This window comes from Procambarus clarkii, chromosome 60 (genome assembly GCF_040958095.1).
Source record: "Procambarus clarkii isolate CNS0578487 chromosome 60, FALCON_Pclarkii_2.0, whole genome shotgun sequence".
Classification (NCBI taxonomy): domain Eukaryota; kingdom Metazoa; phylum Arthropoda; class Malacostraca; order Decapoda; family Cambaridae; genus Procambarus; species Procambarus clarkii.
The window spans coordinates 16,497,707-16,569,795 of NC_091209.1; the positions used below are offsets into that span (position 1 = coordinate 16,497,707).

A 72,089-nucleotide genomic window follows, 5' to 3' on the forward strand; every position below is an offset into this window, starting at 1 on the left:
ACAATTTTTACCTTGGCTTGCCTTATTAACCATATTCTTGCAGGAAGGTTAAGTGTAAATGCACTAGTCTTAAATTGGTATTACTTTTCAGAATCCAGAATGCTTCTGCTTAATACTGGTGTGGGAGTGTAGTCTCAGGACTATAATGCCCCAGACGGCTCCCTGGTGGTGGTGGACCAGTCGTCTCTTGAGTAAAACTCCCGAGTCTGCACCAGTATTCGTCTCGCCTCTCCCTTCCCAAAAGTCCTTCAGGGAGTCTCTACAGTTCTCACAAGAGACTAAACGGTTTCAAACTAGTTTAGTTCTATATTACGTCCAACAGTTCTCTTCAAGCGGCACTCTTGTCCTTCCAACACCTTCCTGCACTTGAAGTGCCCCAGCTCCCATTCGCCCCTCACCCCCAGCTTGTCTCCCGGCCTTAAAGGCGACAGGGAACTCGACACTCCATCCTGTGGAATACCTGGTAAGTAAAATATTCTGGTTTTGATTTGGTTAGTCTCTAAATCTCATAGATCAAGAGTAATGTGCTTAGCGTACCAAAGATGCAGGTTTGAAGCCTCAACATGACTCTTGTTGTTCCCCTTTGAGTAAATTTCGATTAAATTTTAAACCGTTTCACATGCATCAAAACAACGGCTAGTATGAACTGTGCGTAAATACTAATACTCTGTACTGTATTTACTATCTTCTGATTTAGGGCTTTTATCCCTCTTTCAGGTAAGCCCTGATGCCAAGAAAAGTCCTCAAACTCATTTTCGTAATTTAAAGGTGAAGAAAAAAGTGAATTACTATAGAATGTATTACTATAAACAATTTGCACAACGTTTAGAACCTCCATGGTTCATTCTAAAGTGAAAAGAATTAACAGAACTGGTTGATTTATACCCGCACTGGGTCAAGCGATAAGACAATAAAAGGTAAAAACATGGATACACAAGGGATAAATCGGGAATGAAGCACATAAGGTAAGGTAATTGCAGAAGGCCTATTGGCCCATACGAGGCAACTCCTATCTACATACAAAGATTAATCAGGTGTAATTGGCCTGTTATGTTGAACAGTCTTCTGTGTTGGCATCGTTATGTTCTGGTCTTCACCCACCATGAGAGTAAGGACAAGACCAGAACATAACGATGCCAACACACAAGACACTGTTCAACATAACAGGCCAATTACACCTGATTAATATTTGTATGTAGATAGGAGTTGCCTCGTATGGGCCAATAGGCCTTCTGCAATTACCTTACCTTATGTGCTTCATTCCCAATTTATCCCTTGTGTATCCATGTTTTTACCTTTTATTGTCTTGTCACCTGACCCAGTGCGGGTATAAATCAACCAGTTCTGTTAATTCTTCACTTTAGAATGAACCATAGAGGTTCGAAACGTTGTGCAAATTGTATAAGTGTAATACATTCTATAATAATTCACTTCACCTTGAAATTACGAAAAAGAGTTTTGGAGAACTCCTCTTTCAGCTAAGCCCTGATGCTAAGAAAACAGGGATAGAAGCCCTAAATCAGAAGATAGTAAATACGGAATATGCGGTCATATTCAGTGAGACATGTTTGAGAACCTGCTGCCAGTATACACCAAATACTAATACTGTACCTACAGCTGGGATCAAGCCAATTCTTACTGCTAGTCTTGGCAGAGAGTTGCAGCTAATTAATAATTCAAGATAAGGAACACTTCAGTCAGTGAGTTTACTTGTTAGTGTTTAACATGGTTACAAATAACTGAAATGTGCACTAAACATTTAATATGGTCATCCTGCTGGACTAATTTACTTAACGACCAAGACTTTTTCTAACACGACGTAATTTTCAAGTGTGGTCCAGTTCGTGTGGAGAAGCGACTATGAGGGCGGAGCGAGGGCCTGGAGGTGGTCACCCGGGTACACTGTCTGCACCAACTGGTCTCGCTGGAGGGTCTGTATGGCTTGTCTGACTTTATTAATGGGTTATTATAGCTCAAATTGTCATAACATACCGGGTGTTTGGTAGATTTCGTAAAACTCGTAAGGGGTTCAACGGGTGTAAAGAGGTCCGTAAAAGGTAATATTAACTTAGATGTCTTGAATCTTATCATAATTCTGATGTTACTCCCGTCCCCAGGCTCGGGTGACAACAGGGAAGGCCAAGAGGACCGTCTCGGGGCACTGAAGAACATGTATAACAAAGGCATAAAGTGGCACGACATTGCCAGCATGTCGGTCTGTGGGACCAGCCTTTGATATTTTTTGCCAGAAAATGGCCTAGTTTGCTGAAAGGTTATATTGTAAAATATTAAAATTAATTATAGCACAATTTTCTTGAATACCTTACCTAGGTCTTTTGATGCTTTGTCTATACAACTTGCCACGAAATACCTTAATTAAGTTAGGGTAATTTTGTTTAGTTTTAGGAAAAAATTAATAAATGTTGGTTAAAGAAATTATTAATGGCTTGACTTGTCCCAAGACATTAGAAAGTGTACATATGGTGGTTCACTACAAAGTACCCCCCCCCCCTATTTTTTACAACAGACGGGAGTGTAGGCGGGTTACTTGTAAAACCTGGTTGTGGCACTATTTTGGGCCTCGTTCTCAGTGACCTCGCTAGTTATCTACGATGAAGGACTTTTGTCCTGTTTGGTTTGTCAGTGTGAGAGTATCAGGAAGAACTGTTTTGCACGAGATAACAAATGTTAAAGTAACGAAAGTATATCCCTCTGAAGTTTCTATGAAACTTATTAAAATGTGGAAAAAGTGATGCACGCATGATGTGTTGAGCTTGTTCCATCAGTTTTAATTATGTGAAGTGATACTTGCATTGATGGATAACCTTTTTATTTGGTGAATTTCTACTTTAAAAATAGCGAAGATGCGAGAGTCGGCCACGACAACCTGAGTAACGTCAACCTCGTGAACTGAAAGACTGTAACCTTCCTCGTGTTTGTGGCCGCCCACTGAGCCATGTTGGGACGCCCTGGTGGAGTAAGAGTACGGACACTTGGGCTGCCGCATGTTGGGACGCCCTGGTGGAGTAAGAGTACGGACACTTGGGCTGCCGCCTGAACAGGGAGAGACTGGTAAACACTCCCGCTGGTCTCCTGCGTTGGTCCATTATGGCTCACTCCATTAATCCAAGCATCATTTGTCTTCCTTCGCCCTCTGATTATTTCGCACTTTGATGGTGCTACATAGCCTTCCCGGTTTGGTGCCTTCTTTTGATAATTACCTTACCTTTGTCTTCCTTCAAAGATCTCTTGTTCTACTAGTCTATCTTGGGCTAAAAGTTTTGCATCTGACGTGGTTTCGTATAGGAGCTAGAAACTACATTAACTACCGATCAACTACCGTTGATCTTTTGGAAGAAAGCTGTCAGACGCCTCTGCCATTGAATTTTGAGTTTGCTTGTCCATTTTAGAATTCAATCTTGGATAAATACGAGGCAGTAGGACAATGAATATGAACTCTAGTTATTCAAACTATTGATGTTATAGGTGTATCCATCTGGACTATTGTATCAAAGAATGTAAAAAGATTCTTAAATACTTCAAAGCATCTAAATCTAAAAGTTAGTTGATAGTTCATAAGTTTGATAGTCACATAACAGGTCTGATCTTGTCTTATGCACCCCATACCCATCCCGTGGGCGGTGGTGGAAAGGGTTAGTCACATAATGGGTTCAGGAAGTGAGCCCCAGAGTTGTGCCAATCGTTTGAAGCTCCCTGGACAATGTTACGTGTATACAATCATTTACACAAATACATACATGTCGATGATCTTCTGATATAGTGATTCAAGAGGCGCTAAAGTCACTATACATGGCACTATAGTGACACTCTTGCTTTACAACCACCCTATTGGGCGGCTACTGCCGCCTTTGTGGAGAACTTCAGCCATGTTCACCACACGACGGCGGCAGCTTTAGTTATGTGCGCCACCCAATTGGGCGGCAGCTTATGTGCGCCACCCAATTGGGCGGCAGCTTATGTGCGCCACCCAATTGGGCGGCAGCTTTAGCCATGTTCTCCACACGACGGCGGCAGCTTTAGTAATGTGCGCCACCCAATTGGGCGGCAGCTTTTGTGCGCCACCCAATTGGGCGGCAGCTTTAGTCATGTTCTCCACACGACGGCGGCAGCTTTAGTAATATGCGCCACCCAATTGGGCGGCAGCTTATGTGCGCCACCCAATTGGGCGGCAGCTTATATGCGCCACCCAATTGGGCGGCAGCTTTAGCCATGTTCTCCACACGACGACGGCAGCTTTAGTAATGTGCGCCACCCAATTGGGCGGCAGCTTATGTGCGCCACCCAATTGGGCGGCAGCTTATATGCGCCACCCAATTGGGCGGCAGCTTTAGCCATGTTCTCCACACGACGACGGCAGCTTTAGTAATGTGCGCCACCCAATTGGGCGGCAGCTTTTGTGCGCCACCCAATTGGGCGGCAGCTTTTGTGCGCCACCCAATTGGGCGGCAGCTTTAGTCATGTTCTCCACACGACGGCGGCAGCTTTAGTAATGTGCGCCACCCAATTGGGCGGCAGCTTATATGCGCCACCCAATTGGGCGGCAGCTTATATGCGCCACCCAATTGGGCGGCAGCTTTAGCCATGTTCTCAACACGACGACGGCAGCTTTAGTAATGTGCGCCACCAAATTGGGCGGCAGCTTATGTGCGCCACCCAATTGGGCGGCAGCTTATATGCGCCACCCAATTGGGCGGCAGCTTTAGCCATGTTCTCCACACGACGACGGCAGCTTTAGTAATGTGCGCCACCCAATTGGGCGGCAGCTTATGTGCGCCACCCAATTGGGCGGCAGCTTATGTGCGCCACCCAATTGGGCGGCAGCTTATGTGCGCCACCCAATTGGGCGGCAGCTTATGTGCGCCACCCAATTGGGCGGCAGCTTATGTGCGCCACCCAATTGGGCGGCAGCTTATGTGCGCCACCCAATTGGGCGGCAGCTTTACAACCATGTGCAACCATGTGCAGGCTGCACCTACAGTGAGCACTTTCGGATACTTCCTCAGATGCCCGGCAGCACATCATTATGGATGCAGTACTTACACATTTCCTGGACTCCATTGATGGTGTTCTCTGAATTCTGCGTTTTTTTCCACATTCCAGTATATGACGACGCAAAGTATGCAAATAGTTCTGCCGACAGTTTTCATTGTCACATCTACATCAGGAGATGTTACAAACTCCCAGAGGTACTTGTAGCCGAGCCTAAGCCTAGCAGCGGTGACATCTAGAAGTCTACTAACCATTATTGGATGACCTTTAATCTTGCGGTACTTCGTGCATAATAGAATGAGTAACTGGTGTGAATTTCACCTAGTCGAAGAGATTTAAGATTTGTCAGACTGCTCACAGTCAGTCCAAGATGGTAATTTATTCTTCCTTTGAGTAAAAGGTTTTTGCTAACTCAATTCTATCATGCATTTGGAAACCAATATGGGAAGTTCTTAGATGAAAACTATCTTACTACCCAATCCTCCAAAATATGTACTTAAACCATACAACTTCATTCTAATCTTTGCTTTCAAATGGTTATATTTAACGCATTTTACTACATTTCCTTTAATTTTCAAATTATGCTACAATGTACCTGTTGATAACAGGTACATTAAAGTAAAATTCGAGGGTTAACTTTTATTTTGCTATAAATTACCTACTTAAAATTATCCGTTAGATTAAGGACCTGCCCGAAACTGCGTGTTATTGGCTTTACAAGTAAAAACATCAATGCTACGTATTCAAACCCAATGTACCTTCATATATACAAGACCAAGTGATGACGGACAGGGCATAGTTTTAAATTTAGATTTTGCCCCGAGGGGCGAGTTTATTGGGCAGCGCCACTCATCCTGTGAGTGGACACACCGCCATAGCAGCATGTACAACACTTCCCAATAGGAAGAAAACCCGCTGGGTTGTTCATCCTGTCACTTGTACCCAGACACAGCTGGGACTTAACTGTCAAGTGAACAGCTTCTCAAAACTAGGAGATTAACATTGTCAACCCTTAAAATCTTACGTTATCGTACGGGGGAAATCTCTGAAGAACCTTATATTTGACTTTTCCTAGCTTAATGTGGGCATTATGCTACACATTTCTAATGACTTAAACGTTCACACACTGGTAGTTGTCAAGGCGGTGTCCACCACAGAATCTGCAACTTTGCTGCCCAACTGTTTCCATTCCGAATCTCCATGGATATTTGTATCCAAGACGGATTCTCTTTTACCGATTCTGTCCCGCGGCCACCACCTCTTCGTCCATATTGATTGGGATTGCCAGTGGCAACCACATTGTATCAGCGTTCAGATTCACTGGTTTTTTGTTCTATCCTGCTTACCTCAGCAACATTGTCACTGATATTGCTTGACAATACCTCTAATTTGTAGAAATCGGGTATGAAAAACCTGTATGGTCTTTCAGCGTCTTCAGCAGCTAGCAGAACATTTGTTGTGCATTTCCATAGATTCCAACATGGGAGGGATCCACAGAAGTTTTACGACTTCCTTGATTGGTTAGTGCTCTCAACTTGAGATTTCAGCAGCTATTGCAAGACTTTCTGCCCGACTAAGGCTTTGTAGCGCTGTTTGTGAATCAATGCAGATTACTGCAAATTGGCGTTTCGTTCAAAGAACCTTAACGCCATAACAATGGCCATTAGCTCTACTTGCGTTGAAGAGCGTAGTTCTCAATACGGGCTTTTCCTTCATTTTCACGTCTTAAGGCATTATTCCTCAATGCTGCACCAGCCCTGCCATTGACAGGGTTAGATGACCCATCAGTGTAGATTTGATCCAATTCATTCCCAACTTCTTAATTTAGGTCATCGTTTTATTCCGTCGTCGTAGATGTTCAGTCAGACTGTCCTCTATGCCTTCTCTTGTGTGACTGTAGTTGGCCGGACCTGGGGACGAGAGGAAGTCAACATTAGCAATGACAAGTTTAAAATACTTAATATTGCACTTTACCGTTACGTAAATGCAGTTCATTAAAGCCTTCGTTAAACACTAGCAACCTTCACTACCGCCCACAGGATGAATATAGGTCTGCACAACTAATCACTGTATGGGGTCTATCACCCATATGATGGGGGTATGGGGGGGTACACTACTACAATATAAATAGCAGCAGACGAGTATGGACTGGAGACTGATGCACAGAAACCTACTATATTCCATCATTGTTAATGAACTCTTAACAAGAGACTATTCGCTAATATTAATGTGCATATATTTAAGCTAGAAAATAAATGACAATTTATGAAACTAGCATTAAGTGCAAAGTTTATACAATTTTGTAAATTGTGGAGTCTAGGTAAACTGGCAAATCTTAAATATTTGTAGAATCTATGCACATGCTTGTGAGGGTTGTTTTATTACCCGTTTAAAGGCTTATTATGAAGGGTTATATATACAAGTATTTGTCCATAATACCACCTGACTATAACCGCCCCCTCTAGCCTACAGTTGATGCTCCATCTAATCTCATCACGCATTAGCCTACAGTTGATGCTCCATCTAATCATATCACGCATTAGCCTACAGTTCGTGATATTTATGAGGTATAAATATGGCACTACTGATGACATTACTGTATAACCCATCCAACGGGCGGCATTATATACCATTGTATATAATGTGTGGCGAACGAACCATTGTTATAATTTATATAGTGCGATTATAATTTCCTGAGAAGCACCAATATTCGTCCTAAGTGCTAACCTTTAACAGGATGCACTGTAGAATAGTGTAAATCACGGCTTGCAACATTGGTTGAAACAGAATAGAGACTTATAACGTTTGTTGATTTTACTAAAGAAAATTTCAATTTTAGTGTTTTAGTTTAGCTCATCTGTCAACAGCCATCATCTTCGCTGACGACTTCACTATAATCTTAATTATTAAACCTTAAATCCATAAGCCTAAAATAAGGAGCCATATGTGGTAGCTATGAATATCACAGGTGAACTAGAGATTTTAATTAAAAATATCAATTACAATTATTTAACTATTGCCTCAAGTCAAATACATTATCGCCTGGGAATATTGCTGCCCTCTGGCAACCCTCAGGCAATCAGATGTTAGCCAATCATGTGCACTTAACCCAACCTGCGAGGCCTCAAGGAAAATCTGTAATAATGGTAGTTTTCCCTATAAAAAAGGGAGGGGGAGGGGGAGGGACGCAACAAGGGAGCAGGGGGAAGGAGGGGGGGGGGGAACCCCAACAAGGGAGCAGGGGGAAGGAGGGGGGGGGGAACCCCAACAAGGGAGCAGGGGGAAGGAGGGGGGGGGAACCCCAACAAGGGAGCAGGGGGAAGGAGGGGGGGGGGAACCCCAACAAGGGAGCAGGGGGAAGGAGGGGGGGGGGAACCCCAACAAGGGAGCAGGGGGAAGGAGGGGGGGGGGGGAACCCCAACAAGGGAGCAGGGGGAAGGAGGGGGGGGGAACCCCAACAAGGGAGCAGGGGGAAGGAGGGGGGGGGAACCCCAACAAGGGAGCAGGGGGAAGGAGGGGGGGGGGAACCCCAACAAGGGAGCAGGGGGAAGGAGGGGGGGGGAACCCCAACAAGGGAGCAGGGGGAAGGAGGGGGGGGGGGAACCCCAACAAGGGAGCAGGGGGAAGGAGGGGGGGGGAACCCCAACAAGGGAGCAGGGGGAAGGAGGGGGGGGAACCCCAACAAGGGAGCAGGGGGAAGGAGGGGGGGGGGAACCCCAACAAGGGAGCAGGGGGAAGGAGGGGGGGGGGGAACCCCAACAAGGGAGCAGGGGGAAGGAGGGGGGGGGGGAACCCCAACAAGGGAGCAGGGGGAAGGAGGGGGGGGGAACCCCAACAAGGGAGCAGGGGGAAGGAGGGGGGGGGAACCCCAACAAGGGAGCAGGGGGAAGGAGGGGGGGGGAACCCCAACAAGGGAGCAGGGGGGAAGGAGGGGGGGGGGAACCCCAACAAGGGAGCAGGGGGGAAGGAGGGGAGGGGGAAACCCCAACAAGGGAGCAGGGGGGAAGGAGGGGAGGGGGAAACCCCAACAAGGGAGCAGGGGGGAAGGAGGGGAGGGGGAAACCCCAACAAGGGAGCAGGGGGGAAGGAGGGGAGGGGGAAACCCCAACAAGGGAGCAGGGGAAAGGAGGGGGGGGGACCCCAACAAGGGAGCAGGGGGAAGGAGGGGGGGGGGACCCCAACAAGGGAGCAGGGGAAGGGGGGGGGCCTCCGCACCAAGGGAGCAGGGGAAGGGGGGGGGCGCCGCCGCACCAAGGGAGCAGGGGAAAGGGGGGGGGGCCGCCGCAACAAGGGAGCAGGGGAAAGGGGGGGGCCGCCGCAACAAGGGAGCGGGGGGGGGAGGATACGCAACAAGGGAGCAGGGGGAAGGGGGGGGGAGACGCAACAAGGGAGCAGGGGGAAGGGGGGGACACGCAACAAGGGAGCAGGGGGAGGGGGGGAGACGCAACAAGGGAGCAGGGGGAAGGGGGGAGACGCAACAAGGGAGCAGGGGGAAGGGGGGGACACGCAACAAGGGAGCAGGGGGGGTCACGCAACAAGGGAGCAGGGGGGGTCACGCAACAAGGGAGCAGGGGGGGACACGCAACAAGGGAGCAGGGGGGGACACGCAACAAGGGAGCAGGGGGGGACACGCAACAAGGGAGCAGGGGGAAGGGGGGGACCCCAACAAGGGAGCAGGGGGGGGAATCCAACAAGGGAGCAGGGGGGGAACCGACCTGTGAGATTTATATTTATTTAATTTATATGAATTTATATAGAATTTATATTTACGTTAATTTGTATACTTCGACCAATTTGTATGATAAGTGGACTATTTCTGCAATAATCTCACAAAATCGATCCTCTACACATTAGGGTGGTTTATATTTTATATATATGCAGCCAATCAAACTACAGTATTAAACTACGCATTAGTGTACATTGAAGAGGTTCCTTATCTTATTGTACAGCAGGCCTTAGTCCACCAGGTATAACTTGATGTAGACTCCACATTTTCCTCGTGTGAGGTAGCTTCCATCATCCTGGTAACTGATGCACAAAGCATGTTTCCTCGTCTTGACCTGTCAAAAGGGCGCTAGCTGAAAAGCCAGAATCCTAATATATGACAGCTATATCAGAGAAAACACTGTACAAGGAACCATAAAGACCTAGGCTTAATTACCTTGTTTGAGTCCATCAATTGTGATCTAACCGGCACACCCAATATCGTCTTCATCTTGAAAAACAAATTAATAATTGAGTCGCAACATGGTTTTATAAATGGCCGTTCATGTTTAACAAATTTGTTATCTTTTTATTCTAGCATTGTTGAGGCAGTTGATAGTGGTAAGGATTGCGATGTTGTATACCTTGACTTTAGCAAAGCTTTTGATACAGTGCCACATGAAAGACTGATTAAAAAGATAGAGTCTCATGGTATTGGGGGTGCTATATTAAGCTGGATTAGGGCATGGCTTTACCAAAGGAAACAGTTAGTATAAATGGAATCAAGTCAGAGTGGGAAAATGTTGTAAGTGGAGTGCCTCAAGGCTCTGTCCTGGGACCTCTGTTGTTTATAATATATATAAATGATTTAGATTCAGGTTTGAGTAGCAACATTTGCAAATTTGCCGATGATACGAAAATCGGTAGGGAAATTAATTCGGAGGAGGACTCACTATCACTTCAAGTTGATCTAGATAGGGTTTTGAAATGGTCAAAGGATTGGCAGATGCAGTTTAATGCTGATAAATGTAAAGTTCTGAGGTTAGGTAATGATGATAGAGTTACAAGATACGAGCTAGATGGTGTTGTGATTGCGAAGTCGGATTGCGAAAGGGATCTGGGAGTTATGATTAGTAAGAATTTAAAACAAAAGGATCAATGCATAAATGTTCGTAATAAGGCAAATCGGACACTTGGATTTATTAATCGCAGCGTTAGTAACAAGACACCTGGTGTGGTTCTCAAGCTATATCTTGCTCTAGTTAGGCCCCATTTAGATTATGCAGTTCAGTTTTGGTCGCCATATTATAGAATGGATATAAATTCACTTAAACGTGTCCAGCGTAGGATGACTAAGTTAATTCCCCAAATTAGAAATCTTTCGTATGAAGAAGGATTAACGGGGCTTGGGTTGCATTCGCTGGAAAGGCGAAGAGTTAGGGGTGACATGATAGAGGTTTACAAGTGGATGAATGGACATAACCGGGGGGATATTAATAGGGTATTAAAAGTATCAACACAGGACAGAACACGAAACAATGGGTATAAATTGGATAAGTTTAGATTTAGGAAAGACTTGGGTAAATACTGGTTCAGTAACAGGGTTGTTGATTTGTGGAACCAATTGCCGCGTAACATTGTGGAGGTGGGGTCCCTCGATTGTTTCAAGCACGGGTTGGACAAGTATATGAGAGGGATTGGGTGGTTATAGAATAGGAGCTGCCTCGTATGGGCCAATAGGCCTTCTGCAGTTACCTTTGTTCTTATGTTCTTACCCGACAAATGGCCATAAATGAAAGAAACGGGTTTCGGAAAGACACCTCCCTTGTATTTGCTGACAGCGTGTTGATGATGAAGACCACTACTCTGACCTTCGTCACACTTCGTCCAAGAGAATTTATAGGAGCAGTTACTTGCTCCAACGACTCTGGTCTAAGTACAATAACAATGGCTGACCACTCCCTCCTCCCTGACGCTACTGGCCTACATTGTCCAGATGACAGTAAGTGACAGAAGGGTCACATTTACTCTATTTTAATATTGATAATTAAGTTAATTTATATAAGATGTTTTTATGATGGTAAAGTCCAAAGACTAATGTATTTGAGAATTCCCACCATAATAGGGGGTGAATTTATAATAGTATGTGGCAATGATATCCCGTTTTCTATAGACGGAAAGTTCCACTACAAGTTACATTTTCTATGGGTTAACTTGTGTATACAATGCAGCAATATTATCTGCCTGTGATATTAAATGGTGTCGGATTTTCCGACGCAGGGGAAGGGGGGGGGGGGGATCCGCCGCACCAAGGGAGCAGGGGAAAGGGGGGGGGGCCTCCGCACCAAGGGAGCAGGGGAAAGGGGGGGGGGGGCCGCCGCAACAAGGGAGCAGGGGAAGGAGGGGGGGGGGGCCGCCGCAACAAGGGAGCAGGGGAAGGAGGGGGGGGGGGGGCCGCCGCAACAAGGGAGCAGGGGAAGGAGGGGGGGGGGGGGGCCGCCGCAACAAGGGAGCAGGGGAAGGAGGGGGGGGGGGGGCCGCCGCAACAAGGGAGCAGGGGAAGGAGGGGGGGGGGCCGCCGCACCAAGGGAGCAGGAGAAGGGGGGGGGCCTCCGCACCAAGGGAGCAGGGGAAGGGGGGGGGGCCTCCGCACCAAGGGAGCAGGGGAAGGGGGGGGGGGCCTCCGCACCAAGGGAGCAGGGGAAGGGGGGGGGCCGCCGCAACAAGGGAGCAGGGGGAAGGAGGGGACTCGCAACAAGGGAGCAGGGGGAAGGGGGGGACTCGCAACAAGGGAGCAGGGGGAAGGGGGGGACTCGCAACAAGGGAGCAGGGGGAAGGGGGGGACTCGCAACAAGGGAGCAGGGGGAAGGGGGGGACTCGCAACAAGGGAGCAGGGGGAAGGAGGGGACTCGCAACAAGGGAGCAGGGGGAAGGGGGGGACTCGCAACAAGGGAGCAGGGGGAAGGGAGGGACTCGCAACAAGGGAGCAGGGGGAAGGGGGGGACTCGCAACAAGGGGGAAGGGGGGGGAGACGCAACAATGGGGAAGGGGGGGAGACGCAACAATGGGGAAGGGGGGGGGAGACGCAACAAGGGGGAAGGGGGGGGCAGAGACGCAACAAGGGGGAAGGGGGGGAGAGACGCAACAAGGGGGAAGGGGGGGAGAGACGCAACAAGGGGGAAGGGGGGGGAGAGACGCAACAATGGGGAAGGGGGGAGAGACGCAACAAGGGGGAAGGGGGGGGAGAGACGCAACAAGGGGGAAGGGGGGGGAGACGCAACAAGGGGGAAGGGGGGGAGACGCAAACAATGGGGAAGGGGGGGGAGACGCAACAAGGGGGAAGGGGGGGAGAGACGCAACAAGGGGGAAGGGGGGGGAGAGACGCAACAAGGGGGAAGGGGGGGGAGAGACGCAACAAGGGGGAAGGGGGGGGAGAGACGCAACAAAGGGGAAGGGGGGGGAGAGACGCAACAAAGGGGAAGGGGGGGGAGAGACGCAACAAGGGGGAAGGGGGGGGAGAGACGCAACAAGGGGGAAGGGGGGGAGAGACGCAACAAGGGGGAAGGGGGGGAGAGACGCAACAAGGGGGAAGAGGGGGAGAGACGCAACAAGGGGGAAGGGGGGGAGACGCAACAAGGGGAAGGGGGGGAGACGCAACAAGGGGGAAGGGGGGGGAGACGCAACAAGGGGGAAGGGGGGGGAGACGCAACAAGGGGGAAGGGGGGGGAGACGCAACAAGGGGGAAGGGGGGGGGGAGACGCAACAAGGGGGAAGGGGGGGAGACGCAACAAGGGGGAAGGGGGGGAGACGCAACAAGGGGGAAGGGGGGGGGAGACGCAACAAGGGAGCAGGGGGAGGGGGGGGGGGGTCCGTCACATACAGCTCACCTTCAAAGAGACGAAGCTGGAACTGTATACCAAAAGTGAGGTAAAACCACACTGAAGTGAGTTTTGTCTCGTCGTCTCTTTTATAACCAGCAGCCAACCAAACCCGGCCGCTGATTGGTTGACATTCACCCTAAAACTCACGCCATTGGTTAACATTTTGCGCGTCTGAAGTGTCAATTAACAATGGCCAACAACCACTCCTTCACTTCCCCAAATACGAACGAGTCTCTAATGAACCAATAATGATCCTCAGCTTAAATGTTTGAAGTTAATTTCAAAATCTAATTCACAAACCAAATACAACATTCTATTGTAAATGTTGCAACAGAACAACAGGTACAACAGAGCAACATTTGCAATAGAATCGGCAGTGAAGTAGTAATCGTCCGTCAGTCCAGAACTGTTAATGGCCGCTCCACAACTAATTTATTTATTCATTTATAAATATATACAAAAAAGTACATTGGGTTTAGGAGAGTACACAGCATTGGTGTTTTTACATTCTTGTAAAGCCACTAATACGCATAGCGTTACGGGCAGGTCCTTAATCTGACAGACAATTTTAAGTAGATAATTTCTAGCAAAATTAATTTTTTTTTAAACTGTAACTGCCACCCCCTACCACCCCCCCCCCCAGCCCCTTGTTGCGTCCCCCTCCTGCCCCTTGTTGTCCCCCCTCCCTCCCTTTTTATGGGGGAACTAACATTTCAGATTTATCTTGGCGAATCGAAGGTTGGGTTTAATGTGCATAATGCTGCGTGTATAGCAGACCTCAAGCAGCAGACCTCAAGACCTATAGCAGACCTCAAACTGATCTGTGACACTTCTCTACCCCACTTCCTTGGCTTACCCTATTAACCATATTTTTGCGCCAGGGTTAAGCCTGAATGCACTCGTTAGTCTTAAATTGATAATATTTTTCAGTTTCCACAATGTTTCTGCTTAAAATACTAGTGTGGGTGTGTTGGGCCTCCGGAGACCACAGACCTTGGTGTTCCTCCCGTATCCTATGCAAAACCAATTTTCGTCTTGCCTCTCCCTTCCCTGAACTTTTCCTTCAGGGAAAGTCTACAGTTCTCAAGACACTAACCGGTTTCAAACTAGTTGCTTTCCAGTTCCATATTACGTCCAACAGTTGACTCTTCAAGCGACACTCTTGTCCTTCCAACCCCTTCCTGCATTTCAGGTACCCCAACTTCCATTCGCCCCTCGACCTCTACTCCAGCTTCGACCACAATCCCAGCTTCTGTTTTAGGTTTGGCTACTCAGAACGAAATGTCTATATAGCACGGGCTATAGTGAGCCCGTAAGAATTCCGGTTTCCCCTCAGCTTCCATTGGTCCCACCTTAAGTCTCATCCTTCAAGGCCACAGCAAACTCTACACTCCATCCTGTGGAATACCTGGTAACATCATGGTTAGTACAAAGCTTGTTTGATTTTATTAAACTCTAAATCCCATAGATCAAACCAGACATGTGCTTCGAGTACCCAAGATGTAGGTTTAGACTCAACATGTCTTACTGTCCCATTTGAGTAAATTTAGATTAATTTAAATTTTAATTGTTTCAGATACATGAAGAGGGGCTGGTAAGAACTACCATTTCTAATGGTGCGTGAATACTAATGCCTACAGCTGGGATCAAGCAAACTCCTTCTAGTCTTGGCAGAGGCTTCCATGCAGCTAGTTAGTACCCAAGAAAAGGATAGAAGACTTCATAAAGAGTTATCGCCAGAAATGAGTTTACTTGTTAGTGTTTAACGGCTATAAATTAGATACATGTGCATATAATAATTGATACTTCCTTCTCCAGGCTCGGGCGACCACAGCCACACAACTGGGAAGGGAACGAGGACTCTCGGTGCTGGAGAACATCTACAATGACGACATAAAGTGGCACGACATTGTGTACTTTGAAAAGCACTGTCAGACGAGTTGGGTTTGCATATAGGGAAACACGTACGCCAGCAATGCTCAAGCTCTTTCAGAAAGCCGTAGCCAAGGCGAGGGAGCGCATGACAGAGCTCAGGCAAGATAACTGGGAAACTTTTGTTAACAGTCTCAACTCTCACCCCCCCCCCCCTCAGCCAGGCAGGGAAGGATATTAAAATAATTAAAAGCGATAAGATCGGCCAAGTGTCACACCCTCACCCTCTACACAGAGCAAACAACGAGTTAGTCGATGCTTAGGCAACCACCTCTAGCTTCAATAATCTTCCCCCAGACATACAGTTCAGATTAAATGCTGGTTACGGAGATCGAGAAAGGCTCGTTGACTTCATGCTCCACAAGGAAGATGAATGCAACGTGCCATTTACTGAGTTTGAATTACTCGCGGCCCTAAACAAAGGTAAAGCCACATCCCCTGGTGAAGATGGTATCACTTATGATATCTTGCGTCTACTTCCTTTAGCGATGGCTTGTACTTTGAGTAGGGAGTCCGTATAAACAACTGGGCCTCTACCCTTCAGACCGAACTTTTGCCTTGATCCTTGCACTGAAATGTGTACAAGTCTCCAAACTTGATACATTAATTATAAGTGACTCCTTATCATCCTTAATAGCTCTCAACTCTTTAAGACATAACTATAACATGCTTGTGTCCGAAGCTAGACACAAATACAACACAATTATTAAGGATGGTAACAGAGTCCATTTCATGTGGTCTCCATCTCATGTTGGTCTCCGAATGCATGATAGAGCTGATAAGTTAGCCAAAGAATCTGCCTTTAAAGGAGCCGTTGAGTGTAACCTTGGATTGTCAATGAGCAATCTGAGAGCAGCAGTACACCGAAAACTTCAACAAGATCTTGTAGATCTGAGGCAAAGCGAAATCGACACCAGTAATTCCATCTATCATCATACTATCATGCAAGAGGAGCCACACATCTATGGTTCATCCAATAAAATCAGCAAACTTCTAGATGTTACTACTGCTCGGCTTAGACTCGGTTACAAGTATCTCTGGGAATTCTCATTATCTGCCGATGTAGACCTGACCAAATGTAAACTGTGTCAACAAAATTATTCGCACACCCTCCGTCACTATGTGATGGAGTGCGAAAAGATACGTTAATTTAGAGACAATTCTATAACCAATGTACCAACGATGTGTCAGTATTTCATTCAAAATGATCTGCTACCAGAAATTTTAGCCAAATATCCCCAGTTTGCTAACTGTAGGTAGTAATTAAGTGATTGTAACCTATCCACCGCTGCCCACTGGATGGGGGGCGGTGTGCAGGACAAACATATCAATTGTGACACTAGCTCTCCACATATGTCAGTTGCTTAATTTAGAACCTGTACTTGTGGTCGATCTCGAACGCATTGTTGATGTGACGACTTATATTGAATTTTGTAACTAGCTCATCAAGATTGTAACTTGCTTAGCTAAATGAATTGTGGGGTTCAGTCCCTGAGCCCATTATGAGCCTCTGTAACCCTTTCCACTACCGCCCACAAGATGGGTATGGGGTGCATAATAAATGAACTAAACTAACTACAACTGGTTGTAAAAACGATTCTTCGTGGGGTTCGTATTCCAGAGACCATAGGATTAAGGACTTGCCCGAAACGTTACGCGTACTATAGTGGCTGTACAAGAATGTAACAACTCTTGTATATATCTCAAAAAAAAATAAAAATAATAAATAAAATACTTTTTTTATTATTATTTTCTACCACAGACGTGGCCACACATTTACAATCATCAGAATTCGGCTCAAAAATCACGCTCAGGAGTCAAATTTCCGACATTACAGATATTTTGAAAACTGCAGGGGGGGTTTGGGCAAAATATGACCTATTCGCCGTTCTCAATAACTGGCATATTTTCGGTGTAAAAAGTCGTAATTTGAAAATGAAAATAGGTTCAGAGAGTCAGAATTCGGCTCAAAAATCGCGCTCAGGAGTCAAATTTCCGACATTTACGATACTTTGAAAACCGCAGGGGGGTTTGGGCAAAATATGACCCTTTTCCGTTTTCAGTAATTGGCATATTTTCGGTACAAAAAGTCGTAATTTGAAAATGAAAATAGGTGCAGAGAGTCTGAATTCGGCTCAAAAATCACGCTCAGGAGTCAAATTTTGGACATTTCAGATATTTTGAAAACTGCAGGGGGGTTTGGGCAAAATATGACCCATCGCCGTTTTCAGTAATTGGCATATTTTCGATATAAAAAGTCGTAATTTGAAAATGAAAATAGGTGCAGAGTCAGAATTCGGCTCAAAAATCACACTCAGGAGTCAAATTTCCGACATTTCAGATATTTTGAAAACCGCAGGGGGGTTTGGGCAAAATATGACCCATCGCCGTTTTCAGTAATTGGCATATTTTCGGTGTAAAAAGTAGTAATTTGAAAATGAAAATAGGTGCAGAGAGTCAGAATTCGGCTCAAAAATCACGCTCACGAGTCAAATTTCCGACATTTCAGATATTTTGAAAACTGCAGGGGGGTTTGGGCAAAATATGACCCATCGCCGTTTTTAGTAATTGGTATATTTTCGGTACAAAAAGTCGTAATTTGAAAATGAAAATAGGTGCAGAGAGTCAGAATTCGGCTCAAAAATCACACCCAGGAGTCAAATTTCAGACATTTCAGATATTTTGAAAACTGCAGGGGGGTTTGGGCAAAATATGACCCATCGGCGTTTTCAGTAATTGGCATATTTTCGGTATAAAAAGTCGTAATTTGAAAATGAAAATAGGTGCAGAGAGTCAGAATTCGGCTCAAAATTCACGCTCAGGTGTCAAATTTCCGACATTTCAGATATTTTGAAAACTGCAGGGGGGTTTGGGCAAAATATGACCCATCGCCGTTTTCAGTAATTGGCATATTTTCGGTATAAAAAGTCGTAATTTGAAAATGAAAATAGGTGCAGAGTCATATACAATGCTAACCAGCATATATACATTTTCTTCTGTCCTCCATATTTCATGGGTTAGAGAAGTGTTAAACATATAGTTCAAGGATTTATTGAACACTTAACAACAGAAGGTGATTCGGTACTTTTAAAATACTAAGCTAACCTACATACTTAAATATATAGATACACAGATTTACGTATGTCCTACACAAAGTGTTCGAAGTGTCATTAATGTGCATTTACAAAGTTAGTTTAGTTTAGTTCATTTATTATGCACCCCATACCCATCTTGTGGGCGGTAGTGGAAAGGGTTACAGTGGCACATAATGGGCTCAGGGACTGAACCCCACAATTCATTTAGCTAAGCAAGTTACAAAATTCAATATAAGTCATCACATCAACAATGGGTTCGAGATCGACCTCAAGTACAGGTTCTAAATTAAGCAACTGACATATGTGGAGAGCTAAAGGTGAAATGTAATTCTGATCAGCTGTAGGCATGACACGCACCTGTACAAAAAAGTTGGTGGTGGAGCACGACAGCCGGAGAGGCGGCGGCCGAAGTATCGTACTTTCCTAAACACTGTGTCACTGTGTCACACTGCGTCATCTCCTCTGGTCCTCTACTGCTGTCGCTGTGTTAGAGGTTTGTGACATATTATAGGGGCCGTTTTCCACATTTTCATTTTAGAAATGGGTCCGTTAGACTGATCTACATTTGTAGTTTTCTCTGATTTGTGGTTCGTTGACCTAGTTTCGTGGCTAAGTTTGGTCTGGTGTGTTCCGGTTGTTTCCTCCTGTGCTTACCGTGCTGTGCTTGCCGAGAACGAGATCTAGCTCTTGGGTCTTGCTTTATATAGCTATTGTATCAGGTTATACCAGACAAATCTCGCTGGAAAATATTGAGAAGGCACATGCAGATTGAATTCAAGTTAAATTGACTACAGTACATTAAATGATTTTGTACCTATACTGTATGGTGATGTCCTCTACCCACCCACACACACACAAATAATTATTATTATTATTAATATTATTATTATTATTATTATTATAATGATATTAACTGCTCACCTTGGACAGGGTTAGAGGTTTTATTCATGTTGTTGATTATTGAATATTCAGCCAGAACAGATAATAAGTTGCTTTTATAAAATCAATGTAAAATTATATCATACAGTAATTTGTATCCATAAATAAATTCTTGTAACTGTTCTCTAAGAACAGATATCAGCTTTACAAGTCATACTTTTGTTTGACAGAGTATATAGTCCATCCTTCCCCCACCAACACTGTACAGTACTCTGTCAAGTACAGTAGTCTTGAATAAGACCCTATTTTCCTGGCACTTTTTGTACCTTTAAGATTGATTTCTTCAGTTTTTGCTTTACACGTCTTGCTTGCCTTTACCACCCATGCAAATTGGTGCCTTATAAAGAGCCTTATATATTTGGATAATTTGCAGCAACAGAAGTTGGTCTCTGTCCAGCAGGGAGATCATAATTTCTTTTAAAATATAAGTGGAACCTTGATTCAGTGAATCACTGGTTGGAATATACACTTTCCATGCTGGATGTACTCGTCTGATATGATGAACAAGAGTTCAATGAAGTGGAGAATGTGTGGATTTGCTTAGGATGTTGAGACTGAGTTCACGGATTGAGTAAACATTTAAAGTAATAGTTGGGGCCTTGGGAAATACTGGGCCTACTGAGCATATTTAAAACCAAATTCTCTGCTCCTGTTTGTTATTTCAAGTTGCAGTTGTTTTTGTTCAGTAAAATATGGTCCCTTTCAAAATGAGATTACGAGGCTTGGACATGGGAAATTTGCTAGATGAAAATATGGGCTATCAGGAAGAGCTAATGGAACTAATGAAATGGAATGGCTTGGCTAGTCTGCCACTGACTTATATTAAATGTATTTATGTACAGTGTAATGCTTAATTAATCTGTGGAATTATATTAAATTTATTTGTAAGAATTTATTTTCATCTTATAATATTTAGCATTTCATTACCACAGTTCCACATCAGCTTTTAGATCAAAGAAGCAGCCATGGGGTCGCCAATTTACAATCCGGTAAGTTTGTATACGAATCTATTTAATCTCTGGGTTACTAACATGCCTGTAATGCCGGAGTGTATAATTTTTAAAATATTAAGTAGAAACAGAGATGGATGAACACTTCTTGGGGGTTAAGGAAAGATTAAATACCAAGATGCATTAGTGGGGTCATCTTGGTTTCATCAACAAGGTGCCAGTTAAAACAGATTTGATAATATTGGTGCAATAGCATTACACCAATATTGTCTTAATTATAATATTTAATAGTATATGTATTACACCAGTTGTTATATAGTATTGCACTTGAGTTTTCCTTTAATGTACCGTAAAAACATATTTACTATAGCTGTACATTCAAGTACAGCTGGACAAGATAAAAGATAAAGGCAAATGGGAGGGGGGGGGGGAGTCAACAAGCTGCTGGCTTCCTGTCCTCATCGAGGTCACTAGTGTTAGTGGCTTTCAGGTAACCTAGGGTAAATATTACTCTTCACACATTTTTAGTCAAGTTTCTTCCGATAGAGGTGTAACAATAATTAACAAAATAATTTTTTTTTTGTACATATGTACTGTATTATCCTTTTGAGATAGTAAATGCGGTCAGTTTCCTAGACAAATTATATATGTACAATAATACAGTAGTAATTTATATAAAAAAAATCATGTGAGTAATAAAACTGAAGTACCACCTTAACATTGCAGTGATTTTCAATCACGTGGATCAATGATCTTTTTCTGACATTCTAAGTAACAAAGTAGACCTACCCAGTCCACAAAGATAGTGATTGATTCAAGACACAAACCAATATAAAAATACTGTATACTGTATTTTACTAATACTGTACTACCAAAAATATTTAAAATTAGAGTATTGTTACTAAAATCCCTATGATACAATGGTAGCACAGTCACCACATGCGTTGTAAATGATTTCAACTTGGTTTGAGCCGCGGTCAGGAAGGGGTCTTTTGGCAATTGATCCTTAACTGTTTGGCCCCCCTATTCACCCAGCAGTAATTGGGTGACCTTGTTGTAAATCGATTGGCAGGTCAAGTTCCATGTAACAACTAGTAGAGTAAGGCTCAAGATGAACTACGAGAAGGAAAAACTCTTAATCTGCCAATAGGAATCAGAAGTTGTCTTCTCCTGCACTCACTTCAAAAAAAAAAATTTTGTTACTGAAGAAAATACATTTTCAAAATTCTGGTTAATTTGGCTTCAAACTTAAGAAGCAAACATGTACCTGAAGCAAAATGCTGAACGTAATCTGCTCTGCACTTTTCAAGAACGATTAGGTAATTGGACAGTCGTATTTATTGACTTGCAGAAGGTGTTCAAGACTGATCATCATGAAAACCTTTTCCTCATTTTTATTATGATAGTTTTTAATTAGTATGTAATGTCAGTATGGAGGCAATTGCACGATTAATTTTTTAATTCCTAATACAGTACTTTATTGTGTTAGTATGACTCACTTCTCAAATTATAATAGTGCATCAAGTTTCTAATAAATATTTATCAACCCTGCAGGGTGAGCCATACATGACGGTAATTCCTGGAGGTTTCACACCAGGAAAAATTGCTCACGTTACGGGAACATTCACGCCAAATGCCACCAGGTGAGTTACATCACAGATACTGTACAGTACAGCAGTCATGTATGCATGACTGTATACATATGACAGTATAATGTGCATGTCAGCATTCGTGCATACATACCGGGACATACATGGCAGTACAGTATACAGTCCAGTATTATGTACTGTTATAGTGTTATATTGAAAATTCAGTATGGATGGAACCAAGCAATTTCCAGTACAGTAACCTGTGATGTACTGCTTAGCTTTTTCACGCGCTCTTTGGAAGTGAGAATGACTCGGGGTTTAAACCCTGGGCGAAACAGCTGGAAAAAAAAACAGCTATTTTTTTTCACATTCAATTACATAGTGACACAAAGTATGTGAATAGTTCTGACAGAGTATACATTTAGTTAATTCTACAGCAGCAGGTGGTGTAAACTTCCAGAGGTACAACAGTACTTGTAACCAAACCTAAGCCTAGCAGTAAAAGTTTAAGTCTGCTAACTTTATCGGATGATCCATAAATGTGTGGTTCTTCTGGCATAATAGAATGTTGGTGCAGTAGATGGGAGTAACTGGTGTGAATTTCACCTTGACTACCTGTTGAAGATTTCGGGGATAAACGTCCCCGGGGTCCGGTCTCAGACCAGGTATCTCGTCTCTTAGCTTCTGTTGGTGTTCCAGGTCTATTGGTGCTCTCTGGCTGCTCAAGGGCAATCCCAAATGGTAAAGAACTCCCCTCCTTTCAGAGCACGTTTTGGCTAACTTTTCAATTCTGTCATTTGAGGCTTTAGATATTTTGATAGATTTTCAATCTCAAATGATGTGTAAAGAGAGAGAAGATAATAGATTTTGATAACATTTTTAAGAAAACAATAGTACAATACTGTATATAGAATGTTCATATTTTCATTAAATTTCCAGCTTTATCCTGAAATTTCAATCTGGACCAACTGGTGATCCTACTGATGAAATTGGTCTGTGTATGTATGGGCGAGTGGTGGAGGGGTTGGTGGGGAGGAATGCCTTCACCCGTGCTGCAGGCTGGGGACAAGAGGAGGCTACCAACACCATGGCTCTGGCACGTGCACAAAATTTTGACGTCACAATCTTCTGTGATCCAGTGCATTACAAGGTGTGACTTGTTTTATTGTTTGAGGTACCTGAAGATATTTAGTAATTCTTATCTGATGTATCTGTTCATAATTAGTGCTGTATTGGACAATTTAGAGTACTGTACGTGGTCTATTGAAAATGGCTAAATATTTATTTGCAAAGTTTTCCTGGTTCTTTAATTCTTTCTTTTATTTCAGCATCAGCATAATTGTTCAATTGCCACTTTCTAGGGGGTGGCTTTGTCTTTAGTAGAGTAAAAGAATGGGTCCCTAACTCAGTATCACGGAGAAGGCATTAAAGCATATACATACAATATGATCTGCAGTGTGCAAATACTCATCTTTAACAACAATGAACAACTAGATGTTTTTTCCTGTTGCCTCTGAAATCCATTCTCGTAAGATCTGAATTAGTGGCACTTCACTGTACTGTACTAGTTATACTACACATGACAAATTCATGAATATTCATTACATATTTAACTAAATTTTGCACCCTGTATTCTAGATTGCTTTGAATGGCCAGCATTTTGCTGAATTCGCACATCGCACCAACCCAGCCACCATGACGTACATAAATGTTGCCAGCACTAGTCAAGATATGAACCTGGCATGCATTTGGATTGAGGATCCTGTTGCTTCTAGCCAAGCTCCTCCATATGCACAAGGGTCACCCATGGGAGGGGTGCCATACCCACCACAAAATAACTATGGTGCCCCACCGCCGTACTCTGGGGGTCCAGGATATGCACCAGTTTACTCTAGCCCAGCATACCAGCAAGCTGCACCTCAACAGTATGGAGTGAGTCATATTATATTTTCCCTTTAGAAAATGCTTTACTGTACAGTACACTACATACAGGTGTGTATATATATATATATCTTAATATATATATATATCTATTTATTTGTTTAATGGTGAAATAATTTTAAACGCACATAATCCATTTACTCTTAAACTGTAAAAAAGTACATATTATTGGTACTATCCTAAATTTAGAAGTAAAGAATACTGCATCAACTTACAGAAACTTGGAATGCTATGTGACTTGCACAATAAAAATGTATATTCAGACCCCTCACATGACAATGGTTTCCACAGTTAATTCAGTTTCCGAGTAAGCACAGTCCTGGCTTGGAAGAGAGAGATTTACGTTTGAAGTTTAATGCAAAAGATAATATTTTTGCCTTCCAAATCTATGCAAGTACTGTATATATTTCCTACACCTTTCATAAGTTTGCATCATTCAGGGTTTTGTTCAGAATTTTGCAAGAAAATATGCATTCCAAGACCAGGAATGTTATTGCACAAAATTTAAATAATGTATATACTATACTGTATTCTAATATACTGTGTAAGATGCTTGAAATTTTACTACTTTACGACTTAACTTTTGCTTCAGCATCTTGGTCTTGGCTTTATTCCAAATCTTGGGTCAAAGTGGGGCTTAAAAAACAAATACCTTTATTTTTTAGAGGGCTCCTATGTTGGCTTCTACCCAGCAAGCTCCATTAAATTCAGTCCATGCCAGGCCCACACAAATCTCTATGCCTACTGGGGTCCAAAGACCAAAACCTGGCCCCCCTCTAAAGAGGTAAAAGGGAACATTTTAATTTTGTAAATGTACAGCCTTCATTGTGTTTGTGGAATTATTTGTATTAAATTTGGGTATTAATATTTGTGCTTATATTCCTCAGCAACCAGCACCGGCCGCACACAGCAACAGTGGTGGCAAAGGGCTGCTGGGAATGGTAGCTGGAGCAGGGACAGCTGTTGCTGGGGCCTTGGGTGTATCTCATCTCATGGGGGTAAGTTTAAATACCATTTGTTCATCTTTACTAGACTTTATCCTGTTCGTTTGCTATTATTAATAATAGGGTTCAGTCAAAAGCTAAAGTTTTAATCTTTCATTGCCGAATCTCTTCATGTTTTATAAGCAAATCATATCCTATATTTTTATGCAAAATTTGTGTGCACGTTAATATGGATATCATAATGCAAAATTTTTGGTGGGACCCCTCAGTAGCTCCATGCTTAGCTCTGATACCATCAAGCCTTGGGACTACCACACCAGGGCTCCAAGACCCATCTGTCGTTTACCGGGAGCCAGAACCAGAATCTGGTTCTCACTGTGAGGCAAAGTGAGCAGGGAATCAGAGATCAGCTGCAAATCTGGGAAAACACCCCCAGAAAGTATAATGCAACAAAACAAATGACAGCTTGAAAGAAAATAAACACTCCTAGGTAAAAGAGGCCAGTAATCATTGTCATGACTGATCCGTATGATCATCACCAAATGGCAATACAAGGCATCAAAGATCTAGGCCAGCCTGCCCGGTACAATAACTCGTAAATTCCACAGGGTGGGGATGGGGAGCAACCACAGACCCACCTGGAAAGGGCATTTCATTAATGCCCTTTAATAATTCCCAGAGTTTACTCCTCAACACATCACCTCGATAGAGGAGGTTGACTTTCCTGAAACATAGAAAAGACATTCTCCCGTGAGGTAGCCGAGCCTAACAGCATGAAAGTTGTGTCGAGGGCAATGAACAACTCTATTGTGTCAATGCTCTTTGGTGGGTTTTTCCCAGTTTTGGGATGATCTCTGATTTCCTGCTTCCCTCACCTTGTAGAGTGAGACAACTTCTGGTCCTGGCTCCAGGTAGATGGTGGATGGGTCTCAAGAGGCCTGGGGTCTTTGGGTAGTGTGAGGTGGTACTTGAGTTGAGCTTGAGGCCTTACTGCAGGCCAACCAGATTTCTCCTAATTTTTGTTTAGAATTAATGTGTTAGTTTTTTGAGAGGCTAGATGCACCTATTCAAACCTAATAAAATTCAGATTATTATAGTTTGATTAAACAGATTTATCTATTGCTAAATATTTTTGTTTAGTGTTTATTTAAATATAAATCTTGCAGCTCCTCCTTCACATGAATTTGGTGTGTAGTGCTCATGAAAAGGTGCTGGAGCTTTTGCAGATCCAGAACTCATTCTTTTGTTGGGTGCAGATTGATTTTTATATCACATGTTTGATCTGTTCTTATTTCCTGTCTGTATATGTCTTCATGAGAAATTAGTCTGTATATATTCTGTGTCGTCTTATATTACCTTGCAGAACGATGGGTGTTGTATGGTTCCCTACACTTATAATAATTCTCACCATTTTTTTTATAGTGAGATATGGTGCATCTTGGCACCGACTTTGTTGGGTATTTTCCCTGTAGTTAGCACTAATTGTTTAGGGAACAGATGTAGTGTGCTTGACTACAGAACCTTATACAATGTTTTACATTGTCTTGTCTGTCTTTTTTAAGTTTATTTTAGGTGCTTCAGTGTGCTTCATACTGTTGGCTGCAATATGGGTATTGGGAGCCACTGTCTGCATCATGAGTTGTCTCATTGTACTAAATTTAATACTGTGAAAAGATGCAAAGCGAAACAAATTTGTTTACTTATTCTCAGATTCTGCATCCTTGACTTGACATGCATGTTTCTCAAGTGGAGCGTCTAGTCTACATTAACTCACCACTGTCAAGGGCATGTGCCTCCTACTGATGTTATTAAGTGGATACACCTTAACATCATTAAAAAAGTAAAGGAAAAAGTATAACATATTGTAAAATTGAGCAGATCTGATGGAGGGGGGGAGGGGGGGAGTTTAAACGTTTAGAGATCAGTTGGCTAATTACAGTAATATGACCTGACCATCTACCTACTAGACTGACATTCCTCAGGCCTTTTTTTCTTTTTATAATTTTGAAAACTGGAAGAGGACTCCATGTTATAAGAGATAAAGGAGAGGCTCTTCTTGGGAGAGAAACATCCTTAAGCCGAAGAGATCAGGGCTCGGGGACAGCCATTTTCAAATGCAAGTCTTCCTGAAAGGAAACTGAAGCATTAACTTATATTTTTCCTAGTTTTATTATATAAATTGTGTATTAATTTAACTTTAATTTCCTAAAATTAAATATTAATGATTTCTAGTGTCTTCATTTCCACACTTAATTTCAATTAAATATTTCCCATTTATATAATAGAAGGATTGAGGTCCGAGTCATACTTCCCTCCTGCTGAAAGGATTGTGACCAAGACCATTGGTCGATTTTCAGCCAAGCACTGGGATCAGGACCATCAATTCTGTTTGAGGAACTAATGTCCACCTTTTGGAGTTTGGCAAGCAACTATGATAGCTTTGAAAATAGACTTGAATGCATAGTACAGTACAGTACTGTATATTAAAAGTGCATGTTTGTGCAGACATGCTTCTGCCTGGTATTTTCTAGTCCAACCTGTATACAGGGTTTCTTTCTTCAGCATCAGTTTAAGAGTTTTGAGAGATTTACCTTGTTGTGGTGAAGGTGCTGCAATCTTGTGGCAGGATAAGTAGAGGGTGGACAGACCAACCAGTAATTTAAAACCAATATATTTCTCGAGTCTTTGGGCTGCCAAGGAGGGCTTGTAAATTACTTTTTAACGTTTATGATTTGAGCGTTCTATAGCTTGTGTGAGGTGGATGATTTTCTTTAGGTTTTCCCTATCATTTTTGACCCTGTGTGGTCATTTGAAAAGTTCCCGGTAGCCCTGGTACAGTATCTCGAATGTCGTCATGCCTCACTGCACAATTTGGTTTCCCACTTACAATGGAATCTTACCTTAAGGAGCAACCAGGTGTCTAATTAGAAATTCACTTTTCATTTACAATACACTAAATTTTATGCTAAACAATAATACAAAAAAATTCTGTATTATATAGTTTTCAAGATGCTACTGTATAGCAAAGGGTTAGTAGAGTTATTCCAGTACAACAAAACTCCTACTGTCTATTCAATATAATAAGGGAGGAATTCATCTAAGAAATTACATCCCAAGCAAAATTTGTTAATAGAACTGTATTTAACATAATCTTTGACTACTAAGATACCAAACATGTCAAAATAAAATACCTTGTATAGGGATATAAAGTAAATTTAAAATTTCAGAAATCCAAATCAAGTGGTGGATACCCAGGGCAAGGAGGATACCCAGGTCAAGGATACCCTGGTCAAGGAGGCTACCCAGGTCAAGGATACCCTGGGCAAGGAGGCTACCCGGGGCAAGGTTCTCATGGTGGTTCTGGGGGACTTCTGAACAAGGCCTTGGGGATGGGGGGTGTCCTGGGAGGAGCATCCATGTTGGGACACTCGGTGAGTATTGTTTTTGTTTGTTCATAAATACGTTAAACAGATTGTACTCAACACCCTGTGGTATATGATTAATGAGCACATTTACACAATTCTGATTAAGTTTGAAAAATTGGGTTTGTAACAATATTCATCTTGTCGTAACAGAAAAAAGGCATGATGGGTGGCAATGCAATGAAGTACGGTGTTCCGTTGGCTGGCCTTGGAGCTCTTGGGGCCGGTGGCTACATGGTGTCAAAGGGTATGCACGGTTTCCATGGAGGCTCTTCGTCATCCTCAGGCTCCAGCGAGGAAGAGGAATAGAAAGAGGTGTCGCCCCATGGTGCTTCATGTGCTACCACCATCCATTTTATAATCCTGTGATAGTGCTGTGAAAGCCTAGAACAAATTTAGCAGTTAGGTTTAGATGTCGGTTTGCCTTAGATTTGCAGATTTTTTAAGAGTTCAGATTATACTGTGTATAAAATGCTCAATTTTAATTAATGAAAAAATATCGTCATGAAAGTTTAATTTAATTATGCAGTGTTATATTTAACAAGAATTAATGTAAAGTCACATTAAACAACATAAGTTTTCTGATAAAAATTAGTATTAAAAATTATTGATATCTAATAAAACAGATGCAACAAATTATGAGGTTTACAGCAGCATTATGATAACACACTACACTCAGAACACACGATCACGGCTATAAAACTTTCCCTTTTAAGCCGAAAAATTAAATATAGTAATTAACTTCTGTGGGGTGAATCCATGTGTTATGAAGTACAGTACTTGTATGAAATTGTTCAGTTACAGTACACTATTCCTTGACATTTTTTGTTCTGTGGTACAGTATACAAAGAAGACACAAGATAATTAACTTTTGCTTAAAGAAGAGCAGTGAGCAGAATTCTTCAATACCTGCTTGATGGGGTTCTGGGAGTTGTTCTTCTCCCCAAGCCCAGCCTGAGGCCAGGCTTGAACATGGTATTGTCACTTACTAAAGTTGGGTGCCCAACTGGTAATTTGGTGTACGCTAATTTCTATAATATACCATGTGTGTCTACTTGATGGCTTGTGGTAAAAATCCAACCGATTCCCAAATATACAGCCAGAAAATTGCTAGATGCATGTGTTGCTTAGTCTGTGATAGTATCTACACGATCATTAATGGTTATATATATATGCAGTACAGTATGTATGTACAGTATTTTATATATATATAAATAAAATTTTACAGACATTGATGCCTGCTAAGATGACATTGTCCAATCTCTCAACAAGTGTTGCTTTACTTGCTGTATCTCCAATCCTGCTACAACATTTCAGGTACAGTTAAAGATACTGTATACAGTACGTATAAACACCATTAGTTTTCTAATGGGGCGTTACACTTAAGAGTTGCACGCGGTCATAATGTTGTTATATTCTATTCTTTGTAAAAACCTAAATTTAAGTTCTCAATAGTTTTAAATTTGATTAAGAGTTTAGTAATTTTGTTATAGTGGAGGGCAGATTCTCTCAGGCCAGTTGGATACCAAATGTTGCCTTTTATCTTCAGTCATGTTTGGAGTAATGTAAACATTAGGTAAGCCCTATATTATGGAATCTCTTTCAGGTTGCTTTACTCGTCAGTTAAGAAATTCTCGTCTTACATTGACAGAGTACGTGTTTTTTTAGGTTTTAAATGCTATTCATTAGTTAATTTAGAAAAATTATATTAGAGATAATATATATATATATATATCTAAATAATTTATTAGTTCATAACTTTAGTGTGATGGATAGATGTTTAATACAGTAGTTCACTAGCCTAATTTTCTAAAACACTAATTTTCAGTGAAAAGTTTGGACAACTATAATCACAGTACAAGTTTTACATGTTAATGTGAAACTTATGATTGTGAGACGATTGATTGTTAAGAATGTATTTATATGGCAGTAGTAATGTAGTGAGAGGTTAGTGAATATGTGCATATTTAGAACCAGGCATAGAGAACTGATAACGGATGTATCGTGGGTTTCACATCAGGGACAGGAAGCCCATTAGGTTAGTGAACCTCAACAAGTCTAACTACCGACTGTGTTCATAATACAACACACTCCCACAGCTGTATAACTCCTGGGTACCTATTTACTCATAGGTGGCTAAGAAAAGGAGGATTGTTTCATGCGAGAGAATGAAAGGAACCAGTTGATTACCTGGGTGTCCAGGTAATCTTTGTGTGTCCAGTCTTTACAGATATAGAGAACTTTACTATAAGTTTCAGCTTGCATAAATGAAAAGGAAAATTTATCCTTTTCAATAAAGTGAAAAGTGAATACTGAACCTGTGTTCTCCCTATGAGTGTATCTTAGAATCTCGTCACATGTTTGCCAATTTAATACCATATTTAGCTTAACATTGCTCAGCATTTTATAAGAGGCTGATTTTGTGAAAAATGTTGAACTTGAGCAGTTTTATGCAGTAGTTGTTAAAGATATTCAATCAGTTGATGCCAAGGTCATTTCATAATTATTTATATTCAACAATATATTGTATCTTTATCTAAGTGTGATTAGGTGTTTCTCAATTTCCTCCTCATTCATGTTGCTAATATTAAAAACTTGTTGGGGAAGCTGTAGCTCCCTCCATCTTTCCCCCAATGCACACCTTACTACCCTCTCCTTCCATCCATCCTACACTGCCCTGCTCCTTATTGTCAAACCCATTATGTCCCACTTACAGTTGTGCACCTCCTTGTGGACTGTTCCGATTTTCAGGACAATTGCACGTCTTGCTTTCCTAATGGTCCCTCAAGGTTATTTGTCTTTACAAAATCCTTGATCAATCTGATACCTTGATATTGCTCAGATTATTAGTGTTTGTTCACAAATATTACTGAGGATGGAAATATAATGCCTTTTGAATATCCAGCGACACTCCTGGTGCTATGCTAGTCTCCCTGGCTTGATGCCTTTGTTCGATGATTACTTGGAACTCCCCTTCATCCTCTCTGTCCTCGCCTTCCTTCCTCCCTTCCATTCTTACCCTCACCCTCCACCCCCCAATACCTCACCCTAACCCTCCATCCCCCACCACTATCTTTGCTCTTTCTACATCCACCTCCATTCTACTCTCGCTCTTTCAAATCTGGCTTAACCGACGGAATGGTATTAGATTAAGTGAATACTGAATATGAACAAATATTTTTATGGCTTATATTACTGGTATAGTACATCATTTTAAAATATTCCTGAAATTATTACACAGTTTGTTCAGAATATTACAAACACATGTCTGTGTCTATAAATATCAGTTACTGTACATAATAAGTATTCACTAATATTTAAGATACCTTGATGAGAAATTGTGTATAGTTGTACTCCTGGTTCAAAACTGGCCTGAATGTGGGACTTCTACTTGCATAGTCATTTAACTGGCAACTACACCATAAAAGTTTTTTTTTTTAAGAGTTAGCAAGTGTCTGATCTTGGGGTAATCCTTGACACATCTTGTTAGCAATGAATGTGTATAGATATGTAGGCAAAGACTTCTTTATCTTAAAAAGAAAACTGAGTTATTTAGTTTGAAGAGCTATAGAGCCATTGTTAAGGTCACAATTATCACCGGTAGTGACGGTGACAGGTCATTATCTCACTACCTCATTGTTGAATATATCATAAATCAAAATTTATTATACAGTAATTTGTTTCAAAATACTTACTAAATACTGCTTTGCTGCAAGTGTTATTTTTATATCAATAAAATATTTGAATTCTGTGTTATGTTTGTTTCCCCGAATATAATAATTGTATACATTAATTATACTTCATAATGTGAAAGAGCTTGAATGGTCCCCAAGCCATAAATCACTAAGCACTATGATCTGACCAGGAGTCAAACCTGCATAGCCAGAGAGGCACCCCCACCCCTGCCATATACACAGTACAGAAACCACTTCACCAGCGACTGCCTAAAAATACTGTTGAGGGCAGTGTTGCTGCCCTCAACAAAATACTGTGTATGTCTTGAGTGAGCCCTGGCCATGCAGGTTCGAATCCTGGTAAGATGATTGTGATACATTGTAATGTGTACAGTAATTAGAGTTGGCATATGACAGTGCTATTGCATGAAGCAAATTATCCTATATTCCTTGCAATAAAGGATATTGCTACCCCCCCCCCCCCCCCCACAAATACCCCCTCCAGTGCCCTCTAGCACTTTCTCCATATCAACTCGGTCCATTTTCTGTGCAATATTCAGTACTGTAATCCTGCATATACCTCGCCAACACCTGCAGCTTTTCCTCACAGCCTTTGCACTGGTATACTCACCTCTTCCAAACTTATAACTTATACTGTGCTCCATTTTCATGAAGTTCTTACTGAAGCCATAAATAATATTTTAATTACAGTACTTGTAATGTTAACATTACTTTATTTATAAATTGTATAACTAAATTTATTAAAATGATATTTAAGTTTTAAATAAATAACAATTATATATGCAGAATACTGTATCATAAGTGACACATTAATACAAAATTTAAAATAGTTATTAATAAAATTAACAAATTTGTTATTTGTAATACTGTACAGTATAAGACAATTTATATAATTTAAATAAGGTATCTTGAGAAACATGGCAACTCTCATTGGAATATATAGTGTTGGAGTGTATACGAAAACCTTAATGCCTTATTCACCATCTACATTTTTATATTAGGTTGCTAAAAATAATTAGGAAATTAATTCAGGTAATAAAAGGAATGAAGCTTAATGGCAAGTGTTTTCTCTCGACAAGACAGAAAAATGTGATTTTCTGATTATAAATTGCAGGCCAGTGAAAAAAAGCATTAGGCATAAAGATGACTGACTAAAATATAATCAAACATATGACTTCACCTTACGTTTTCATTCGACCAGTGCATTACTGACAACTTTTGTTTGAACTACAAAGCTTCGCCCACGTATTACAAATACAAATTGTCAACACTAAACACCTAACCAATGTCTAAATATACACAATATGCTAATATATAATATTAATTTATATTTGAGAAAATTCCTATTTTGAATGAACAGCATGTTAAAATATATAAATGCGTCTTTGGGGTCGACCACTGGATGGAATGAACACAGACCGAGGACGAGTTGTCTACTGATGACCCTTTCCTAGGATGCAACCCACAACAATTTCCTAACTCCTAAGCATCTATTTACTGCAAGGTGAGAAGAGACATCAGGTGAAAGGAAACATACCCAAATCTCTGTCCCACCTCAGATTCCCATCCGAGACCACTTTGCTAATGGACTCTGCTAAAGTTTACTAATATGCTAAAGACAATATTCCCATCTAAAATGTGCATTACATGCATATTTCCAGCTAAAAGACAAAAATCACAGTGTTGATTGTAATAAAATGTTTCTTCTTGATAAACTGTAGAAAGATAAACTGAAAGAAAGATAAACTTTCTTTCTCCCTGAAACTATTTCTCCGAGATTTCTCCATGCAAAAGGGTGACATCAGATGCTGGAAATGTATTTGATCTACCAGGAAACCAGAGCCAAAACCTGACCCCATCTCACAGAGAGAGAAAGTGACAATTCATTACCCCATCGGGAAAGCATCTAGAAAGTGAAGTGTTACAGAGAATTGGAGAGTTAACAATGACTAAATCCTCTAAAGTGCCAAACAACTTCACAAACAATTTGCACAGAACAAGAGAAACATTCAAAATTAACACAAAACTCATAATACCGAATCTCACCACCAGGCAACCCGGCTTTCACACACAGTCTCTTCCTTGCCAGTTCTGGAGCTAATGAATGGCATATCGACTAACCAAGTAGGGAGAGATAGTCAGGGAGCCACTGGGGCTTATCCAGAAAGAGGCATTTCATTACATTCATTGCTGGGTTTCTGGAGGAGCCCCCAGTGGTTCCCTGAAGCTAACCAGAGAACAAAATGGGATTTATCATGGAGGAGAGGTGGCATGCACTAGGACAAAGAGAATATAGGCTGGGAAGCATAATCCAAGGAAACACATGACTAATTGGGATCAGGAACATTGGACAAATACTGGCCTGCCAGAACTGCCAAGCCTGAATATCAGCCCAAGACATGTTGGAGAAAACTGTGGTCAATGCCGTGTACTTGTGATTATCATGGGTCCTAGGGTTGATCACAGGCTGGCTAGATTTTATGACTGAGGATGACCTGGGAAATAAAAGCCTTAGAACTGGGGACCAAGGAAACAGGATCAACCAAAAAGGCATCCACCAAGGTAGAAATGATGACCCACAGATAGTGGTGAAGAGCTGTCACCAGACAAGTGATGCATCCCTGACTGGACTAACCAAACGTCAATCACTAATCGGACCCCCTCTGAAAGCTAGCAGACTCATTCTTAACCAGAAAAGAAGGAGAAGGCTGCAAATTGCCCACCAGGACTAAAAGAACAAAATTCATGCCTCAAGAGAAAAGCCTGAAACTCCCCAACCCTACAGCCAGAAGCAAGAGCCAACAAAATCACAGTTTAGAGAAAGGTATTAGGAGTTGAAGGGGGAAACATTAAAGAAGACTGGAAGAGGAAGCCCAATACCAAATCAAGAGACCAGAATGGCGCAAGAGGAGCATGAACTGGTCAGAAGTGAAAAGGCATGAGACAACTTACAGAACATGGCCAAAGAGGAGTCAGTGCCAATCACAAGCCACAGCAGCTCCAATTCCGAGTGATAAGAGGCAGTAGTATTAGGCACAAGATGTCTATCTAGAAATAACCACGACAAAAGGAACAGGACAGCTTTGCCTGAAATTTAAAACAGTGGTGAAACAAACACCAGGCAATCTCATACTGATGCCATGAGGAAAACACACTCCAGATGCGTAGGGCAGAAGAGGTCGAACCTGCAAAGTACATCGTTGGGCCGATCTGCTGAAAGAGGTGGATCATTAGTAGTGATGATCCAGTATCCAAACCTGCAAAATAGTGCCTGAGTTTGGATACTGGTCTAGAAGTGCTGGAAGGCTAGGCTGGCCATCAAGAAGCTGGGTCACAATCACCTGCGCCAACCTGGTAAAGACACGAAAAATCAGATTCACACCCAAAGGACCATGAAGCAGTAAACCTGATGCTCCACTACAAAAGCTAATCAGTTCCTGATTAGCTCCTAGAGTGAGTAGGGATGTGCCAATATACATCCTTGAGGTCCTGGGACACCATCCAAGCTGCAGCCTGTAAAATCAGGTTCACTTGAGGTGGTCACGTGGAAGGTTGGACATGGAACGAAGGCATTAAAACTCAAAAGAAGGATGTAATGTAGGTCCACCGAGTCCCTGTTCAGGACTGAAAACACCAGTACACTCGACCACACCTGAGGCCAACCAACCTGCAATGACCAGATGCAGAGCTGGGAAGGATACCTGCCCTGAAAGTCCTCACCCCAAGAAAGTGGGAGAAGACCGACCAACTCCACTGCAGGCCACTGGAAATGACCTGAAAGACCCACGAATTGTGGTTCCAGGAGCTGGTAAAATGAGTCAGATGCTTCCCTATGGTGGCATCAAAGGTTGAAACCATGAAAGGGTCGGTTGTATCACAAGCAGAACCGCCCTTCCATGAGGTGTAGTTGTGATATCTAGCAGAAAAGAAATTCGCAATAGGAAACAAATGGCCTGGGAATCTGACTCTCCTAAGGACCTACACCTCAACAGCAGGAAAGAACCTGCCCTATCAGACTGTTTCCAAGTGGGGTCAGAAACCCACTTCAAACCCAAGTCCAAGGATGGCTGGTGCTTAGCTTGAAGCAGGGGCACTTGCCATGTCTGAAAGACCCAGAACAGTAGTCTCCAGCAGGAAATCAGCAAAAGAACTGGTAAGGAAGACAGCTGCATACAGAAACTGGGCTGCATGGTAGTGGCATTTGGTACTATGAATTTTGCACAAATTTGTAATGTTTCTCTTGTTCCGAGTGAATTGATTGTAGAGTTGTTTGGCTTTTTCAAAGATCTGGTCTTTGATAACCCTCCAGTTGTCTGTAAAGCTTTATTGACTTTTCTGGATGGTTTCCCGGTGCAGTGGCGAATTGTCACTTGCTCTCTGTACCTCTGTGAGGGAGGTGAGAGCCAGGTTTGGGCTCTGGTCCCTGGTAGACTAAACAGAACTCTCGCATTTAATGTGACCCATTTCCATGGAGCAATCTTAGTGAGCTAGCTTTAGGGAGCTGCTGGGTGGTCAAAGAAAATATCCTTTGCTCACAGAAGAGTATATTTATGGTATGGAATAATAAACACTTGCCATAATGGTTTTTATGCCAGCAACTCTTTAGATCACAATACAGTACACATAGCAATAATTTCCATGTACAAGAGGCTAATGAGAAGGAGAGGGGATGTAGTTGAGGTATCTATCTGCCTGTATTATCATTCTTCTTGGTCTCTGTGCATAGGGTTCAACAGAGCAGAGGGGTGGAAGATGGAGGAGGGTGCCCTGGAGCTTCTGCTGTTGGTGTCATCACCATCATCAGCACCGTCATCCCCATCAGAGTGTGTGTCCCAGACTGTGCCCGCAACAAGACTCTCCATGTTGTGTCCAGCCAGATGGCGTAGAGCAAGGATCATGGGGTTGAAGGTGTCTTCGCCATCAGACAAAAGGTTTTCATAGTCCTCATTTGGTGTAGGAGGCCATAACTCCTTTTTCCACATTACATCCTGTGATCACATGATAAAAGTGTACTGTGGCACCGAGATCTCATTTATTTATATATAAAGGTATATTGTATATTTAAGGTACAATAGGTTGTATCAATACAGATTTTGGTAATTAACTTTTACAGTCTTGCAAGGTAATTAACACTATTTTGGGCCAGACCTTCCTAGGGAACGGAAAATCATATCAATCCTAAAACGGTTAACATTTCGTCCTCCATTCACCACCAAGGCAATATATGCTCAATTAGCTTACAAGATGTCAAGGTATGATGCAGCAAATTTAGAATTTTAGAGAACCATATACAGTACAGTGTAAGATAATACTATCCAGGTATTGTGTTTGTGGGTCCATCATCCACATGGATGTGTGTGTATATACTAACAGGCACATACTATATATATATGCCTATATGCTATACTATATACTATAATAAACAAGCATTTCTTCAGTGCTTCTGAAACTCGAATCTTTATTTTTGTCAAGACTATGAATCCAAACCAGCTTTATGTCAACCAGCTTGCCTAATTTTATATACTGTACAATATTATAGTTAATCCTGATTGTTAAAGAGTATCAAGGTGGGTGGGAACTCAAGGAGACAAAGAAATAGTCAAATAGTTGAAAAGGAAAATACAAGAATAGTTGAGAAATCACAATAGAAGGATGACAGAAGCAGTCTCATCATTCCTAATTCAAGGTCATGAAAATGGGAACAAGTGAAAGGAATGAATAAATTAATAAACATTAGAATTCTAGCCAGAGGTCAAGTGCATGGACTGTTTGCAATTCAGTGCTCATGTTTGAGAGAGGATGGACACTACATAATGAAAGAGGATCCTACCAGTGTCAACAATGGCAGAACCTAGTACAGTAGTAAATATGACACTGGACCTGTCATCTGAGACAGTCACATTAGCAAATATCAAGACAGATATAGAAACAGACAATGATGCTTTCCAAATGTTGCTTACATCCATCCAGCCAGTACTAGAGTATGCAGCACTAGCATGTAGGCCCCCCCCCCATTTCATAGGAGAATAAAAGAAAAAGTACAAAGGTTTTATACAAGATTAGTCCAGGTAGGGAGACTAAGCTATGAGGGCACACTAAGGGAGCTGAATGCAATGTCACTTGACAAAAGGACTAGAGTGAACACAGTCCAGTTATATAATCATAGTTTTAAAAGCCAAAATTTCAAGGAACAGAGAGATTAAAAAAACCATTGCATTAGCAGCAACAATGTTATACTGTAATAAATATGCTTAGCACGAGATACACTTGGCTCGTCAAAAATTACTATCCTATTTGACTATTTGTTGACATTTTCCTTAGACTACATAACTATGAATGAAAAACCATGTAGGCTTTTGTTTGAGTAACTAACATGTTTGCATAAACAACATATTCTCCCACAATACCAATTAAAACTGAAGTACCATATAGAGTAGCAATTTGGCCAATTCCTCTTTCTCATAAACATCAATGATCTACCAAATGCCATCCAAAACTAATACCGTTAACTGATGACAACCTTCATTTTCTCATATACTAAACCAGACTATAACCAGCCAAATTATTGTGTGTAATATGTATGTATGTATACATATCTCCAAGGGTACACTGTTACAAATTACATAGCACTAACATATAAACATTGTTATATTACAAGTAAAATAAGACAAACCACAAGGATTAATTAATGGATATTACAAACTAACTTGACACCTATTGCAAATCAAACACACCTTGAACTACTCATGGACTGGACGCATGCCCAAGATGCAGAAAGCATTTCCCCTCCGAACCACAACACTAAGGTATTGGAAGAAGAAACTTTGTCACTATGGTTTTTTTAACACTACTTTGTTTGTTGCCCAGTTCTTTCAGGAACTTCAGTGCACATTTACTCAATGAATCAAGGGTTTTCATGCCAACTGGAACAAAACTGTACCAATGTGCCAGGTCTCTATATTTGGTGGCTTTCTCTATTTTCCTGAAAGCAGCAGCACCACTCCCTTCAATTGCACTGTGTACTGTGTAATAAGATGCAGGTACTGCACTACTGTACTAGCCAAAGTGGAGGTGCATGTGTTATCTTGTTATCATTTGCTACCCTTTCAAGCAAGCATGGTGATTCCTTATGGACACTTCCAAGTGTCATAGGGTCTGTATAGGTGTGGGTTCTCTTCGTGCTGGGCAGCGGGCCTTGGCAAGGCTTATATTGATGATGTCACCGACTTCTCCATATCTCACAATCTTGCTCTGTGATTTACAACATATAAGACCATGATGGTCATATTGGTCTGCAATGCTCTTCTGCAGATGCACCTGCATTTGGTGATGATAAGCAAAGAAAATGGCTACACCAATACAAAGAGCATTGAGATTAAGAAAAGTTCCCAGGGATGGCAAATAAAAAGTACCTTGTACAATATTTGTTGCTTTTATAATTAGGAGACATACTTTGTTTTCCCCCAGATGTATTTTCAAGCATTTTTCAGGCAATCTTTTCCATTATGGAATTATCCCAGTGAACCTGTTTGAACTTTTTGGGCTGGTGGTCAAATTTCACAAATACTGTACACAAGTGTGGGTTTTTATCCTGTGTTATTATGTCCACGAGAAGACATTACCATTACTAATATGCAACAGTATCCCATTGGCTGACTACTTTGATGAACCTTGGATCATCATGAGCTCATAACATTATATATATATATATATATATACTATATATTATTATTAAAAACTGTAGGCATACTATCCCTAGTGACAATATTCAATTTATCCTTATCTCACAGTATCTGTGCCTGCATGGCATTCTACAACTCAACACTACCTTAGACATAATTGTTCAACACAAATCAGCTATTAGAACAATAACAAACTCCAATTCCAAACAGCATGCAGCTTCTTTATTTATATCCTTGAACATGCTAAATATAAAAGCACAACCCATTCTCAAGTATACTCCACACAGTATTTTCAAAACTCTGAAGTACAATATCTGACTTCAAATGCTCCTTAGTAAGCTCCAACAACTAATAGACACTATACTAGAAATAAGCATTTACTATACAGGTACTTATATTTGATGTTCCATAAGTCAAACTTGACCAAAGCAGAAATGCCAGGAAAATAAATTAAGGGGTCCTGAACTGTGGAATAACCTCCCAAATGTACAGTAAATGACCAAAATACAGTACAGTATATGAATTAAAAAAGAAAAAATCTAAATATTATCCAGCCTATTTAACTTCCACATCAATTAGCATATATCTCCAAGATAAATATACCAGTACAGTAATGTGTCATTACTTTTAGCTCTTAAAATATTATACATTTTACAATTTTAATAATTCGCAAACTCACTACAGTATCTACAACTAAACCATGTAGAATCTAAAATAAAGTAGTTTACTCTTGATTTTATTATTATTATTATTATTGATGCCCAAACCACACATCAGAAAATGGAGAAACAACGACGATTCAGTCAGTCCTGGTTCAATATCAAGTCGTGTGATAGAAGAGAAGAAGAAGGTACAGTACAGGCAAATAAATAAGGTAAGAGAAGAGAAGATGAGAGGTAAGAATAAGAGGAAGGTAAGAAAAAGAAAAGGGGGTAGATCACATTTGTTAAGGTTGTTAAGAAGGTGAACAAACGTGATCTGACTTTTAAGTTTACCCCTTTTCTTACCTCTCTCTTATTCTTACCTCATTCCATTCATTGAGGGTAGAAATAGCCTAAGCTACTTTATCCTTTTGAGATGTATCTTATTATCTCAAACTCACATGAACCTGAATCCCATTCTTACCTTTCGTCTTAGTCTTGCCATTTTCTCTTACCTGCTTCTTATCTCTCACTCTTACCTTGTGTATTTGCCTGCACTTTCCTCTCTTCTTTACGGTCTATTCATGCCAGTGCCACCTCTTGGATGACTTAATCTTTATTCACACGACTTAATAATGATCCAGGACGGACCGAAACATCGTGGTTTCTCCATTTTCTAATGTGTGGGTTGGTCACGTCTTCAGCCACATTATTGTCTACATATTATACAACCAATTAGTATGAACAGTGGAGTCTCCGCACTTACCTGATCCTCCCCCACCTGGTGAAACTGCTTCAGGTGTCTCATAACCATAGCGTTCAAGGCCTCCTTGGGGACGGCTGGGGGAGTGTCAGGCACCTCTTCCTTGGGCGTCACGAGCACACATAACTCCAGCACCAGCAGGAGCACCAGCAGGAGAGACCATGGAACCGCTACCTGCATATCGGAGTATTGAAAAATGTACTTCTTGTTGGTTTAAGGGTGACGACGTTTATAGGTTTAATTTAGATCTTAATCAAATATCAGTAGCCTGGATGTGGACATTTGTTTAGTTTTCCGGTTTATAAATTATAGTCAAGTGTTTGGCTTGTACTACTTACGTTGTTAATGGCCATAGTTATGGGGTATGGGAGGGTTGATGTGTGTGTGAAACAAGCTCCAGTCGAGTACTGTACTGTCCGTCTGGGGCACTGAACGGCCCGGTGTCACAGCACCCTCCACCCTGCTCTCCATTCCTTTCTTTTAATCTTAATTAACTCGTCATTTCCAGACGTCCTATGGTAATAATCATTTCTCTGTTTACTAGCACCTAGGCTGACCTTCCCAGTGATGCGCTGTAAATGGCACGCGCGTCTAGATGATGCAAGCAAATTATGATAATAATTAGTGAAGCGGGGAACTGTGAGGATCGAGGCTCTCGCGTGTCGACAAGTGATATGGGTTCCTCCCCCTGTGGGAGACCTCGGGTTACGCCCCAGTTGTATTACCGTCATGAGCAAATCCACAAGGGCCGTGACGAGGATTCGAACCTGCGTCCGAGAGCATCCCAGACACTGCCTTAATCGACTGAGTTACGACATGGTATTACTGTCATGTTTGCTGTTCTCCCTTTTCTTTGCTTGTGGTCAGTCTCGAGCCCATTGTTGACGTGACCATGTGCATTGAATTTTGTAACTAACTCATCAAGACTAACTTGCGCCCTTTCGAGCGTTCATAAGGTCGCTAAATGATGTACTGAATTGCCCGGACCTAACCTACACGAGGACTCACTAATAGAAAACGGGTCATCATGTTAAGTTTGCGAGACGATGTGATTTTTAGTACATTTGTTTTTGGCCTTATGCGATTTGTAGGTCAAAATGCGATGTACTATTTCCAGCAGCCGGATTATGGGTACGCGCTGGATATTATTATTTGCTAATATAAATAAGAACATAAGAACATAAGAACAAAGGTAACTGCAGAAGGCCTATTGGCCCATACGAGGCAGCTCCTATTCTATAACCACCCAATCCCACTCATATACTTGTCCAACCCGTGCTTGAAACAATCGAGGGACCCCACCTCCACAATGTTACGCGGCAATTGGTTCCACAAATCAACAACCCTGTTACTGAACCAGTATTTACCCAAGTCTTTCCTAAATCTAAACTTATCCAATTTATATCCATTGTTTCGTGTTCTGTCCCGTGTTGATACCCCCAACACCCTATTAATATCCCCCCGGTTATGTCCATTCATCCACTTGTAAACCTCTATCATGTCACCCCTAACTCTTCGCCTTTCCAGTGAATGCAACTTAAGCTTTGTTAATCTTTCTTCATATGAAAGATTTCTAATTTGGGGAATTAACTTAGTCATCCTACGCTGGACACGTTCAAGTGAATTTATATCCATTCTATAATATGGCGACCAAAACTGAACTGCATAATCTAAATGGGGCCTAACTAGAGCAAGATATAGCTTGAGAACCACACCAGGTGTCTTGTTACTAACGCTGCGATTAATAAATCCAAGTGTCCGATTTGCCTTATTACGAACATTTATGCATTGATCCTTTTGTTTTAAATTCTTACTAATCATAACTCCCAGATCCCTTTCGCAATCCGACTTCGCAATCACAACACCATCTAGCTCGTATCTTGTAACTCTATCATCATTACCTAACCTCAGAACTTTACATTTATCAGCATTAAACTGCATCTGCCAATCCTTTGACCATTTCAAAACCCTATCCAGATCAACTTGAAGTGATAGTGAGTCCTCCTCCGAATTAATTTCCCTACCGATTTTCGTATCATCGGCAAATTTGCAAATGTTGCTACTCAAACCTGAATCTAAATCATTTATATATATTATAAACAACAGAGGTCCCAGGACAGAGCCTTGAGGCACTCCACTTACAACATTTTCCCACTCTGACTTGATTCCATTTATACTAACTCTCTGTTTCCTTTGGTATAGCCATGCCCTAATCCAGCTTAATATAGCACCCCCAATACCATGAGACTCTATTTTTTTAATCAGTCTTTCATGTGGCACTGTATCAAAAGCTTTGCTAAAGTCAAGGTATACAACATCGCAATCCTTACCACTATCAACTGCCTCAACAATGCTAGAATAAAAAGATAACAAATTTGTTAAACATGAACGGCCATTTATAAAACCATGTTGCGACTCAATTATTAATTTATGTTTTTCAAGATGAAGACGAATTTTATTTGCTATTATAGATTCGAGTAACTTTCCCACAATAGACGTTAGGCTAATTGGTCGATAGTTAGACGCAAGTGATCTATCTCCTTTCTTAAAAACTGGTATCACATTAGCAACTTTCCAAAACTCTGGCACTCTGCCTGACTCTATTGATTTATTAAATATGGTTGACAGTGGGTCACAAAGCTCCTCTTTGCATTCTTTAAGCACCCTAGCAAACACTTCATCCGGCCCTGGGGATTTGTTTGGTTTGAGTTTTACTATTTGTTTAAGAACATCCTCCCTGGTAACTGCTAAACTCGTCAACCTGTCCTCGTCCCCACCCACATAGACTTGTTCGGCTGAAGGCATATTGTTAAGTTCAAATATATTTGTGTTATTGAATATGAGCGAAAAGGGTTCGATTAATGATTCAAGCACGATCTTTTCTTTACCCCTTATGTTCTTCATTCTGGAAGGAAGTTGAAAAAGTAACTCATTTACCATTTTATTGGTCCTGGTGTGTGAATGAAAAATGCTATTTGTCGAACTCCGGAGACATAGTGCATACATACAGACAGTGCATAGGATAGTGCATACACGGTGTGGGGTGTTACATTACATGCACCGTGTAAGATGAGGTAAAGTAAGGTGTTTACATTACATGCACCATGAAAGATGAGGTGAAGTAAGGTGTTTACAGTCACTGACATACGGGACAATGGGTATGGTGTGAGGTGGAAGGAGTCATGGTCTGGAGGATATGGTACAGCTATACCCAAGTGTACGCTGGCTGTACATAGTTGGACGAGTACTTGATATGTATAGAACCTCGTCTGTGATGAACAGGTGGGGATACTGGTGTTTACCTAATAGTATCTACGGGGGCGTGAGGTCTAGCTCTTCAAGTTAAAGTGCGTTTATTGAGACCAGAAAATACATCTCGAAGGGATAGAGTAACTTAGGCTATTTCTATATTTCTACCCTTCCCCCTCCCGTGCGTCTAGCTTTTTATGCCCCAACTACTAGCCTTGTTTTATCTGTTGCATTATAATTAAACTATTTTGACGTTTATATTCTCTGTCTAATCTGGCCTTAAAGTTGAAGATGGGTCGAGGTCGCTTCCACAACTCGGTACCTTTACAGGGTAAGTGTGTTGTAATGAACAGCTGGAGCTGCTGTGGTGCTGTCATAATGATTATGACAGCAATGAAGTGACTTTACTAATTACGATGGTGGCGATAATAATATGATGACGTTAACAGAGACGATACAACCGGCAGCGTTAATTATTACTAACGAATGGCGATGGATATTAGGCTTTAAATAATTGGCTTTTCTTCAATATTTGCAGTTGTAGCGGATCATTAGCTGATGGCTGGGCCACCCAGAGTGAAGGAACGGTGAACAGGAGCGAATAGTGAAGTAACGGTGAACACAGGGGAGATGGTGATGTCAATGTTGAGTTACGAAACGAATATAGCGATGGTACTACTTCAACCCATCCTCATGTTTTGATAGTGCTTTTTGTAACCATGTGGTCGATCATATCAATATGTAGTGATGGGGGCCCAGTAAGCCACTTTTTGTACTACTTTTATAGAGTCCGGAATAAAGCTAAAACCAAACTTGTATTCCTAGGCCTAATATAGCACATATGTGTACTAATTTAGGCTTCAGCGTGTATTAGGCTGAGGATCATTAGGTTTTATAAGTCACAAATATAAAAACTTTTCCAGTTTGTCTAAATTCAATACAACAAAAGTCTACTATCTACGGGTCTATCACGACATATTCGTACTTTTGACCACATTACTGTAAGTACTTTCATTTTAGGAGGATGTGCTGTAATATTTGTAACAATAATGATGGTGACACTAAAGGTGCTGCCGATAATGATAGTGAGTGCGATAATTGTGACCATGATGACAATGCGCCAAAAAATCTAAAAACGCATGAAGCCGTTTAAATTGCTAAAATACTTCCAGGAAAATTGCTCATATTTCCGCCCGCATTTATATTGTAGCGTAACTAAACGATCACACGTTCAAAATACTCAAAGGAATAAACCAGCGCACACAAGGACAGACTATGAAACCTGTTCTCGCGAAATGCGTCACATTTTGACGTCAAAATCCCCAACGGACATAAATATAATGTACTGTAAATCCGGGTATGGTCGTATACAAGACGATTCGACAATTGTCGGTTTATGTTCGTTAAAACCGTTACGTTGTTAGGTTGGAATGTATTAGCTTAGGTTAGGCAGCCTTAAGCTCGGTTGGGTTGGGTTAAATGAGGTTGAGTAAGGTTAGGTAGGTTTTATAGTCCGTTGTCAAGCCGTCTTGTGTAGGATATGACTTTTGTTATATAAATGGAAATTTAAATCATAGCTACTCGTAAACAATCAGGTTTCTTATGCGTGGATTGCTTGGTTAGGTTTGGTTCGGGCAATTTGATTTATTACTTTATTTTATGTCCGTTGGGACAGTGGCGGAGGCGGACCACAAGCTATACACAGTCTTAAGCGTAGGCAAGAGCGCAATAAGTTCTGAAACTTGCGCACCACTGTGATAATTATTACACGTGCTTGATAACGTGCTTAAGTAAACTTCACTAAATTTGATAACTTAAGAGTTACTCCTTTATGGCTTGTGTTGTTTATCTGTGTTACTGTAGATGGCAATTTAATTTACTGTATTAGTCTATTAATTACTTTAAACTTACTTGTGGGTCTTATTAACACATATTACAATTCCTGGCACATTTCATTCTGCTTATGAAAGTACTTACTTTGATTATATAAATGCTTGATTATAATAAAAAAAAAATTCACCATGCTGCGTTTCGCTCAACCCTCATTTATTAGTTCCCATATCTATTCATTTATTGAACAAAATACATCAATAATATAACACGTTACAATGCCACAGTAGCGACAGAGATCTTTGGCCGATCAGCGTTAAAATAGTTTTGTCATTTAGAGAAAAGAACTCTGGTTAATTAGATCTCCCAGCTGGTACCACCACCACCACCACCGCCTGTCATTAGAAGCTTCCAATGTCAAATAAAGATTTCTCTCCTAGAGCTTAAGTTAAAGATTTCTCTCCTAGAGCCTAAGTTAAAGATTTCTCTCCTAGAGCCTGAGTTAAAGATTTCTCTCCTAGAGCCTAAGTTAAAGATTTCTCTCCTAGAGCCTAAGTTAAAGATTTCTCTCCTAGAGCCTAAGTTAAAGATTTCTCTCCTAGAGCCTAAGTTTATTAGCGCAGCTGGCTAACTGATACCTCTGGCTGGGTGGGTCCCGCCTCTCTCGCACCAGCTGGTGTATCAACACTTGCTAAACAACCGCCCCCCGACCGTGACGTCACCAACCGGACATAACAAACGTGGTGATTGGCCCCTTAACTTCCGACGTCATCATCCGGTTCTACCAATGGTGGCGCACGTTAAGACTTTGGTCTTTGGTAATGTTGCTTGATCGAGCGCATCTAAGGTTATTGTATAAGGACGAGTCGTCTGACGCGTATGATCTACTCGAGATATGTTGAGTTACGCAAGACTAATTTGAAAAGGGTACAGAGCTCATATTCTAAATCGCAAAGGTTGGACATTATGACAAAAAGTTGTTTCTGTATTGTGACCGATAGCGTAGCATCAAGGACATCCACGCAGATGTTGGAGTGTTTACTCGTCGAATAAATATTTATATACTAAAAATAAGCTCATACCATTTTTACTAAAGCATTGATAAACCGAATGTAACGTTGTCTACAACACTTCATGTCAAATAATAAGTCACTTGACTGGTATAGTGAAATTGACAAATGTACCCTATTACAAGCAGTGTTACCAGAAAGGGCAAATTGCAAGTTAAAACCAATTGCAATTAATGTCGATATTTAAAAAAAAGCCAACCTGAATGGTGGAAATGGCATGAACGTCAAGTGTGCGACGTCATGAAACAAAGCGTGAGCATCATGTGGCAAGGAGCGTGCATGTAAGGGTAGGAAGGGTTATAGAGGAGGACGTCATCGTACCTCAGGCGTGAGTGGTGGCGGTGGTGGTGGTGTGGAGGACGGCGGCGGCGGCCAGTGTGGCAAGACGCGGTGGCCGGCCGCCTCGTGCGCTCCACTGCCCTCCTACACGCCCACCTGCACCACCTCCCATCCGCTGTGCTCCTGCTCGTGGCTCGCACGTTTGGATTACTCCGTGCGGTGGAGTTGAAGTCTAGCAGCCTAACGAGGGAGAGGCAGCATCCGGGCTGCTCAGTCACGACTGTGTAAGTGTGTGAGAGAGAGAGAGAGAGGACCATCTCCAGAGTGGTCAGATGGGTCCTCGGGTTTTCCACCAAAGGCAGTTGCACATGTTGATATGACGAAACAGTTATACGAAACGTAGTGAACTTGTGGACGACAATGAAGAATTACATGATAAATAATTGCATACAAGTAGTGTCAATGCTACATTTTTTTTCTAGGTGGTGTTGCGTTGGCCTGGATGCTATTGAGAAGTGAGAGCAGCTTTACGCACTCTCACTCTGGCCGCCAGGCATGGCGTGTCCCTTGTCCTGTTACTGTGGCCTCATGTGCCGCTGCGGATGCATACCCTCGCCTGAGGTGCCCTCCATGACGTCCGGCGGGTCTGGTGGGACTCTGGGCCGTGACACACACCGCAGCCACATAGTCTACATTCTCCTGCTGGGGGCTGCAGAGACGGGAAAATCTACCATCATGAGGCAGATGAAAATCATCGACAGTGGCGGGATGTCTCCGGCCTCGCTACGCTCCTACACGCGGCACGTGCTCGACAATGTTCTCACGTGTGTCACACGCCTAATAGCGTCTGTTCAGGAAGCTGCCATTCCCTGGAGCTCGCCCGAGGCTGCACACGCCGCCCACACTTTGGCAATGGTAACGCCCGCAGACTGGGGCCTGACTGAGGACGATGTGAAGCCCGCGCTTCTACCTCAAGATCACGCACACCTCATGCGCGTCCTGTGGGAGGACGTAGCGGCACAGGAGTGCTGGCTGCGAGCCAACGAGTTTAACCTACCAGACAGCACAGCCTACTACCTGTCAGCCACGGACCGTCTGGCGCAGCAACCATACCTGCCCACACAGGAGGACGTCCTTCAGCTGCGCATCCCCACGCGCGCCGCCACCGTCTACGACTTCCACGACAGAAATTGGACCTTTCGTATAACGGACGTGGGGGGTCAACGAGGAGAGAGACGGAGGTGGTTGCGGCTCTTTGATGAGGTCAACGCTATAATTTTTTTGGCGGCGTTGAGCGAGTACGACCAGACGTGGAGTCAAGAGGAAGAGGACGGCATGAACAGGCTGGAGCTGTCGTTACTACTCTTCCGAGAGACATTGAACTACCCTGGCTTTTCCAAGACGAGCATCATCTTGTTTCTAAACAAGACTGATGTGCTACAGAAGAAGATAGCCAGGTCAGACCTTAGCAAGTACTTCCCCGACTACACGGGCCCTCGTGGGGACGCACGCAGCGCCACTGACTATATCCGCAACCGCTTCGTGACCTTTGCAAAAAACAGAGACAACTTCTTCTCTCACGAAACTTGTGCCACAGACACAAATAAGACCAGATTCGTTTTCGCCGCCGTCAGAGAGAGTATCTTGTGGGACAACATCAGACTTTTTATGGACCCGTTTCACACCTGACGTCTGATAGTAGTCTTGCAGCACCAGGCCTCCGAAAATTGGGGTAGTTCAACTAGTCTGGACTCTTACAGTCATGGACGTAGCCTCACAGGTCCTTAGTAACCAACCTGGTTTTTATCGTGGTAGCTACCGGTATATCTGTGAGAACTAATTTAGGGAACCAGCCTAGTTTTTTAACTTGGTAGCTCCTTGCATAGTTGTGAGAACTTGTCAGTCAAGTTACAAAAGGTTAAAGTACAAGTTAATTTATACGGTGGAATATGTGATGTTTAGATTTTAAGAGACTTGGAGGCCAAGTGAAGCAGAAATGCTGAACAATGACGTAGTAAAGTGAAAACTAATTTTGTCATAGTACTTTTATCCGTGAAGCAAGAAGTGTTTGCAGTGAATATTTAATTGCAAGTGGTTTTAAAGTTCCATTATCATGTCGTTAGTAGTGACGATAAATGGTATTGAATGCCTATCATGTGTGTGTGTTTCTCCAGTAATCATACCTTTCCCACTCGCATATTTTATACATGATTTCACAAATGAGATATTTAATTTATATGTGTGATTAACAGTGTTCATGATTTGCACAATTTAATCACCTATTTTTGTTGTCACCCATTTAAAAATTTAGTGCGTTTATATTTAAATTGTTCACAATTCAGTACTACGACAGTTTAATAAGGTTTAGTTTCAGTTCGTTAATCTCTTAGATATTTATGAATGTGGCTTATGTAAGTGAGGTCGAGTATAGTTTCCATAATTCTTCATTTTCAGATGCTCTTCGAATATTCTTCCATGATATGCCACGCTCGTAATTATTTATTGCATTGTGAAAAAAGGTGGTTGTTTGGTGTGTATAAATGTTAATATTATGCAAGAGTAATAGTGTCAAAGTGAGGAAGACAATGTAATTGTCAGTGCACTAGATGAGGTGAGAAAGGTCACGTTTTAAATTAACAAATGTCACTGTCATAAATGTACAAATATTACTACTCACAAGGGGTGGAATTTAAATGTCCCGGTGCTGAGGACTGAGTTTACGTTGGTGTGTCGAGTCTGCTGTAGGTTTGTGAGCACTTTGTGGGAATATGACAAACGCTGAAACGGTCTAGTGCAATATTGAGCACTGCTTCAGACAACATAATTACAGTACAAGAACAACGGAGAAGCAGCCATGGCTCAAGGCAATACTGGGATCAGTCGAGGTTAAATGACAGTAAAAGTCCTGCCAACGATATTAGTTTCAAGCTCGTTCTCGGATTTGATCTGGTCGCTTGTACAATTTCAGCAAAAAAACAAACTAGTTGTGCCCTTACAATGACGCGACTGCTACACACGACCACCAGGGTGCAGGTGTGGCGTTGTATACTCTCAGCTCAGAACTGCTGAGTAACTGACCTTCAGGAGGGGGGTGGAGCTGCCTACCAATGATCTTCCTGCCAATATTACTATTCAAGTGAACGTAATTGTCAAATAGTTGGAGGCGTAAGTGCCGTGACGTTAGAATGAATAGGGTGCTGGTGACGAGTTTTAATCGTTGTTGTTGTTTTAGATTCAGCTACTCTGAACAAAATTTCCATGTAGCAACGGATTCTATCGAGACCGTAAAGAGTGTTAATCTTACACTAACGTTTATATTTGAAGAAAGCAAGCAACACCATTGTAGGGTGAGACGGCCATGGAGAATTGATGCGTGTTAACATAGCTAGTTGTAAGCACATAATGATATTTGTCATACTCCTTCAGTAATGAAATGTTGATAAGTTTTGCCTTCACTTTAATTAGAAACAACTGGTATTAACTATTTGGAGTTACTTAAATCTAAGCAAGGTGTAATGTGTTATTATTGTGACATTTGTAAAAGTAGTATCGCTTAATATAATTGACTAACGGCGTGTTAAACGTACAAATATTTTCAGTATTATTTTGTATTTTACCTCAAACCAGTGCAGTGCATTAAGGCAAATTGTGGGGCGGTCGTCTTCTGTGTCACGATGTTCATCTTGTGTAAACAACTGATGTCCAGATATGCTCGAAGTATGTTAGTGCATCAACCAAATACACTATAGTTATTTGAGGATGGTTGGTATGACCCTGCGTGCTATGGTAACTGCAGGATGTCCATTGCCAAACCCCTTCTCAGGTTTGAGTAGTATAAATGGAACGATGGAGATAACCTACTACGGTGACAATAAAATGAAATTATAAATATTGACGATAACATTATAGCAACTTGTGTTTTTCTATTTTTGTCTTTAAAAAAAATGTGCGTTTTAACCTAAAGAACAGCCTAACCTACCAAAGGGCATGCCATTTGGTAACGCAAATCACTTTTTATAACGGGGTGAGAATTGCTTTAGCTACCTCATCCCTTTGTGTATTTATACCTCAAGAAACTTATTTCAATTTCAATTCTTTTTATTTCCCACTGTCAGGGCATGGAAAAAAAAGAGAGATACTCTGGCTACCACAACTTCCCAGTCTAAGACCTGGACATTGCTCGAACATCAACCAATTCTCTCTATTTGCCAATCTTTACAAAAACACAACTGATTTGCTTAACCACAAACGTACGAGTTTTGCTGGGGACATAACCAAAGTTGCGTTGCCTCGAATGATTTAAATTAGAAAGGAAGCCATCAGCGTGCATTTCGTCTTCCCAAAACACATTCATACACAATTTAGATTTATACTCCGTCACTCAATATATTACCCACAACCGTTGGGAGGGTTAATGGCTGGGTAGTACCAATAACAAATCACGTGCCATCATATGTGACCTATCGCCGAGGCCTTCCACCTATTACCGTAATAGGAAGTGTGAAACGTCCTTGGCTTGGTTACGCATTGGCCACACAAGGTTAACCTAAGCCGTTGGAACTTAATGGAATGGAAACTTGTCCCACGCTGTTCTAATTGCACTGTTCCGCTTACAACCACCCATGGTTATAACTCCCTTACAACCAACTCCCATGGTTGAATGTTCTGATATTCAGGATGACCGGAGATTTTGCTTCTACTCGGCACGGGTCTCGACAAAAGCCTCAGTGAATCTGAATCCTCTGATAGAGATCGGCTTGTCTCTTTCTGTTCCCATACTGGCCTCTGATAATTACTTGTCACCGTTGAACATTATGTGTTCAGTTGCACAGCAGGAGACCCATTTCGATTTCAGACTGAAGCTTACCATTGTCTTCTACCGAAACAATGTTTATGTTTAATTTATTAATGTTTGCGAAAGATGACACGGAATTGTGATTTGTTCTTCATCCATCGACAAGGATGATCAAAATTAACGGTACGAAAACGGTGCTCTGTGCACTTCAGCTTGTGATTGTAGAGACTGGATTTTATTTTAAAACTAAAGATGGGTACTACTACTGTTTATATTGTGAGGACCCATAATATTGGAGAAGAAAATTAGGAACATTCAGGGAAAATCTTATCGTTTGTCTCTGAATTAGGATGATAATTTTCCTTAGCCACTTTCCTGTCAGGGACCTGACAGCTGAGTGGACAGCACTTCGGATTCGTAGTCCTGAGGTTCCGGGTTCAATCCCTGGTGGAGGCGGAAACAAATGGGCAGAGTTTATTTCACCCCGATGCCCCTTTTACCTAGCAATAAATAGGTACCTGGGAGTTAGACAGCTACTACGGGCTGCTTCCTGGGGATGTGTAACATAAAGGAGGCCTGGTTGAGGACCGGGCCGCGGGGACGCTAAGCCCCATAATCATCTCAAGATAATCCCATTTGCTTTTTATTTATATACTGAAATGGTTGAGTAGGATTACATGGTACTTTACATATATGCCACCTTGTGCAAATAAAAAAAAACTCCAATTCCTCCGAGGTGGTGCGTGTGTCTAAGGATACAGCATGCATGTCCCTGTCGGATACCGTAATGCTGAAGTGCTGGAATAGAAAACTGGTCACTCTGGGGTCAATTCTTCCCATAAAAAGCTTACCGTCCAACTTATTCCTAAGCTAGAATACACTTTTATCCCAAAGCTTATTGTCTCAACCTATCTGCATGAATCTGTAGCATTGTGCAAGACCACGAAATTTATTTATTTTCTGGGTCTTCCTCCATGCAGCTGCAACACCACCATGTTGGTTTTACAATACCAGAGACAAATGTGTTACCCTACACCCCCTGCATGTAGCCCTTCACGGGCATCCTAGTGACCCCCACCTAGATGCCTCAGACTCATTTAGTTTAATATAGATGAGGTTCTCGTACTGTGCAATCAAATTTGGAGAGGCTTATCTTAATAATGTTGCTTTATTTGTATCTTCTATACTTTCCTACTGGCCTACGACAATGAGACCACGTAGGCTTTTGCTATACGGCAGATACATTATGAATGATCTTGATAAATTAATGAAATATATAAATTAATGAAATATATAAACGCGCGCGTATAGGTGGAAACTTCTCAAATGAGAGCATTATATAGAAATTAATGTTAGGTATGAAAAAAAGTAGTATGAACTAGGACGTAGAGACAGGCCATACACGGGTTAAAAATATTTTTTCGTCACCCCAATGTGCGGGAGTAATTATGTCAACTGAAGGTGAAGAGGCAAGCCCGTTCGTACCCACACGCTCGGGAGTACTTTCGGGCACTGTACACCATAAATGTTTGACCAGTTCTAGAATATTAAACTGAATAAAGCTCAAAGATATGCTACCAGACTTGTCCCAGAACTGAGAATGAGAAATAACGGGGAAGACATGATCACAGCTTAAAAAGTACTACCCTCGAGAAGCGATAATACGAACAAATATGGGAGGAGGCATGGACGCCGGGTCACATGGACGCTATCAATATAAGTAACGGATATTATAAGGCACTTCCTCGTTATCAAACGTTGACACGATAGAAGCCAAGTGATTAGGAAACATGTACTGTATACCAACACTGTATTAAAAAGCTGAGCCTAATCTCCATCACCACAGATATTCAACTACACATCTATACAGATATCGGTAAAAATGGTAGAATTTGCTGAAACATGCCACTAACGGTAACTCCATGGGTTGTCCCACTTAAAAAAAATATAATATACCCTATAGCTACAAGCATGCCTTGGTACATACAACTTTTTATTGCCTTGATAAATATTATCCGATTGACATTTATTGTAGTCAAAGGGTTGCGTGTGGGCGGGACGACCAGCCCGTCACAGTGAGGGCGGGACGACCAGTCTGTCACAGTGAGGGCGGGGCGACCAGCCCGTCACACTGAGGGCGGGGCGACCAGCCTACACCGCGCCACCATGGAGTATTATTACGCGTATAATTAACTAAAGATACTGACAATCAGTTCCACAAGCGCAGCTATGCGTGTGACAATTGTAACGCGAAAGAGGGTAAAATAACAGACTAATATAACCTATAATAGTTGTTAAAAAAATGTTACCAACCGATATGACATCAGTAAATATCAAGTGACCGAAATTAATGACCAGTCATGATGTACTACCTGCATCTTTAAAGTCCAATGGAGGTGTTGTTAGGAAGTTTCATTATCAAAGGCAGAAGCTTATTACTCATCGATATAGCGGACAAAATACAGTATTATTTGTCTCTCGTTATACTTGCAACATTTGTTCTTCAGCATAAACGCAAAGATACGGCGTGTTTAAGCGTATTTTTAAAAATTAATATCAACGATGTGGTAAAAATAAACTAAAACAAAAATAGGCGACCACTACAACTATGTGACTTGAACGACTTAATTTAACAATAATTCCTATGGCAATGTCTGCTTGTCGTTTAGCTGTACAATTTAGGTCCTAATACGACCCCGCGATAACGACACACACACATATATACTATATATTATATATATATATATATATATATATATATATATATATATATATATATATATATATATATATATATATATATATATATATATATATATATAATAATAATATTGGCTCTCCAGTAATCGCTACATATAGGTGACTCAGCTCTTAACCGATGTCGTTGCCTCTTAATCTGGAAATGTCAAGAGTTTTCTCGACTGGTCAGTAAGTACGGGGACTTGGCCGCAGTGTGGGGCACCGCCCGTGTTGGAGACCGTGTTGCTTGACACTGGAGACCATTGACATGATTGATTGATAAAGATTAAGTCACCCAAGAGGTGGCACGGGCACGAATAACCCGTAAACCATTGACAACCTCACAAGGCGTCAAGTATGGGATGGAGTGGCGTGTGACCGCCAAATAATTGTGTGAATTCCCACTTTAAATGTAAATAGTGTTATATTTTCTAATTTAGTTATTGTAAATCATCCTCACTTCATATATTTTGTAAATGTACATAGTGCATATATTATATTCCTTATTGTTGTACAATGGTGCATTCTGGTTGCTGGCAGCCCCATCATAAATTAAATAGTAGAAATTGTATTATAAATGCCAAGTTATATTTTTCTAGTGACGAAGATATTTTTAATAATGAAGATAAAAATATCTTGTAATTATCTTGAGTTAAATGTTTAACAAATCGACTGATCTCTTGGTTTTACACTTTTCCCATGCCAATGTCTCTTAATGATGATTAAATTGTATAACAAAATTTCAATCTAACACTTTAATATTTGTACAGCTTAATTAAAAGAAGACGGTTTAGTAATTAGACAATTTTGAAGATAAAAAGCATTCTTCTTTACACAGGTACTAATTTTGTCAATGCTGTATATTTTGTAAGGGTTATAATAGTTGTTTTGGAGTTTAAGTGACATCCTAGAGTGGAAAGGAAGCCTAATACACTGTTGACAGCACGAGAGAAAGCCTAATGCACTGCGGATGCACACGATAAGCGGAAACTGTTGATAGCATGAGAGGGGAGTAAGCACTGCTGATAGCATGAGAGGGGAGTAAATAGCATGAGATACCACCACGCTATATCTCAATGCTATATCTCAATAGCATGAGATACCATGCTATTTACTCCTCTCCTCTCACAAGAGGAGAGGAGAGGAAGCAAGGCTATATGTGGAGAGATTAAGTAAAGTTCTTCCAAAGGCCCCCAAAAGTGTTTGTTTTGTCGACCGTAAGGTAATTGGTCACATTCTGTGGTTGAAACCGCAAACACGACATTTGCTTGCAATTAACAGCTGACGCCGGCATCGGCCCCAGACATGCAAACCCCCACTTCTGGAGAATGCTTCATAATACAATATACACGGAGGTGCTGGATTTGGCATTTGGAGAATATCACTTAGAAAATGTTCAATACATTAAATTATTTATTGTATATATATATTTTTTTAAATGTCATGAATAGGCGATCTTTGTTGGCAATATCTTTTTATATTAGATGATTACCAAATTTAACTGTTGGTGATTGATATTAAATACAGGTAATATTATAAATGTCAGTTTGTTACCGCGTTTTACCAGGGAAATGCCTTTGGCTGTGACCACGTGACCAACTGGTCACACTATATAGGGTAATAAGTGGTTCCAATTCATTTTACGGGCTCACCATAGCCCGTGCTACATGGACATTTCGTTCTGAGTAGCTAAATCTAAAACAACATCCCAATTCATTGTCTCACGTTGGCCATGTCCGCTAATATCCCACAAGTCATAGCAGGGTAATTACTGAAGCTATGCGAGTGCAATTTGAAGTCTTTGTAGTGGCGTGTGTTAGTGTCTGCCCCTACGGCTCGCTGGGGTCTGTCTGTCCACTCAGATACGGGATTATGCTTATGGCGTGTAGCTGTGGCGCCCTTGTATATAATTTTGCTATAAGCTAATCTTTTAAACATTCCGAGCAGAAAAATGAGCTACTAGGGAATCATTGTATATATTTTGTAGTTAAATAGTAAATATATTATTATTTTGTTTAAATCTTGACTTAGGATCAGGCACTATGATGTTTAACGCTAATTGTAAATATATACAGGCCTATGGGTGAAAACATATGATCATTTGTATATAATTTGTATTCATTCATACAAACTTTCCTGGGATCGTATTGTAACAAAATACTCAAGAATTACGATCCCTGGCGCCCTTTTATGTGTGTGTGTGTGTGTGTATGAGTGTGTGAAAGCCAATTAGTGAAATACTGTATTATTAAGCCAACTTGGGGAACAAATTTTGACGATATCTGGAAATAGCTTTCAGGCTAATTGGTGATTGAATTTGAACCGAGCTGGTGATTATTATTATTATTATATTTTGTCGGCTAGAGACATATTTTGAGATTATCTTAGTAACACTTTAATGCCAGCTTATAACAGATTCCTCAAGCCACCTTGCGATGAAGTTTGAAGGCAACTTTTAAGTTATAATGAGATAGATTTTGAAGGCAGCCTTTGATAAATATATAAATGCTGTTGATATTTCTGGTGCTGCTATATAAGTAAAGCTTCATAGACTATTAATGCCATCCCCATTTAATCCAAATTAAATTAAATCCATTAAATAAAAGTTAACGTCTACAGTGGACAAAACTGCCACCAGAGAAATCCCTCGTACACCCCATTGACTCAGAATTAAGTGGCTGTTTATGTTACATATTTTACCAGATAGCAATTCTCCGGAATAAAAATTTAACAGAGATCATAAGGGTGTTGATTTGTCAGAATTTTTGTTGACTTGTTTGTCAGTAAATAAAAAAAATCGGCAATCTAGAAGATGCCGTAATTGTGAATGTTTTAAAAGTAAATGTAAGTTGTAAACTAATTGTTTTAATCTATTCCTGTCATCCGTAGTCATACTTGGGTTTACTGAACATCCTGTATACAGTAACTGTGCAACGTGCACAGTAACGGTTGCTGAATCTCATCTCTACTGTGACTGTATTTGGTTTCTGAACTTATGTCTATAGTGACTAAGGTTACTGAACCTCATCTCTACACTGCCTGTAAATGGTATTTCTGAACCTCATGTCTACAATGATTACATTGGGTTGCTGAACCTCATGCCTAGTGACTATGCATTGGGGTTACTGAACTTCATGCGTATAGTAACTGTGCTTGGGGGAGGTTACTGAACCTCGTGACTACAGAAGGTGTACTTGTACAAAAAGTTACACTTTTCCCTGTTTGACCTTTAACATGAAGGTGCTTAGTCTTCGTTTCTACTGTATCCACCTAAATACTTCCACTACAACTGTTCTGCGGTTACTGTTACAGATGCTAATTATTGTTTCTACGAAAACCACCATCACCCCTACAGCGAGTTCTGCTACAACACATATGTAGCTCTCACTACTGCAACTCAGCGCAGTCAAGCGTACTCTGGGCTGGTTTGTGTGCCTGTTGAAAGGTCACGGAAGTTGCGCGCTCAACTCTCTACCACCAGGTTGGCTTCTAACTACTATTTGTCAATTCTACTTTTTGGGGAATGTTTTATTTTCATTTAATTTTACCTTATACGGCGAATATGCTAATACCTTTACCATTAACGCATTTTCATAGCTAGACAGTGCGCAGACCTCCAGAACAGTGCGCAGACCAATAGTACACAAACTCCAGAATTATATATATATATAATATATATATATATAATATTATATATATATATATATATATATATATATATATATATATATATATATAATGCACAGACTACCCTATTCCAGTAGCTGAAGTTTATAACTTTTTAGACACTCAACCCACCAGGAGACTCGAACACTGGCCAACAAGGTGGCAGTTGCATGCTGTATCCACTACGCTATACTTCAAAGCCATAAGAGAGGTAGGAATTCTGGGGTATTTAACCAACCAGAAATTCCAATCCTCTCCCAGGCGATGAGATAGTGTGGGACCTCGGATGCTCTTTCATCGGTTCCTGTTATATGGGAAAACTCAGTGCCAAATGCTTAATGCACAGACTACCCTATTCCAGTAGCTGAAGTTTATAACTTTTTAGACACTCAACCCACCAGGAGACTCGAACACTGGCCAACAAGGTGGCAGTTGCATGCTGTATCCACTACGCTATACTTCAAAGCCATAAGAGAGGTAGGAATTCTGGGGTATTTAACCAACCAGAAATTCCAATCCTCTCCCAGGCGATGAGATAGTGTGGGACCTCGGATGCTCTTTCATCGGTTCCTGTTATATGGGAAAACTCAGTGCCAAATGCTTAATGCACAGACTACCCTATTCCAGTAGCTGAAGTTTATAACTTTTTAGACACTCAACCCACCAGGAGACTCGAACACTGGCCAACAAGGTGGCAGTTGCATGCTGTATCCACTACGCTATACTTCAAAGCCATAAGAGAGGTAGGAATTCTGGGGTATTTAACCAACCAGAAATTCCAATCCTCTCCCAGGCGATGAGATAGTGTGGGACCTCGGATGCTCTTTCATCGGTTCCTGTTATATGGGAAAACTCAGTGCCAAATGCTTAATGCACAGACTACCCTATTCCAGTAGCTGAAGTTTATAACTTTTTAGACACTCAACCCACCAGGAGACTCGAACACTGGCCAACAAGGTGGCAGTTGCATGCTGTATCCACTACGCTATACTTCAAAGCCATAAGAGAGGTAGGAATTCTGGGGTATTTAACCAACCAGAAGAGAGCCTGGGAGAGGATTGGAATTTCTGGTTGGTTAAATACCCCAGAATTCCTACCTCTCTTATGGCTTTGAAGTATAGCGTAGTGGATACAGCATGCAACTGCCACCTTGTTGGCCAGTGTTCGAGTCTCCTGGTGGGTTGAGTGTCTAAAAAGTTATAAACTTCAGCTACTGGAATAGGGTAGTCTGTGCATTAAGCATTTGGCACTGAGTTTTCCCATATAACAGGAACCGATGAAAGAGCATCCGAGGTCCCACACTATCTCATCGCCTGGGAGAGGATTGGAATTTCTGGTTGGTTAAATACCCCAGAATTCCTACCTCTCTTATGGCTTTGAAGTATAGCGTAGTGGATACAGCATGCAACTGCCACCTTGTTGGCCAGTGTTCGAGTCTCCTGGTGGGTTGAGTGTCTAAAAAGTTATATATATATATATATATATATATATATATATATATATATATATATATATATATATATATATATATATATATATATATATATATATATTAGTATATTTTGGTAGCAGTCTTTCATGTAGACATATATTATTAAATATGACCGAAAAAGTAAGATTAATAATTCTAACACGAATTTTCTCAATCTTTCGTACATTTCTTTTCACTGTTGGAGGTAATTCAAAAATCAATTCTCCAAAATTCATTTTTATTTTTATTTTTATTTTTTATTTTTATTTTATAAAATATATAAAAATAATTATATATATATATTTTATAAAATATATATAAATTTATTATTTTATTTATAAAAAAATATTTATAAAATTTATATATAAAATTTTATAAAATAACAATGAATTTTGGAGAATTGATTTTTGAATTACCTCCAACAGTGAAAAGAAATGTACGAAAGATTGAGAAAATTCGTGTTAGAATTATTAATCTTACTTTTTCGGTCATATTTAATAATATGTATATATATATATATATATATATATATATATATATATATATATATATATATATATATATATATATATATATATATATATATATATATATATATATATATATATATATAATATATGTCGTACCTAGTAGCCAGAACGCACTTCTCGGCCTACTATTCAAGGCCCGATTTGCCAAATAAGCCAAGTTTTCCTGAATTAATATATTTTCTCTAATTTTTTTCTTATGAAATGATAAAGCTACCCATTTCATTATGTATGAGGTCAATTTTTTTTTATTGGAGTTAAAATTAACGTAGATATATGACCGAACCTAACCAACCCTACCTAACCTAACCTAACCTATCTTTATAGGTTAGGTTGGGTTAGGTAGCCGAAAAAGTTAGGTTAGGTTAGGTTAGGTAGGTTAGATAGTCGAAAAACAATTAATTCATGAAAACTTAGCTTATTAGGCAAATCGGGCCTTGCATAGTAGGCTGAGAAGTGAGTTCTGGCTACTAGGAACGACATATATATATATATATATATATGTCGTACCTAGTAGCCAGAACGCACTTCTCAGCCTACTATGCAAGGCCCGATTTGCCTAATAAGCCAAGTTTTCATGAATTAATTGTTTTTCGACTACCTAACCTACCTAACCTAACCTAACCTAACTTTTTCGGCTACCTAACCAAACCTAACCTATAAAGATAGGTTAGGTTAGGTTAGGTAGGGTTGGTTAGGTTCGGTCATATATCTACGTTAATTTTAACTCCAATAAAATCAAATTGACCTCATACATAATGAAATGGGTAGCTTTATCATTTCATAAGAAAAAAATTAGAAAAAATATATTAATTCAGGAAAACTTGGCTTATTAGGCAAATCGGGCCTTGAATAGTAGGCCAAAAAGTGAGTTCTGGCTACTAGGTACGACATATATATATATATATATATATATATATATATATAATATGGCCTGATTTGCCTAACAAGTTGTGATTTTAGTTATTTTAAAATATTACTTGTGTAACTGGTTTATTCCAATTAATATTAATAATATTATATTATATTATATTAAGACCATGAATTGCTGACTTAGTTATGTTAGGTTAGGTTTGAATAGATTAGGTTAGGTTTGATTCAATTTCTATGTTAGCTTTAACTTAATATATAAATTGCTTTAATTGAGTCTTAATTTAATAAATTTAGTTTTGAAATATATAATCATATATAATGTAATGGAAAGCTTTATCATTCCATGAGAATAAAGTGAAAACAATAATATTTCAAGAAAATTTGACTTGTTAGGCAAGTTGGCTTATTAGATACAACATATATAAAGCCACTAAAATTATCTACCAGTCTTTTTCTTTTAAATTTCACTCTATGTTGACTCAGCCTCTGATAAAGCCAACATCTTAGCATGTTCTAAATTACAGTTTTATCCATCCATGGATCCTTCGTGTTATTTAATGTACTTATTACTTACAGCCTCTGGATTATTACTTTCAGAGGCTGTGCGGACATTTACAGTTGTTGTTACAGATTCAGCTACTCGGAACAAGTTCCAAGTAGCACGGGCTATGGTGAGCCCGTAGCTTACCTGGCACAGGAGCGGTGCTGTGTGGACATTTACAAATCAAAACAAGATATAATGTACGCAAATGGAACATGTTACACCAAGAGGTGTTGAAAAGATGTGTTACTAACTTGAGGTGAGGCGAGTTGTGTTGATTGTATGCCGCCCCTTGCTGACCAATCAACCTCCCACAATCAACCAACCTCCTCCTCCTCCTGCAGAATATAAACATGCCTAGTTTTAACAGCTGGCTTAGCAAATGTGTAAGTTATGTAATGTTGTTTTAGATTTAGCTACTCTGAAGTATAATGTTCATGTAGCACGGGCTATGGTGAGCACGTAAAGTTATGTAATATCTCTGCACTCTTAAATACAGCTGTAGGTATCATCAGTTCAACACACGAGGAATGTAAGGATAGTATGGTACAGTATAAACAACTTTACACTAACCTTATTTTGGGGCGTTGCCTCACTTAAACCCCGGCTTCATTGGTGCAAGTGGCCACTTTGGATCATTTTTATATCTTGAAAAAGAGTTGGAGCCATCATGATGGCGTCTTCTGTTAAATATCCACCAAATCTTTTCAATACATCCTTCTCTCACTACTCAAAGTGCAACTGTCTGGATGTAAAGGAGACTTTGCCATGAACTGAGGTAAACTCGTGAGCCTGGCTGTTGTTGTTATAGATTCAGCTACTCGGAACAAGTTGCAAGTAGCACGGGCTATGGTGAGCCCGTAGTGGACTTACCTGGGACAGGAGCGGTGCCCGGGTGTGGCTTGTTGCTTGCTTGTGGCCACCAGTTCGTGGTTCAGGTAAGTGATGCTGCCTCCAGCAGGTCCCTGCTGGAGGGGTCCCACGTGGCGCAGGCCAGCGAGACAGCGACCACCCTCAGGGCTCCGTATTCCCTCAATGGGTTGCCATGAATTAATTATCCTAGCTTGGATGTAATCATTTATTGTGTTGGGGACAGGCAGCCTGTGTATATATACATATTTGGTTTATATCGAGATCCCCGAAGATCGACTTACTAGTCCTGTCCGCAGGATGCCACGCTATAATAACCTAACTCCTGGGTACTTATTTACTGTTGGGTACGTGCCTAATCATTTCTTTCCCGCTCGGGATTCGAACCCAGAATTCCAGAGTGTGTGTCTGGAACGAACCCGACTATACTACCGGGACCCCAAGTATATGAATACGTGAGCAGGGGTCTAATTCAAAGATATGAGGAAAGTATGTACCACAATGGGGGGATAGAAATAGCCTAAGCTACTCTATCCCTTTGAGATGTATTTCTTTCTTGTCTCAATAAACATACTTGAACTTGAATGTACCACTACGACATCGCTACTGTGTAAACAAACAAAACCTAGCCTATCCTATCCTAGCTTAAACTAAACTAACGCAAATAAGATAAAATGTTTGATTAAATATATTGTGAATGAGATGTGTGGCCTTATTATAGTATAATTTTAATGCCGGTACAGGTTTTGGGTCCTGGGTAAGGCAAGGTAGAAGAAGCGCTAAGCATTATGTCTCTATAACACTTGGAAGGGATGTGAGAACATGGATCTGGGTTAGGACAAAAAGAGAAGGAATGGCGCTCGACCACTTGGACCATCGGGGATTGAACACCGATCTGCTAGTTGGTCAACAATTAAGCTACTGTGTTGGCCTTAATAACCTTTGCAGTGTAGGATGATAAGTTTTAAGCCCAACACCACACCAAAAATATGCGTGCATTTTATCCTGCTGTGCTTCCCACTTGTTCTGCTGCGTCAGCAGAGCAAGACAGGAAACCCCCACTCGTTGATTTCAATGCAAGAGCGGAAATAAGCACCAGGGAACTGTAATCTTGCCAATGTTGCCATGACAGATGATTGACGAAGATTAAGCCACCCAAGAGGTGGCACGGGCATGAATAGCCCGTAATGCAATGACAGCAGAGAGCTCACCTTCATAGGGGTATACCATGAGAAGTTTTCCAGTCATTCACTCATGCAATACTATTAAAATAAACAAGGACTATATTTCCTTGAATGACAAAAGTACTTACATTAAAATCCATAATAGCGGTTAGATGTTACTCTGGAATAGTGTGGTTTTGTTATGTGAAAATCTTTTGTTATGTGAAAATCTTTTGTTATGCGAGTTTGTGTTGTGACAGTAGTTTGTGTAATGTCACATCTTGTGTTACAGTAGTCTGTGTTATGTGAAAATAGTGTTGTGCGTGTATGTGTACATGTGTGCATTTGTCTGTGAGTACAAATGTGTACGTGCGTACTTTGGATTACAAAAAGTAAAGCGTTAAATGTCATGAGCTATACGTGGTCGATGACTTTTAATTACTTGGGCCTATTATTCCATATCTCCCGGTGTTCGAGTCATACATCACTTCCTCATGTCATCTGCATATTATTCTTAATCTACCCTACTATACATATATATATGTACTGTATATATATATATATATATATATATATATATATATATATATATATATATATATATATATATATATATATATATACACATACATACATACATATACATACAGTAGTGTAATATTACCTTGCACAAGAGCAGCATTATCCTTGTTAACTTTGTAGGCAGAATGTGGGTATACAGTATAGTATAATAGAACTGTATTCAATGAAAACAAATATTTTCTTCCTGTAGTGTACTGCAATTTACTCCTGTACAGTTCTTCAATTAAATGATTAATGTAACTTCACAGAATTTATAACTAAACTATTATTTTACCAGCCTCCATTGTGGAAAAAGACCCACAACTTTCTCAATATATATATCTTACAAAAAACACACAAAAGAAAATCTAGCCTCTCTACAACCTTACCCATACATACATTGACAAGTGTATGTGTATTACATGCACATACATATACAAAAAATTCTGACCATCCTCTCATTACATTCTATGGATTTCATTGACAAGAGTTTTCAGTCATGTTCATCAACTTCATTTTCATCACTATGTGATTCCCATAGCTTCTCTGACTGCACATTTTATTGTTTATCTATTATTCACCATTCCAGCACATCCTCATTCTCTCATCATCAACTACCATCAATACCAAAGTACTGTACAGCAGTTTCTTTTCATACAATCCCATAGCAACATATATTACACTAGAGGTCATATTTGGTGGAAGACCAGTGTACAGTGCTTTACCATCCAATGTTCTTAACTATTCACATTGTTGTATGCAGGGGGCATTATCTAGAAACAATAAAGCCTGCATCTTATCAGCCTTCAAATGATTGTCTTTAATGGAGCAGTACCTAACCTCCTTAAAAAAATGTACGAAATCTGCCGACAAAACATAATGTGAATTATCCAAGCATTCCTGGAATGGTTGAGGTGCAGAAGAATTCTGTGCTAATTGTTTATAAGGGCTCTTAGTAGTGCAGCCTTCCACAAAAGATTTAAGTGGAAACGATAAGGTGTATTTTTGGGGAATGTAAGCATTGGAAGGTGCATTTGGAAGAGCATCTGAGGAATGCAAAAGTGTTAACCGACGGGACAGGCCTATAACCAAACGTACCTGTGATGGCGAGGGAGGTCGGCAGAATATGGTGTGGCCTGGGTGAACCATATGGATGCATGGCTTGGGAAGTAAGTGAAGGACGGCTCAAAGAAATAGTATCATATTCTTAACACCTTCTTTATGAAAGTGGTGTTTTGAACCACAATTCTTTGAATAGTTTGTTTTATTAGCACCGGGTAATTTAAAAAATACATAACAAAAATGCAACCCCCAATAAATTTCTATAGCACAAATCACTAAGTACAGAATACCATACATGCAACATTTTCTAATAAGTTTAAATTCGTTAGGAAGCATTGTATCGTGGTTTTTCTTGATGATGCACATAAAACAGTTACCATTGCAAGATCTCTTATAACATTCTTGAAATATCTGAACAGTTCTAGTTTTGGGTGTTCATTTGGTTTTCCAATACATAAAAAGACTTTAATGTATTTTTACCAGCTGACACACTAAAATCTTGTTCAGATCTCCACAATTACATAAAAATTTAACCTGCTGAATTTTAAAGATGTGCAAAATAAAGTTTAAACTAACATATTTCTCATGTCTTCCAGTTTACACATGTCAGACCATTAAAATCTGTTAAGTAGAGGATAAGTTCTGAACTATGCAAGATGGGGGGTTTGAATCTTAAAAATGGGCTAGTAAATGACATTATGGTGCCCGACGCCGAGCGCCTGACAGTTGAGTGGACAGCGCTTTGGATTCGTAGTCCTGAGGTTCCGGGTTCAATCCCCGGTGAAGGCAGAGTCAAATGGGCAAAATGTTTCTTTCACCCTGATGCCTCTGTTACCTAGCAGTAAATAGGTACCTGGGAATTAGACAGCTGCTACGGGCTGCTTCCTGGGGGGAAGGAAGGGGGGGAGGGGGAGTAACAAAACAGGAGGCCTGGTCAAGGACCGGGCCGCGGGGACGCTAAGCCCCGAAATCATCTCAAGATAACCTGAAGATATGGTAACATATTCTTTGTTGTATGATGGATGACTTTTTACATATCTGCCCATGTGTGTTTTATATCATGATGATACTTTACCTGTTTTGTACAGGTGGAGTAGTGTATGACACACTCAAGAGAATGTCTTGTACTCAAGAACAGTAAATCAATTTGCCAATTATATCTATAGAATATAATATTTATATATAGTCTAGAAAAATGTAAAATGTTCACCCAAGAAATGGATTAGTCACCACCAAACAGAAAGACTGAATATTCTGGTTGTGTATACTGTACTGTGATTATCAATGATTTGTTAAAATTGTCAGCAATATTTCTTAATGGTGTGAAGTAAATTCAATACACATTTTGCAGAACAATATAACTTCATTAAATACAAGTAGTTGTAATGCCAAAATTGCTTTCAAAACGAGATAAACACCAAAATAAAAGTTGACTTCATTTGTAGATCAAATTTTGCCCATGCCAGCAAAACACTACCTATAAATAAAGTCAAATCTTGTCTTGGTGTTTTTCTGCATCAACACTGTCAGCACTCCAGTGCTAAAACTATCACATGGTTATAAATTCTTAATAAATTGGCCAGGTTGCTTTATTGATTTATTTATGCATTACATTTTACATAACATGATAGAATTTGACAAGTATAGAGCGATAACTATCACAATGGCCGGCAACAGACCAAATGGCGGTATTAATCTTTAACTGATAAAAAAAAAATAATGACACCGGAGTGAGCTGAGGAAACTAAGGGGCAAATTTAAACTAGTACCTTTCTACAGACAATCTGAATTGGCAGAGAAAAAGTTCCCAGTTAAATCCCAGAGGCTCACATCTTCTGATTTACAAGGAAAGGAAATGTCCCTCATTTTCTGAGATTAACATCCCTAAGGATAGGTTTGTATTTTTCTTGCAACCACTTATGTTTTATGCCTCAGCTTTAAGGCAGCCATGTCAAGAGTTAAAAACCAACAATGCAAAATGAACATTGATATACGATGAAATCTTTTAAATGGATTAAGAAGCTTCTGTTGTTGCAACTCGCATGTACTACATGTCTTTTATCTTAACAGAAGTGTCATTGCCCACTTTTCATTTACATTAAATATATTCAGAATTTCACATCCCTTGTACCATACACGCAAAACGTCCTAAACACAATACAGTAATACAACAAAGCTCTGGCTACCGACGGCAGGCATAAAACCTCCAGTTCATACTCCCAACTGTTGTCAAGTGCACATTCATCCAGATTAATCATCAAGGCATAATTAGGAACATAATATATCAGGATGATGTAGCAGAACTTTTTAACTTTTTCATTGCCTTCTCCCTATCTCCCATTTGTAAAATGCTGTGAACAGAAGATCCGAGCCTCGAGCAATTGAAGAAGTCATCCCATTTCTTAATGACATATAAGAAACTTCAGACTTTTAAATGAAAGCATTGAAATAAGAAATGAACCTGTTTTAGTCCTACTGTTTTACACTTCACCAAGACTGTCAAGAACAGGACACCAATAGAAGATCCACCGCCACTATCTCCCCAGCTCTGAGTGACTATGTTAGCGAATTACATTTTGGAGGAGCTGGCATCGATCCAACCTCTTGCAATTTAATTTATAGCTGACCACCACAAAATCAAATCTAAAATGCTTTCAGGAGGACAACCGAAAATGGAGAAAAAAAAATCAACATACAAAACTAGGTAATATCTCACATGTCTAAAAAATGACATTAAAATACATACAATATAATCAAGATAAGCTGTGGTGATCTGTAGACTATTAATGTGGGTTGCCGTTCGTACCACGATGGGAACGGTGTGTCTGTGTTCTGCATAAATACACGGCACTTGCAGCAGAAGAGGAATATCGGTAAACAATGTACATGAATTAAGGTGGGAGCTATGTAATGCTTGTGTATATAGCCTATTTCCACAGGAATGAATTCATGGATTCCCTCTTGGATATTTTATTTTCACTTCAGAAAATAATATAGTGTAAGCTGTGAATTTCTTCATTTTAAATTCTGTAGCACCAAACTTATGAAGATTCAGTAACTAACAATTTTTGTTTTCAAAAATGTTATAATATTAGTCTTTTTCAACAGACTTTCCACAGAGGCCTAAACAAATTTAGTGATACGGATACTTCAGGATACAGTTCCAGTAATTTTTGACAACTCGCTTACCTCTCACGTTATCTGTGGCCACGATTTGGCTGCTATGTTCGAAGGCAACATCCACAGAACGGTGCTTTTTTTTGCAAGTTAACACATACTGTTCCTGAAAGTCACATAACGTATTCGCTCACTTTCTTAAAAGTGGTACTATATATATCACACCTGGCTACCGGCCACTGCTGTCTCCCACAACCTACACCTGTGCGCCGGAACCTGAGTTCACACTCACGACTACACAATATCACATCACATCGGTTAGTGGCTAACAACGCTCACTTTTGCCACTTTACCCGTTGTCGCCACCTTAATGTGGAAGCAACACGACTGCTGCCCTCCGCTGGGCCCGAACCACCCGCAATGGTCGGCACTGCAAAAGTAGAGCACCACACTCACTGTTTGTGTTCCTACCACTGGAGTCATTCTCTCCATAATGTACATATCACCATCACATTGGGTACCACGTGGCTAGCTCTCTAGTTGTAGTAACTGGTATTTATAATTTTTACTGTGGCATAATCTAGTCACAACTTTGGCTTGATAGAATATAACTCTGTATATTTAAAAAAAAAAAAAAAAATTCACAATGGAATATTTTCCAGCTGCACACTGGCACCACTTTCATGACTGTTTTGCTCTGTATACTGGGGCTTGTCCCTTGTAAAGCACATTACAGTAGTGGTTGTGGCAGCAAGTAGGAACACAGGAGTTTCTAGTGCTGTGTTGAGCCTCTGCCCCAATGCCCTCAACCACCCAATCCGCTTCACCACCACCTTGCCCTCACCACCCTAATGCCACACCTCATTTGGGTACTGTGTGTCTCCAAGTATTACAACTGTTCATGTGTAATGTGTTGGAAAATAGTATAAAAAATATGAATTACTGCATGCAGTAAATTCATTAAAACTCATTTTTCCTAATTTGCAAATTAGTACTACCCAATTCAAATGTTAAAAATTATCAATTAAAGATATATCCATTGTCCATAAAAATCCTACTGCAGAGCTATATCTTAAATTTACTGTCATGGCTACTGAAAGCTGAGGTAACTGGCACATGAAATTTCCAACTGTGAAGAGACCTGACTAATTGCATCATGGATCACTGCTGACAAACTTAAACCCTGTGGTCAATATGGCCATAATGGTGCTGGTGGCAGCCGTGGGCAACGGGCGGCAGCAGGCAGGTGGTGACGATCGAAGGGGGTCGGGTGACGCAGGGTGGAGCTAGGTAGGGGGTGTCGGGGCGGGACGTGCCCCCTACTGCGGGTGGCGTGTCATTATGAACTGGTGGAAGAGTGTATGTTCCCAAGGCCCAAGAGACCAGTAGTGAAGGGTTGTTGGTATCCCGCCTGTTGTTGAGCAGCTGCTGCCTGTGCTACAGCAGAAGCCGCCGCTGCTGCTTGTTGCTGACTATTGGCTGACTGCCTACCACTCTTTGGTAGTGGCGGTGAAAGATAAGGATTGGAAGACAGCGTCAATACATCATTGCGGTCCTCCTTACGGTAAGCTAGACAACATCGGATGAATTGCTGAAAGTGAAGGCAACGAAGTTAAAAAAAAAAAATCCTCATGCTGTAAAAAATCATATGTACTAATATATTTGAAAGAATTATTTATTCTGAAATCCTAAGTCTATAGCAACAATTTACAAGCAACTCACCTTGGCTTCATTGCTGACCACTGGTTTGGGTGGAAACTGTACATCTGTGGCTTTGAGGATAGTATTTTCCTCTAATATGGTAGCCTGGCTTTGGTTGTGACCGAACGGCTTCTTTCCGTATAGGCACTGATAAAATATTACACCCACAGACCACACGTCTACTTTACTAGAGATCTTGGGTGGTGTTTTCCCTACAATAAAGCACTCTGGCGGTAGATACCTGCAAGACAAATACAAAATATTCCCTGTAATCAAAGGCTTAAAAACATCATGCCAATCAAACATTAGCATACAAATGTACATAAATACTGTATCTCTGAATTTTAATAAACACTTTTATACAAGTATTTAAGTAACTCACACATTATGTCCCTGTATAACTTTACTAACTATTGTGCTGCCTAAAGCCTCATTTGTATTTTTATGCTTCTAATGCTCAACATCTAGCCCTGAAATAGTTCAAACACCCAGCTAAATTTTCAAGGATTATAATATGATTATAAACAAATAACCAGCATTGGTTGTAATGAAAACACCTCTTTCTGGACGAGCCTAAAGATATCCGAGTCAGCTCTAAACTACAAGGTCACATAAGCCGCGTTGTTCTGTTTGTCCCCTACTGGGGACCAGAGCCAGAGCCTGGACTCCTCACAGAGACATAGAGAGCAGGTGACACTCTCCAACCTCACTGGGAAAACATCCAGAAAGTCAAGTGAACTAATACAGGCTACTGCTGGGTTCAAAAGAACTGAAGCCTTGAAACTATGAAATGAACTCTCAAAAATTCTAAATAAATGATTTAATCTCAAAATTAGTGCAAGGTCATAGCACTAACCAGTCAGGCTGGGGGCCCTGGAGTTCCAGGTCTCCCCCAGCCTTCCAAGCCAGTTCTGGAGCAGATATAAAGACCACAAACAATAATCGACAAACCTAGAAGGAATGGAGGGACTCGGGAAGCCATTGGGGCTTATTCAGAATGAGGCACGTCATTACAATCAAGGCTGGTTTTCTGAGGAGGCGCAGAAAACCTTGTTGAACCAAATGTTTTAATGGAGGTTAAGAGGGCACAGTAAGGGTAACAGTGCCGCTATTACTTCAATGTAATTATTACACTTGTACTTTGATGCTTCTGTATACTTTACCTTTTTCTAAATACAAAACAAAGCCCTATCTATGCATACCTATTAAAATTGTTATCCTTTGACTAAACTACAGTATTCCTAAGGTCAAGAATACTGATACAGTAGTAAGATCATGATACAGATACACAAATGCAGACTGTAATACTGACACTTCTAACTTAAAGCAAAGAGCAACAGTAACTTTCCACTTACTAAAATTAAATTTTTTAACTCCTAAGATAATT

The 72,089-nt window shown here is 40.8% G+C and overlaps 4 protein-coding genes and 1 long non-coding RNA gene across 27 annotated transcripts in view; 3 read left to right on the plus strand and 2 right to left on the minus strand.

Annotated features, from left to right (window-relative positions):
• The window catches only part of LOC123766967 (uncharacterized), a 4,176-nt gene extending 1,737 nt beyond the window's left edge, over positions 1-2,439 (plus strand). The window contains exons 3-6 of one of the 2 annotated variants that reach the window (XR_011223298.1): positions 92-463; positions 718-1,700; positions 1,832-1,931; positions 2,118-2,439. This is a non-coding gene — a long non-coding RNA (uncharacterized lncRNA). The remainder of the gene's footprint in view (positions 1-91; positions 464-717; positions 1,701-1,831; positions 1,932-2,117) is intronic. The other variant, XR_011223299.1, reaches the window with a different exon arrangement.
• A 16,521-nt stretch (positions 2,440-18,960) lies between these two features.
• On the plus strand, positions 18,961-32,158 carry LOC123766770 (galectin-4). The gene is made up of 8 exons (XM_045756127.2): positions 18,961-19,115; positions 20,494-20,550; positions 22,066-22,154; positions 23,040-23,250; positions 23,739-24,032; positions 24,929-25,039; positions 28,213-28,416; positions 28,561-32,158. The coding sequence occupies exons 2-8, from the start codon at positions 20,527-20,529 to the stop codon at positions 28,714-28,716; spliced, it is 1,089 nt and encodes a 362-aa protein (XP_045612083.2). The 5' UTR covers positions 18,961-19,115; positions 20,494-20,526; the 3' UTR covers positions 28,717-32,158.
• A 4,515-nt stretch (positions 32,159-36,673) lies between these two features.
• On the minus strand, positions 36,674-41,876 carry LOC123766771 (uncharacterized). Its single transcript, XM_045756128.2, has 3 exons — positions 41,527-41,876; positions 41,192-41,362; positions 36,674-37,090 (listed from the first exon to the last, which is right to left on the minus strand). The coding sequence occupies exons 1-3, from the start codon at positions 41,539-41,541 to the stop codon at positions 36,803-36,805; spliced, it is 474 nt and encodes a 157-aa protein (XP_045612084.2). The 5' UTR covers positions 41,542-41,876; the 3' UTR covers positions 36,674-36,802.
• Positions 41,877-47,661: 5,785 nt separating this feature from the next.
• On the plus strand, positions 47,662-51,708 carry LOC123766769 (guanine nucleotide-binding protein subunit alpha-14). Its single transcript, XM_045756126.2, has 2 exons — positions 47,662-47,900; positions 48,099-51,708. Exon 2 carries the CDS (start codon positions 48,172-48,174, stop codon positions 49,303-49,305), a length of 1,134 nt encoding a protein of 377 aa, XP_045612082.1. The 5' UTR covers positions 47,662-47,900; positions 48,099-48,171; the 3' UTR covers positions 49,306-51,708.
• A 15,760-nt stretch (positions 51,709-67,468) lies between these two features.
• Positions 67,469-72,089, minus strand: part of Tlk (Tousled-like kinase) — a 121,868-nt gene continuing 117,247 nt past the window's right edge. For all 22 annotated transcript variants that reach the window (XM_069307604.1, XM_069307601.1, XM_069307607.1 and 19 more), the window contains 2 exons: positions 70,724-70,943; positions 67,469-70,592 (listed from right to left, as the gene is read on the minus strand). In XM_069307604.1, coding sequence (XP_069163705.1) covers positions 70,341-70,592; positions 70,724-70,943 — 472 coding nt within the window. In that variant the 3' untranslated portion in view covers positions 67,469-70,340. The remainder of the gene's footprint in view (positions 70,593-70,723; positions 70,944-72,089) is intronic.

Coding starts and splice junctions, on each gene's coding strand:
- LOC123766770 (XM_045756127.2), top strand. CDS start 20,527: ATGGGGTCGCCAATTTACAATCCG. Junction 24,033..24,928: donor CTGCACCTCAACAGTATGGA/GTGAGTCATATT, acceptor TATATTCCTCAG/CAACCAGCACCGGCCGCACA. Junction 25,040..28,212: donor GTGTATCTCATCTCATGGGG/GTAAGTTTAAAT, acceptor TTAAAATTTCAG/AAATCCAAATCAAGTGGTGG.
- LOC123766771 (XM_045756128.2), bottom strand. Junction 37,091..41,191: donor ACCAGGTGGGGGAGGATCAG/GTAAGTGCGGAG, acceptor ATGTGATCACAG/GATGTAATGTGGAAAAAGGA.
- LOC123766769 (XM_045756126.2), top strand. CDS start 48,172: ATGGCGTGTCCCTTGTCCTGTTACTGTGGCCTCATGTGCCGCTGCGGA.